Source organism: Primulina eburnea, chromosome 3, assembly GCF_022965805.1.
Source record: "Primulina eburnea isolate SZY01 chromosome 3, ASM2296580v1, whole genome shotgun sequence".
In the NCBI taxonomy this organism is placed as follows: domain Eukaryota; kingdom Viridiplantae; phylum Streptophyta; class Magnoliopsida; order Lamiales; family Gesneriaceae; genus Primulina; species Primulina eburnea.
In genome coordinates, this window is record NC_133103.1 from 34,914,342 (window position 1) to 34,986,430 (window position 72,089).

At 37.2% G+C, this 72,089-nt stretch overlaps 2 protein-coding genes across 2 annotated transcripts; one reads left to right on the forward strand and one right to left on the reverse strand.

Moving 5' to 3' along the window:
* Positions 1 to 28,950: 28,950 nt before the first annotated feature.
* Positions 28,951 to 33,654, reverse strand: LOC140827276 (uncharacterized). The gene is made up of 8 exons (XM_073189923.1): positions 33,462 to 33,654; positions 32,893 to 33,031; positions 32,351 to 32,751; positions 31,946 to 32,252; positions 30,757 to 31,654; positions 30,359 to 30,425; positions 29,161 to 29,318; positions 28,951 to 29,025 (listed from the first exon to the last, which is right to left on the reverse strand). Exons 1-8 carry the CDS (start codon positions 33,652 to 33,654, stop codon positions 28,951 to 28,953), a joined length of 2,238 nt encoding a protein of 745 aa, XP_073046024.1.
* A 2,030-nt stretch (positions 33,655 to 35,684) lies between these two features.
* On the forward strand, positions 35,685 to 44,956 carry LOC140827534 (tubulin gamma-1 chain). Its single transcript, XM_073190224.1, has 12 exons — positions 35,685 to 35,919; positions 36,435 to 36,635; positions 36,775 to 36,886; positions 37,105 to 37,505; positions 39,608 to 39,661; positions 39,727 to 39,831; positions 41,113 to 41,187; positions 41,268 to 41,312; positions 42,305 to 42,433; positions 43,795 to 43,896; positions 43,974 to 44,051; positions 44,649 to 44,956. Exons 1-11 carry the CDS (start codon positions 35,791 to 35,793, stop codon positions 44,040 to 44,042), a joined length of 1,422 nt encoding a protein of 473 aa, XP_073046325.1. The 5' UTR covers positions 35,685 to 35,790; the 3' UTR covers positions 44,043 to 44,051; positions 44,649 to 44,956.
* Positions 44,957 to 72,089: the final 27,133 nt, after the last annotated feature.

Genomic DNA, 72,089 nt, shown 5'->3' on the forward strand with positions numbered 1-72,089 from the left:
TACCTTCGTCCGTCGACAGCCCTTTGATGTCGATTGCCTCGTAACTCAGGCGCCGCTACGCTACTACTCCTGGCAGCTCTTGGCTATCGCTCGACCAACAACTAACCCTAGAAACCTTCCAAATCCTCTCAACTATGAGGCAAAACTCAAGAAATTGGCAAGTCAAAAATGAGAAATCCGAGCACTATTTATAGGCCATGTTCGGATCCTCCGAACAATACTTCGGAACGTCCGAACGCTACGTGTCCATTGGCTCTTGACAGCTCATGATCGGATCCTCCGATCATACACTTCGGACCGTCCGAACATGCACGTGTCCAGCTGCTCTTGACACCTCATGATCGGATCCACCGAACCTACACTTCGGAACGTCCGAACTCCCACGTGTCGATCAACACTTGACACCTAATGATCGGATCCACCGAACTCACTTCGGACCTTCCGAACTCTTCGGTGCTTCCGAACCATCTTCGGTCCGTCCGATCATGACTCGGTCAAAATACACCTTAAACCTTCTTAATCACCAATACTCCGTTAATTACCCAATTTGGAATTCGGGCTACTACATTCTCCCCCCCTTAAAAAGATTTCGTCCTCGAAATCAAGTTTAGAGAATGAACAAAACGAAATAACAACATCATTACCCTCAAAATCTAAGGGACAACCCATCACTAGACGCTTGGCTAAAACCGAATGACCCATCGGAGTAGAAACAGAAAGAATGACGTCTATGATCGTCCTGGTCACCCCATCGACCTACACTCCCCTGACTACTCCCGTCACCAAAGTGGTCAGCCATTGCTACAACATAGAATGGGGAAACTAGTAAATTGGTCAACGGAAATCCCAAAACAGAATCTATATCCCAAAATCGTATGCATGCTCTGATACCATAAATGTAGTGACCCGTTCCAGAATCACCTACTAATCAAAAACTAAGCATGCAATTAACCTAATTAACAACAATCAGAGATAACAGCGGAAAAGTCAACAAAAATAATGGTTATACAACCCAATCGAAGTCTAGAATAACTCAAAATAAAAATACCCAATACAACCATATCGAATCAAAACAATACCGATAAACTAAACCAACCAGCTACTCAACGTCCTCCTCCTGCTCCTCCTGAGCTGTCCAACCTGAGGCCTGCCCCGTGGGAATGGGGTGTCCAAGAATAAACAAAACCGAGGACGTGAGCGATAAGAACGCCCAGTACAAAAGTATGAGTATACAGACCTATATGAAATGCACATGCTATGATCATGATACCGGGGTAGTCAAGAAACAGGAGTCACAAAAGGATCTCAACAATGCTCAGTCTAGAGGCGCCAAGTGGATAGTGCCGCGCGGTACACCTCTGGGTCACTGCATCCACTACAAGACAGACGTGGACCTAAAATGTCCCGGACCACCGAAGCCCTCCCGACCCGTCGGCCACTGTGTACTCTCGGTGTCCATGCGTCCACAAGACAGGGCTGAGCGGCCCCAAGATATAGCTTATCTCGAAAGAGATACAGCTCAACAGTAAAGGCTATCTCGAAGGAGGTACGGCTCAACATGAAATGCAACGTGCAGTAATAAACGTGACATAATAGCATGCATCATATGACATATATCAATGCACCACATAATCATGCAACACATATAAGAATGTATACTCAACCAGGATATCTCGGATAGTACTTTCGTACCTCTATCACAGCAAGCCTAGCCTTACGCAACACCGCTAATCAGGTCTAGCACAAGCCTACGCATCAAAAGCATACTCAATCAATACTACCATGCTCGACTAGCAAAACCAGTACTCCCTAGTACTACCAAAGGTTTAGGGTTTACCTTCGTCCGTCGACAGCCCTTTGATGTCGATTGCCTCGTAACTCAGGCGCCGCTACGCTACTACTCCTGGCAGCTCTTGGCTATCGCTCGACCAACAACTAACCCTAGAAACCTTCCAAATCCTCTCAACTATGAGGCAAAACTCAAGAAATTGGCAAGTCAAAAATGAGAAATCCGAGCACTATTTATAGGCCATGTTCGGATCCTCCGAACAATACTTCGGAACGTCCGAACGCTACGTGTCCATTGGCTCTTGACAGCTCATGATCGGATCCTCCGATCATACACTTCGGACCGTCCGAACATGCACGTGTCCAGCTGCTCTTGACACCTCATGATCGGATCCACCGAACCTACACTTCGGAACGTCCGAACTCCCACGTGTCGATCAACACTTGACACCTAATGATCGGATCCACCGAACTCACTTCGGACCTTCCGAACTCTTCGGTGCTTCCGAACCATCTTCGGTCCGTCCGATCATGACTCGGTCAAAATACACCTTAAACCTTCTTAATCACCAATACTCCGTTAATTACCCAATTTGGAATTCGGGCTACTACAATAATTTATATCTCCTCTCTCGTATTAGTATAATTCAAGTTGTGTGTTAATTTGTCAAACTGTAACTTCCGTTGCATGTTGTCGTGTGTGTTACAACACCCTCGCACAACACCTGCATACTGATTCAAACAACATTCACCCTCATCACATTCACCCTGGGGAAACGGAACTTTCATTTGGTATCAGAGCCTCCACTTGACGCTACTAAGTGAGATCCTGTTTTGTTTTGTTTTCACAGGAAAAAAAATGGAAGCATCAACAAACGCTGTGTTTAGACCTCTCGTGTTAGACGGATCAAATTATGCATTGTGGAAAGTAAAGATGAGGGTCTTTATAAAATCTATTGAAGAAAGAGCTTGGCTACGTGTACTTGATGTTTGGAGCCCACCAAAGATCGAGGATGTCGATGGAGACACTCGGCTCAAACCTGAAAGTACATGGAAAATCGATGAAGTGCAAACTTAAAACTTTAACTCCAAGGCTCTCAATGCTATATTTTTTCATCTGTTGACACAAGGATTTTTAATTTAATCACCAATTGTGTCTGTGCTAAAGAAGCTTGGGATATACTTCAGAAACATTGTGAAGGATCCGAGATCGTGCGTAAAACTAGGCTAAGGATGGTGACATCAAAATTCGAAAGCTTGAGGATGGAGGACAAGGAGTCTATTCTTGATTATGATAGCCGTTTGCGACAACTTTCTAATGAAGCTCACAGTCTCGGAGATCCCATGCCCAATGAAAGATTGGTGAACAAAGTTTTAAGATCTCTCCCTGAGAGATTTAATGTCAAAGTGTGTGCAATTGAAGAATCTAAAGACACTCCTAAAATCAATCTGGATGAATTAATGAGTTCTCTCAGAACTTTTGAAATGAATCTTGATTTACAAAGAAGGATAAAGGGAAAACAATAGCCGTTGAAGTTTCAACCGATTCTTATGATGAAATCCTTCAACTATCTAAGGAAGTGAATGAGTCTGATTTGGGTGAAGATTCTATCTCTCTAACTACTACGAAATTTGATGATTACTTGAAGAGAATGAGAGAAAATAAGAACACTGGACGAAAATCTGTGCAGCCCAACATCACCACTTCTGCAAAAGTTCAAAAGTTTACTCCTATGAAAGGACAATTTCGACCAAAAACTGAATTGCAAATCCAATAAAATGTCAGAAATTTGGACTCAGTACAATGCAGAGAGTGTTCTGGATGTGGACACTATGCCAATGAGTGTGCCAATCGAATTCGGAGAAACAAAGGCATGGCTGTAACTTTGAGTGATGAAGAGTCTGATGATGATCAAGGATCAAATGAATCTGAAAATCACACATCGTTGTCTGCTGTGGTCAAGGAGAAATATTTAATGCAGATCAATCCTCTGGGTGTTGCGACAGGTGCTTCAATACCTGGTCACAACATCTCTTTAAACTCAGTATGTCTTAACTCTACAACCCTTGGTGAAACAAGTCAGTCTTAAATCCAAGAAGAAGATGATGATGAAGACACTTTGGAAAGTGTGCAGACAATGTATGAAGAATTGTATGAAGACTGGATCAAAAGAAATAAAGTGAATGCAATTCTCTTCAAAGAAAACACTGAGCTGAAGTCACAAGTATCACGACTTGAAGTAATCTTAAGTAAGAAAGATCTGGAATTATGCAAAGTCAAGGAGGAGCTTGGAGAAGCAACTCAGATTCTTGCGAAGCTTAATTCAAGTTCATCTAAACTTGACTCACTCTTGATGATTGAAAAGAATGACAAAGCTGGACTTGGTTATACGAATCACCAGTTTGAAATTGCAGAGTCTTCCAACACTGAAAGAAAACCAACTGTCTTTGTCAAAGGAAGTGCTGAAATCTCAAATACTTCACACACTGAAAAAGGTGTTTCATCAAAAAGGCAAATATCTACCAAGAAGTCCAAGTTCAGGAAACGCCACTTTATCTACCACTATTGTTTTAGACCTGGACATATCAAACCCTACTGCTTTAAATTGAGGGATGACTACAAGAGATGTGAATCTGAACAGGTGTTGCCTCAGGTATTGTACAACACCAGGCGCAACACTGCCAATAGAAAACCGTTGGTAAAAAGGGTTTGGGTGCCAAAAGCCATTATTCAATGTTCAGTTATCTATACTTCACTAAAGACTAACATTGCAGGAATATGGTACTTTGACAGTGGCTGTTCACGCCACATGACAGGTTCTAAAGATCATTTGATTGACTATGTTGAACTACAGAATGGTCATGTGACGTATGGTGGAGGTGCGAAAGGAAGAATAGCAGGCAAAGGAACCTTGAATGTTTATGGATTGCCTAGTCTACACAATGTGATTTATGTTGAAGGGCTTAACTCAAACTTAATAAGCATAAGTAAACTTTGTGATGACGGTTTACATGTTAAGTTTGATAAAGACATTTGTGAAGTTTTTGATAATTCTAATACTTGTATTTTGACATGTACAAGGTCTGCTGACAATTGCTATCAACTTGGAGAAGACCTGATGTGCAATCATTCAAAGGTGAGTGAGCTAAACTTGTGGCATCAAAAATTGGGACATGCAAACTTCAAGACATTAAAGAACCTTGGTAAGTACGATGCTGTGAGAGGTATGCCTAATTTATCTTCTGGAATTCCTTATGTTTGTGGAGCATGTCAAAAGGATAAGCAAACACGTGTTCCCCATCAAATGTTGCAACACTTTGGGACAACACGGTGTCTTGAACTCTTGCACATGGATCTTATGGGTCCAATGGAAGTAGAAAGCCTTGGAGGTAAGAAGTATTCATGTGTTTGTGTGGATGATTTCTCTCGCTTTACATGGGTAAGTTTTCTTAGAGAAAAATCCGACACATTTGTTGTTTTTAAGAAATTACATGCTAAGATTACTAATCTACATGATTTGAGGGTCGGTAAGATTAGGACCGACCATAGTAAAGAATTTGAAAACTCACACTTTATATCATTCTGTGAAAAGAGAGGGATAACTCATGAATTTTCGGCCTCTAAGACTCTTCAACAAAATGGAATAGCCGAAAGGAAGAATAGGACACTGCAAGAAATGGCAAGGGTCATGTTGAGTTCAAAGAATATTTCAAAACGATTTTGGGCCGAGGCCTTAAACACAGCCTGTCATATTTCAAATCGCGTGTACTTAAGGAGTGGTTCTACTATGACATCCTATGAAATTATAATGGGAAAGAGGCCAAACCTGAAGTACTTTCATATTTTTGGGTGTGTATGTTATGTTTTGAATGACCGAGACCATATTGCAAAATTTGACTCTAAAAGTGACAAGTGTTTATTCCTTGTTTATTCATCCAATAGTCGTGCATATCGCGTGTATAATCTCAGAACTAGAACGACTATGGAATCTATTAACGTTGTTTTCGATGATCTTGCAGATCTAAGTAGAAAAACAATCGAGGATGATATTGATGGGCTATTGAACGTAAGTGAGACACTGCCTAACACAGATGTTGCACCCGGTGTTGTAACACCTGAGTCAACACCTGCACTGGAAGAATCAAATGATGAACCAGGAGAGTATACTGTAAATGATGATGATGTAACCAATGAAGGGTTTGATATTCCCAGTAAGATTCAGAAAAATCATCCATCATCTCAAATCATTGGAGAAGCATTTGGAGGAATGCAAACTAGAAGAAAGGAGAAGGTAGATTATCGGAAAATGATGGGTCTAGTATGCATGACTTCCGTATACTCTCAAGTAAGCCATTCGTGTTTTGTTTCACTAATTGAACCCAAAAATGTAAATGAAGCCTTAAAAGATGAATTTTGGGTCAATGCTATGCATGATGAACTTTAACAATTTGTTAGGAATGATGTGTGGGATTTGGTTCCCAGACCTAATAATGTGAATGTTATTGGAACCAAATGGATTTTTGAAAACAAAACTGATGAATCTGGAATTGTTGTGAGAAATAAAGCAATGCTAGTTGCTCAAGGGTATACTCAAATTGAAGGAATTGATTTCGACGAGACATTTGCTCCTGTTGCCCGAATTGAGTCAGTCCGACTTTTACTTGCTATTGCTTGTCACATTGACATAAAACTATATCAAATGGATGTGAAAAGTGCCTTTTTGAACGGTATTTTGAATGAAGAAGCTTATGTAAGCCAACCTAAAGGGTTTGAAGATCCAAACCACCCGAACCATGTCTACAAGTTGAAGAAGGCACTTTATGGACTTAAACAAGCTCCAAGAGCATGGTATGGTAGGCTTACTGAATATCTGCTTGGCTTAGGTTTCAAATGAGGTGAGGTTGATAAAACCCTTTTTATTCAAAAATCGAAGCATGATATTCTTGTGTGTCAAATTTATGTGGATGACATCATTTTTGGTGCTTCTTCTCAAAAGCATGTTGATGAATTTGTTAAATGCATGTCTACCACATTTGAAATGAGCATGGTAGGAGAATTAAGTTTCTTTCTTGGATTGCAAATTAAACAAATGCATGATGGTATCTTTCTGTGTCAATCCAAGTATGCCAAAAATTTGGTGAAGAAATTTTCTACCGAGAACACTAAACACATGAAAACACCAATGGGTCGACTGAAAAATTGTCCAAAGACGATGTTGCTACAGGTGTTGACAACACCCAGTATCGCAGCATCATAGGTAGTCTTCTTTACTTAAGTGCAAGTCGTCCCGACATCATGTTTAGTATATGTTTGTGTGCCAGGTACCAGGCTGATCCTAAAGTCACTCATTTAAAAGCTATCAAAAGAATTTTGCGATATATATCTGGAACAGTTGACTTAGGTTTGTGGTACACCAAAGAAACAAACACCAATTTAGTGGGTTTTAGTGATGCTGATTGGGCAAGAAACCTTGATGATAAGAAGAGTACCACTGGTGGATGTTTTTATCTTGGTAACAATCTGGTGTCATGGTATAGTAGAAAGCAAAATTGTGTGGCTCTTTCCATTACTGAATCTGAATATGTTGTAGCTGCTAGTTGATGTTCACAACTTTTGTGGATGAATCAAATGATTAAAGATTATGGATTCAACAGTGACACCTTAATTGTATACTGTGACAACTCAAGTGCAATTGAAATTTCAAAAAACCCAGTACAACACTCTCGAATGAAACACATAGACATTAGACATCATTTTATTCGAGATTTGGTTGAGAAGGGTACAATTCGAATGGAATTTGTTAGAACTGAGAACCAACTGGCTGATATTTTTACAAAATCATTGGAATTTGAGAGATTTTCCAATCTTAGGAAGTCTCTCAGCTTGTGTACACAATGATCACTCACGGATGTTGTCCTGGGTGTTACAACACCTGTGGACAACACTCAGCATGCATGTGCATGTTATTTTTAGGATGCTAGTCATATTGCATTCATTCTTTTTTGTGTGAAGCCTGTACAAGTGTAGGATACTAAATGGTGAACTCTCAGTTGAGAATCAAACTTTCTATCAAAATTTTCTAAAGTATGGAGTGTGCTCAATCTAAGTCATTAAACTGTTGAGGATGTTTGTGTACCACATGATCTTGTCCAATGTAGAAAATTCTTCAGCAATAAGGTGAAAAATAGAAAGAGGAGAAAACTTGAACAAAAAAAATGTTTAGAAGAAAATGGAAAAAGCTACCTTGAGGAGTCCAATGAAGACCGTTCTTCTAGTGTGGGAGCTACCACTTCTAAGTCAAAATACAGATGGAAAAAGCTACCTAGAGGAGTCCTATGAAGACCGGTCTTCTAGAGTGGGAGCTACCATGTCTGAATTAAAAATGTTCAAGAAAGTTTGAGTCCAACTTGTGAGTGTTGCCAAGAGGTGTTGCCAACACCTAAGTACAGACTGATCACAGTTTGATCACATGCGTGTGTATTTCTTTTTTAATCATATTTTAGGCATAAATTTAAGTCATTCATACTGCTGTTATGTGAATTTATCATGTCCAGTGGACTATCAGTTTTTAATTCATGAAATACGAAGAATACCCTATCCGACTTAATTTTGAAATTTCTTGATTTCCAAATGTTTGTGGGGTTAATTCAACGTGGCGTTTTATCCTGCATGATTTCTTGAAATAATGATGGCACTGTTTCAGAAAGTTACCGTTGGGTGAGAGTAAAAATCGATTTGGAAAGGGGCTGTCGTTACGGCTCAACAAAATGTTACCGTTGGTGGGCTGTGCTTAAATAATTGTGAATGGATAAAGAATAACTTTAGTATTTTCCCTCACATTCTAGAGTTTTTCCTGCCCTCACTGTTTTTTTTTCGCGTAAAAATATCTCTGTTCCTCACATTTTTCTGTGTCATTCGAACCGATCTACTTCCTTTGTTCTCAATTTCGCAGATGGCTGGCTTTGATCCTCATAACATAAGGAGTGAAATGGCTGCGAGAATCTCCTGAGACAACACCCACAGCCGAAACCAATGTTGAGGGGATGGAAATTGTGGGTGTGGCCGAAGAGCCAACTCCGTTGGAAATAATCGCCCCTGGAGAACCTGGGAATGAGATAAACGTTGAGAATCCACTGGATTTTGATACCTTGAATAAAGTTTTTACCCCTGCTCCCATGCGCCGGAGGTCAAAGAGACAAGCAGGGTTTGACACCCTGACTTTGTTCCAACCGAGAAACCACGGGCATCTATCTCCTCAAATATGTTAGACCCTGACTTCTCATCTGGAGACGACTCCAATGATGATGATTTCGAGTTGGTGGCTCGCCCCAAACCACCTGTTGCTGCAAAGGAATCTGGTTCTACTTCTGGTAGCCAAAAGCCAAACCCCATCACGGATACTCAAAATGTTACAGAAGAAAAAGTTCCTGATGAGCCTGTAGAAGATGAACAATCTCTGGCCGAGTTTCTTGCTCACCTTAAGGAAGAAAAGGCTGCCAAGAAACAAATTTCTAAGGATGATGAACCGTATTCAGAAATGATGAAGGAGTTTGAGCAAAACCGACCTGGAGCTTCTGATGACTCCTCTTCATCGTCTGCATCTGACTTTGAATCAGAGGAACATGGTGATGATGAATCTGAGGATATTGGCTTTGAAGCTAGTGAGTCTTCTGGAGATGCTGCCGCTACTGCTGCCGGTGTTGAGGTGGATGTTGACAACACCGAGCACAACATTGACTCTGCTGACTATGATTTAAGTAAGTCTTTTCCCCCAAATTTTATTCTGAGGATGCCTTGGCATTATGGCCGCTGTTTGTTCAGAGAGAGCTGATTGAGGAGAAAAATATTGATGTTAATGCATATGGGAAATACAACTTGATTGAGTTTCTCAAGAACCAAAGATTGTTGTCCACTGTCACTACTGTTATGCCCTACTGTCGCCGTGTGGTGTTAGAATTCTACTGCAACCTCCTGAGCAGTGTTGGAAATGAGGAATCAGTGAAGTATGGAGAGTGTTTGTTCGGGATCGTATCTACAAGTTCTCACCTTCTGTGATCAATGCATTCTACAACACTCCAGATATTGAGGAAGTTGACGAGGATCTTGACATACATGCTGTCACCTCTGTGCTCACTGGAGGCGTGATCACCGTATTCCCTGATTATTCCAAGAAATTGAGTGCTGCTAATCTCACCTCCTTTTTCTCTGTGCTGCATAAGACATTAATCTGGAATTGGACACCGTCAACCAATTCTACTACTGTGACCAGATCTCAGGCTCTGGTGTTGTTTGCTATTGGCACTGGAAGGGACTTTAACTTTGGAAAGCTGGTGTTTAGGACAGCCCTACAATATGCTGAAGGAGATTTCAAGAAAACGAAGCTACCCTACCCCTCACTCATTTATGAAATCTTGGAATCTCAAGGTTTCATCAGGGATATTGATGAAGAACTCTGTCCTGTCGGAGGAACTCTGAAGATTTCTCCTGTCTATTTTAAGGGCAACAGAAAGATCGATCTGCCATGGCTGAGTTCGAGTGTTGCTTCGGATGTTGGCCACACTGGTGACAAAACATCTGAGCCCCTGCCTGACACTGCTGATATATCTGAGCCTCTAACTGCGAGTTTACCCCCTACACCTCCGCCTGGTTATGTTACATTATCTCTCTCCTACATTCGAGCTCAGATTGCCTATGGTCGACAACAGATTGCTAATGCCAAGAAGACCATTGATCATTACGAAAATCAAGTGGCAGATTATGAGCTTCTACTTGCTGCTAGTATCCATTCTGGACAAAAAGGGGGAGTGGATACAGATATAGCTGGAACCAGTGGAGCTGATGATGATAATGGCAGTAATGAAGGATAATGCGATTTTGTTTTTTGTCTCTCTTAATGGTTCTACTACTTCTTACTTTAGATGTCCTTTTATTCTCTCTGATATTTGTCCCTCCTGATTAATGAAATATTCCGGTGTTATGATCTGAATGTTGCAACATCTAACATGCAACACCTGTGTTAACTGTATTTGTCATGAGGTGAAGGCTTAACGGTAGAATTCAGGGGAAGTTACTGATTTGCTAACTCAGGGGGAGTTGAGCTGTATAACCATTGTTGGGGTGTTTTGTCCAGAAAGGCAAAAGCGGGAGATTGAAAGGAATTTTATTCCTTATATATTTTCCGTTTTTATCTTTGATATTTTGCCTTTCTAGACATGAGAATAATCTTGAAATCAATATGTAATACAAGACTATATTTGATATGATATTATAATATCTTTATGATATGATATCACAATTTCTTTAAGATATTATCTTGTTTTAAAAAGAGTTTGTTTCCTAATGAAATTGTTTTTTGTCCAGGTTAAATAGGGCAAAAAGGAGAAAAGCGAAGGAGAGAAGAATATAACAATCACGGAGAGACGAAGTGTTTAATGAGAATCCTTTTGATATCGTAGCAAGCTTGTGCCGTTGGAAAAGTGTTGTTGTGAAGTACTGACAATAGCCGAAGACAACACCTAATTATTGTTTTAATTAGTGTGTTGATTTTTGAAGACTTTTCATTTCTCAGTTGAAGCATCCTATGTATTTTAGTTATACGGTTTGTTAGAGGTTTAGGATGCAATTTGTTACTCGCCTTTATAAGGGAGTTGTTTGATTCTTTCACTAGTATTGGTTTTTGTAAACTTACAAGTTTTTCTAGTGAATTATTTTGCCTTGAGTCATCGCACAAGTATTTGATACTTGTGCATAATTTATATCTCCTCTCTCGTATTATTATCATTCAAGTTGTGTGTTAATTTGTCAAATTGTAACTTCCGCTGTATGTTGTCATGGTTGTTACAACACCCTCGCACAACACCTACATACTGATTCACACAACATTCACCCTCATCACATTCACCCTGGGGAAACGGAACTTTCAAATTGTTAGTGGGTTGATTTTAGTGTGGATTACATATATTTAACTTGTTCTTAGTTTATTTTTGTAATTATAAACTTAATATTTTGAGCTATTCAGAAAGTAGTCTAGAGCTTGTTTTAAGCCATTATGGTTAGTTTAGGCTTGTATCATCATCATCATATATATATATATATATATATATATATATATATATATATATATATATATATATATATATATATATATATATATATATATAATATATATATATATATATATATATATATATATATCTTGTCCTTGTTATTTTATGTGGGGACCCGGACGCTAATCATCTTCTTAATCGTCATTGGGACTAATTTAATCAATTAGAATAAACAGGGTCTAAATTTTTTTTTTAAAATGCGGAAGGTAATGGAATCAAACTCCTATACATATCAGTACAAAAGTATAAATCTGATATAATATAAAATCATACACATCTCAGGTTCAACCACTAACTATCAAGTATTTAAACCCTATCTCTAGTCCAAGTCCGTAGTCTCCACTCTACTCGATCTTTCTTCACCTCTGTGACCCTGAACATGTCCCACCTGTTGCCATGCACACATACAGACAAGACAACAGCTGGATAACTCCGGTGAGATATACATATCCCAATATAAACAATGTATCAATGCAATCATTTAAAACATATATAAAAGCATAATAAACATCGAAACATGTATCTCATCTGACCACATGAATCAATACAAATCTGTACCTAAATCTAGGACTCATTTCTAATCTAGGGGTCCCGATTTAATTTAGACTTTGGTATGTTGTATCGAATGTCTACAATAGACGTCGATCTACATCTAAGCTCATCGATACACCGTAAGTCTAGAGTCTTCGCAGTTCTGACAAAGACTCGGCGGTTCTGCCCTAGCTAGGCTGATCTGCCCTAGACTCAAACTCTGGCTCTGCTATAATTCAATAGACTAAACATATCAATCTGATAATCTGCAAATATCAATGCAATAAAATAAAGTATGTGATTTTGGGAAACTCAAGTCAAACTTAACTCGAGTTGTGCAATCCCGAATCAACATTTATTTATACCTTTCGTTCTATCGCTCTGGTACAATCGAAGTATCAACTCAAAGTCTGTCAATGTTCAATCTGGCAATGACAATATCAATATTCTGTATCAATATTCTATTCAAATCAAGACATCTCTGTCTTATTAAATTCTAACGGTACAACCGTATAATTCTGCGATACCGGTGATACCACACCAGTATATATTAATTCCAATAACTTATAATCAACCACAGTGCAAATCTAACATCACATCTCAGTCAATTTAACTATGGAATTCATAACAATTCCATAATTAATCTGTTTCTTAATCTGACTTCGATTCTATGATGTCCACTATGTCAATAACACTATATATGAATTGTATCTGATTCTGGACATAGCATAATTTCAAGACTTATCAAAACTTAACAAAACTTACGTCCAGTTGAAGCCTGAGTCGATAGGAACACAGTACTGCAGTCAGATTCAAAATCGGACGGACGGATCGAAATATAAAGGCGTAAGGATTTTCGGAGGATTTCTCGTTCCTTTTCTTTGTTTTTCCCCATTTCTGAAGGCAAGCGTTATATATATATATATATATATATATATATATATATATATATATATATATATATATATATCAAGTTTGCATGTTAATGAAACGTGGCTCATCTTTACACATTTCAGGCGGCGCTCGGGCGGTCACCACCTACCGCTCGGGCGCCGAACCCTCTTTCCAAGTACTCGGCGCGTTACACATTGGCGCTCGGGCGGTCAAAAACTACCGCCCGCGTGCCACCTCTTCTGCCCGCAACATATATTTGATGAACACTGGCGCTCGGGCAGTCAAAAGCTACCGCTCGGGCGCCAGACTCTCGTCCCAAAGTTGTGTAATTCATATGCTTGGTCCGATTTAGTCTCGTAATGGCCCGGCCGTAATCACATTAGCTCAACTTCAATAATCTCAGGTTAATATAATCAAAATATCATATTAACAGAATCAAGATCTTGGCCCTTACATTTCTCCCCCCCAAAGATACGATTTCGTCCCCGAAATCACAGGCAATCAATCGTATCCTTAAGGAGTATGTATACAAAAACTGTATAAGAAATTTACATTATCGAAATAACTCTGGGAATTCTTGTCGCATATTTGATTCAGTATCCCAGGTTGCTTCTTCATTGCCATGACGAGTCTATTGAACTTTCTCAAGTGGAATGGTCTTTGTTCTGAGCTGTTTTTCTTTACGATCAATAATCTGAATCGGTTTTTCAACATAGCTCAACGTCTCATCCAATTCGGCCTCGTCTGGCTGAATAGCATATGAAGCATCAGGAAGGTATTTCCTTAATAATGATACATGAAAGACATCATGTATTCCAAATAATGAAGGCGGTAAAGCGAGTCGATAAGCACGATCTCCTATCTTCTCGAGAATCTCATAAGGCCCAATGTATCTTAGAGACAGTTTCCCTTTCTTGCCAAATCTGAAAACTCCTCTGAAAGGTGAAATCTTTAAAAATACTAGGTCTCCTGCCTCAAATACCAACGGTCTACGTCGAACATTGGCATATTTGGCTTGGCTGTCTTGTGCTGCCTCCATTTTCTTTCGAATTAGCTTCACTTTTTCTGTCATATCTCTGATCATGTCAGGTCCAATCTCAGGCACTTCAGAGATATCATCCCAATAGAGAGGGGATCGACACTTCTTTCCGTACAACGCTTCAAATGGTGCCATCTCAATACTTGTCTGATAGCTGTTGTACGAAAACTCACAAAGCGGCAATGCATCTTGCCAGTTAGTGCTAAAATCAAGCACTACTGCTCTCAGCATATCCTCCAGTGTCTGGATAGTCCGCTCTGACTGTCCGTCGGTCTGTGGATGATATGTGGTACTCAGATGTAACTTCGTACCGAGAGCCTGCTGCAAACTCTGCCAGAAGTGCGAAGTAAATCGAGGATCACGGTCTGATACAATTGACTTCGGAACTCCGTGCAATCTGACCACTTCTTTGACATAGATCTCTGCCATTTGGTGAAATCTGTACGTCATCTTGTACGGAATAAAACATGCAGATTTGGTCAATCTGTCGATAACGACCCAAATCGCATCACAACCTCGGGAGGAACGCGGTAGCTGTGTCACAAAATCCATGGAAATGTGATCCCATTTCCATTCAGGAATGGACAAACTCTGTAATAATCCTCCTGATTTCTTTCTTTCTGCTTTCACCTGCTGGCAATTCAGACATTTGGAAACAAATTCGGCAATGTCAGTCTTCATTTGTCTCCACCAGAACTGTCTTTTCAAATCATTATACATCTTTCTACCACCAGGATGAATACTGAATCGACTGTTATGCGCTTCTGACAATATCTGTCGTTTCAAATCTGGAACATTTGGCACAACTAGATGATTATTCACATAAAAGACGTTATCACGTACCTGATACTCCGATCGATGTCCTGTTCTAACCATCGATATTGATTTCTGTACATTTTGATCAACTTTCTGAGCTGCCTTAATTTTTAAAATCAGCTCTGGTTCTACTTGCACTGTATAGAGTCTCAACGGTTTATAATCTGCTTCAAATGCTAATCCAGACAAACAACAGTTTTCTACCAAATTTGAAACACCGATCGTCGACAAGGATAAAGAACATACCTTTCGACTTAGTGCATCAGCTGCTGCATTAGACTTTCCTGGATAGTATTTGATTTCACAATCAAAATCTTTAAGCAAATCAAGCCATCTTCGTTGCCTCATATTCAATTCAGATTGTGAAAACAGATATTTCAAACTCTTATGATCAGAATATATCTCAAACTTCTCACCGTAAAGATAGTGTCGCGATATCTTTAATGCAAAGACAATGGCTGCCAATTCAAGGTCATGAATTGGATAACGGGTCTCATGTGGTTTAAGCAGTCTTGAGGCATAAGCAATAACATGCCCTCGCTGCATCAGCACACATCCCAACCCTCTGTGAGAAGCGTCGCAATAAACAACAAAATCACCAGTACCGGATGGGATAGTCAACACCGGGGCACTGGTCAACCTCTTCTTCAACTCCAGAAAACTGGTCTCGCATTCTTCCGACCAAACAAATGGAGCATTCTTCTGAGTCACCTGAGTAATTGGTTTAGCAATACTTGATAAATCTTTAATAAAACGACGGTAATATCCCGCTAAACCCATAAAACTGCAAATTTCGGGCACGGATGTCGGTCTTGGCCAAGAAATCACGGCTTTTACTTTACTGGGATCCACTAATATCCCATCTCCGGATATAATATGACCCAGATATACTACATGTCTTAACCAAAACTCACATTTCGACAGTTTAGCATATAACTTCTCAGCCCTTAAAATTCGCAACACGGTTCTTAGATGCTCAGCATGCTCACTCATATTCTTTGAATAAATCAAAATATCATCGATGAGAATAATCACAAAATCATCGAGATATTTCTGGAAGATACGGTTCATCAATCCCATAAACACAGCTGGAGCATTCATCAAACCAAATGGCATGACAATAAATTCATAACGTCCATACCTGGTTCTGAATGCTGTCTTTGAGATATCAGAATCTCTGACTCTCAGCTGATGATATCCCGATCTTAAATCAATTTTGGAATATACGGAAACCCTGCAACTGATCGAATAAATCATCGATACGAGGCAAAGGATATTTATTCTTTATCATTGCCTTGTTTAATTGCCGATAGTCATGCAGAGTCTCATCGAACCGTCTTTCTTTCTTACAAACAATACCGGAGCACCCCAAGGAGAAACACTTGGTTTGATGTACCCCTTGGCTAGTAAGTCTTCCAGCTGATTCTTCAATTCTTTCAATTCGACGGGTGTCATTCTGTACGGAGCTCTAGAAATCGGCACTGTACCTGGTATCAATTCAATGCTGAAGTCTATCTCTCTAACTGGAGATAATCCCGGGATCTTATCAGGGAATACGTCATCGAACTCACGTACCACTGGCAAGTCTGCCAATGATGGACTCGACTTCAGTACATCTACTGAATAGACAAGGAATCCCTCTGCTCCTTTCTATAACAATCGAGTCATAGATAATATGGATATTAAAGGAATTCTCGATATAGAACTCTTACCGTAAAATTTCCACTCTTCAGCCATATCTGGTCTGAATCTCACAATCTTGTGGAAACAATCAACAGTCGCTCTGTACTTGGTCAGCATATCAATCCCGATAATACAGTCAAAATCGGAGAACCCTAGTACAATGCAATCTAATTCAATCTCATGCCCGTCATACTGTAGCACACAATGTTTAACAGAATTTACTGATATCAAACATGTCCCTAAAGGCGAAGAGACAAACACTACAGTAGCTAAGGACTCTATAGACAATGCATGACTTAATGCAAATCGTTCAGAAATAAACGTATGTGAAGCACCGGTATCAATCAATACATAAGCAGGGTAACCACATAAAGAACATGAAACGTCTACTCGTTTTAAAAAATGCGGAAATATTTTTTTTTTTAAATCTTGGAATTATAAAATAACCTTTGAAATAATCATATTTATTTACGAACAAGAATGACGCAGTTTAAAAATAACTAAAGTCATCCAAAATCAACATAAACGTAAACGTTTAAAAATCGTAATGTCATCAACATGTAAAAATGTGTAACATGTAAAAATGTGTAACTCCTCATAAAAAAAACATGAATCAATATGCGGAAAATAATGGTCCTCGGGTCGTGTCACCACACACCCGCCTGCCTACTCAGTCTTCAGCACCTCCGGTTTACTGATCAAAATGCTCACCTGCATCACACACACCTAGTGAGTCTAAAGACTCAACACACCTATACCAGTAATAACAAGTACATATACGTAGCACACAGCAGTGAAAAATATCATACTCAACATATCTTTCATGAACTTAAATGCATTCGTGAACGTGTTACGTAAAATCATATCGTGTTTCATGAACTTTAAAAGCATGAATATCAACGTCTCGTGTAAAATCATGTCGTGTCAAAGCATATCTTATCATGTTATCATATCATATGCGTAACTGTGACCTGTCAAAACATGGTAATAGCATGTATCATCGTATCAGCATATACATGTTAAAATCTTAATTTGAATTCCGTTCATTAGCTGTGACTTTCGTATCATCATGTCATCATGTCAGTCGATGGATCCATCTACGTGTAACCGCGGTACCCGGCGACGGGGGACATCAGCGACACTCTCACCCGTCAACTGAGCCCGAGCCTATCATGTCATCATATCATGTCAATGGAAATACGATCGTCGGGCTCTCTCTGGGGGATTCTCCCGTAAACGGGCTCCTCTGGGGCCTTTTCCCTCACGATATCTCCAATCATATCATCGTGTCATCGTGTTAGTCACAACTAAATCACTTCCTTCAAAACATGTCATCATATTCATCACTTAATAAAAGCATGCATATACATAATTTTTCCTTTAAACCAAGCATGCAACGTATTTTCATAATTTCATAAAAATCATATTCATGATGCATAAACATTTAAAACATAATAAAATGTGCTCAGGGCGCTGCCAGGACCAAAATATCACCCCGGGTACAAAATGACCATTTTGCCCCTGGAAACCCAAAAATTATCGTTTTAACCCTGGACCCCTAAAATTGACCTGAAGCTTACCAAACTTCTTAAAACGTCCCAAAACATAATTAAAAGTATTCCTAGGCGTAAACTCGATCCCATAACACAACTTTACCGCCTCGTTTTAAAACTTGGACCGGGATCCCGGTTTTAACTCGAATCAGCTCGAAACTCTACCAAAATTTTCCCAACCTTTTATCATATCTTAAAAACACTATAATGGTCCTAAAATCTTAAAAACCAGACTTTTAAGCTCCTCGACCACCCCCTGGAAAGCTGCTGAAAATGCCCATGTGACAAGCTTGGATCCTAGTGCAATTACTACTCCAACCTTCGACCCTAGCTAGCACTCAACAATACCATTCACTCCTCAACCACCCCAAGCCCCACATTGGCATCTTCCTGGGCAGAAAAACTCATGGCTACAAGAAAAAAAAATTCAGAAACTTCCCTCAAGATTCGGCCCTTCCAATTTTGTACACTACCATCTTCATCCCCTCAAACTCACGCCCTACTCTACCCGACAACACCAGCCATGGTTCGGTTCCTCCTAGACCCTCCGAGCCTCTCCTGGACTCGCTCATGTCGAACCCAAAACCCCATGCAAGGTATCCCAGCAGCACCGAACACAACCCACACAAATCTCTACCCGTGTCCCTTCCTCGATCTCTCCTCCCACAACCTCGGTGCATGGTTTAAGTCCTTAGATCACACCTCGACCCTTACAACAGACGCTTACCAGCCCTGGCACCGCAGTCCCTTTCACAAAACCAGAAAACAAACGTGAGCAACACAATACATGATGCGATAAAATAGTGCAAACCCGAAAGATTTAACGTGCTCCTGAATAGATCGAAAGATTTCATGAAGGAATGCGCACCCAACATTAATATGACGTGCATGATGCAAAGAAAGGAGTAACAAGCGTGCCTTGATGCTTGGTGAAACTCTTGGACAATAATCGAGGGACACGGCCGAGGGAAGCTTGTTGCTTGAAGGAGGAAACGGTGCCACCGAAGGTTTTCAGCAGCAAGATTACGAGAAAACTCGTGAATGGTGAGGGTGGGCGGCTGAAAAGTGATTAGGTTTTAGTGGGGGAGCTTAGGGAATAATTTAGGAGTTAATTATATAGATAGTAATTTAGCCAATGGGCCCTTATTATTTTTGTTTAAGAGTTAAAAAAATAAATAAGCCCAATAAATCCAAAAGTGGGCCCATTAAATTCGAACGCATTCCCGAAAAATATTTCGTGTTGGAAAGATTTTGAAAATAATAGCCGAACCCTTAAAAAGTCCACCGATTCGATAAAATTTACGTACCGATAAAAATAAAAATCCTGCGGGTAAAAATACCCAAAAATTCCCATTTTTCAAAAATACACTTAAAAATACTTTAACTTAATTTATAAAAATAATTCATTAAATAAAATAATATTCCTGAAAATTCTCCTGAAAATTCTCCAGTCTCCGGTCCTCTTTCGAACATGAAATGCACCTAGAAACCCTAATGCGTGAACTTTTAAAATTTCATGAATTAAATCCTGTCATGCATGAATTATGCATAAAATACATAAAAATAATTAAACACATAATTAAAACAAAAATCCTAGATTGCACGAACTTTAAATGAACAAGGAATTAAAACACAATTAATGAAATAAACATGCATTTAAAGCTTTAAAACAATTTAACAAAATAGCAAATAAATTTAATAACTTGCATGCATGTGGTTCACGTGGACTTTCAAATTTTCGGGACGTTACAGAACAGTTACCTGCTACAACGTCATCTGATGCTTCCTGGGCCTGCTCTTCTATCAAAGCGAATACTCTGGTTTGCTGTCTAGGAGGCTGGCTAACAGTCTGGCTACCTCCTGGTCTCTGCTGTGACTGAGCTGGCGCTGGCTGGAATGTATGAACAGCAGCTGATCGTCTCTCAGTCTGTGCTGCTGATCCCGATGACTCGGCCCCCTGAGATCTCTGAGAACCTCTATGTGGACACACTTTAGCAAAGTTTACCGGCTGTTTATAGATGTTGCAACTACCAGTCACTCCCTGTCATTGTTCAGTTGCATGTCTTCCTCCGCAAGTCTTGCAATAAACTCCAGTGTAACTCTGGCTCTGTCTGGAACCACCGGAGCTGGAAGAACTGCTGCCAGATTTCTTGAATTGCTTTCCTCTGGCCTTCAAAAATTCTTTCTTCCCTCCACTGCTGCTGCCACCTTCAAATCTGGGAGGTGGTTGTTGTGGTTTCGGTGCTGGAGGCAAAAATGAAGCCCCTTTCTGTCTCATCAGATCGGCTTCTGCTCCCTTGGCCCTGTTCAGGGCGTCAGTAAAATTATTCAGTCGCCCTGTGTTCACCAATGTGAAAATATCAGGGTTCAGGCCATTGATGAACTGGTCGGCAGTAGCTTCCTCGCTGTCAGCCACATGTGGAACAAATTTCAGCAAGGAGGAGAACTTTGACACATATTCTTCTATATTCATCTGTTTGTGCTTTAAATTGGCAAACTCCGCCCCTTTGTCCTTTCGGTACGACACTGGAAAGAATCGTTGGTAGAATTCAGTTCTAAATATGATCTAGGTAATAGTCGTACCTCTATGCTCCCAGGCTCTGTTTCTCGTAATCCACCAGTCCTTTGCAACATCGTATAACTGGTGTCCAATCAATTTCACTCTCCTCTCATCTGTATACTCCAAGGATTCGAACAGCATCTCAATATCATCAAGCCAACTCTCGCACTCCACAGCGTTCTCTGTTCCTTTCAAAGTCGGCGGATGAAATGACTGAAATCGTTTCAGTAACGTTTCCATTGGAGTCGGGGTGACATCCATTGGAGGATTTGATGTACTTCCCTATTCTGGTACTCGTCTCGGAGGCATATCTAATAATCAAATAGATTAGCAACAATACCACAATTCTGTGTCAATCCTCCTCTGATAATCTTACTGCTGATTTAGAATCAGTACTGATCCAATCTCAATAAAACACATTACTTTCTCAAATCAGATAAAGAAGTAACATGTATTAAAGCAATAAGACATGCTAGCATTCAAAATCAGGAAAGAAAACCTCAATCTACCCCGCTCACTAGTCTTTTCTATCTAAATCTAAAGAATCTATCGCTCTGATACCACCTGTTGTGGGGACCCGGACGCTAATCATCTTCTTAATCGTCATTGGGACTAATTTAATCAATTAGAATAAACAGGGTCTAATTTTTTTTTTAAATGCGGAAGGTAATGGAATCAAACTCCTATACATATCAGTACAAAAGTATAAATCTGATACAATATACAATCATACACATCTCAGGTTCAACCACTAACTATCAAGTGTTTAAACCCTATCTCTAGTCCAAGTCCGTAGTCTCCACTCTACTCGATCTTTCTTCACCTCTGTGACCCTGAACCTGTCCCACCTGTTGCCATGCTCACATACAGACAAGACAACAGCCGGATAACTCCAGTGAGATATACATTTCTCAGTATAAACAATGTATCAATGCAATCATATAAAACATATATAAAAACATAATAAACATCGAAACATGTATCTCATCTGACCACATGAATCAATACAAATCTGTACCTAAATCTAGGACTCATTTCTAATCTAGGGATCCCGATTTAATTTAGATTTTGGTATGCTGTATCGAATGTCTACAATAGACGTCGATCTACATCTAAGCTTATCGATACACCGTAAGTCTAGAGTCTTCGCGGTTCTGACAAAGACTCGGTTGTTCTGCCCTAGCTAGGCTGATCTGCCCTAGACTCAAACTCTGGCTCTGCTATAATTCAATAGACTAAACATATCAATCTGATAATCTGCAAATATCAATGCAATAAAATAAAGTATGTGATTTTGGGAAACTCAAGTCAAACTTAACTCGAGTTGTGCAATCCCGAATCAACATTTATTTATACCTTTCGTTCTATCGCTCTGGTACAATCGAAGTCTCAACTCAAAGTCTGTCAATGTTCAATCTGGCAATGACAATATCAATATTCTGTATCAATATTCTATTCAAATCAAGACATCTCTGTCTTATTAAATTCTGACGGTACAACCGTATAATTCTGCGATACCGGTGATACCACACCAGTATATACTAATTCCAATAACTTATAATCAACCACAGTGAAAAAATCTGACATCACATCTCAGTCAATTTAACTCTGGAATTCATAACAATTCCATAATCAATCTGTTTCTTAATCTAACTTCGATTCTATGATGTCTACTATGTCAAGAACTATATATGAATTGTATCTGATTCTGGACATAGAATAATTTCAAGACATATCAAAACTTAACAAAAGTTACGTCCAGTTGAAGCCTGCGTCGATAGGAACACAATACTGCAGTCAGATTCAAAATCGGACAGACGGATCGAAATATAAAGGCGTAAGGATTTTCGGAGGATTTCTCATTCCTTTTCTTTGTTTGTCCCCATTTCTGAAGGCAAGCATTATATATATATAAATAAATATATATATATATATATATATATAAATATATATATATATATATATATATATGGCAAAAACTTGTGTGAGACGGTCTCACGGGTCGTATTTGTGAGACGGATCACTTATTTGGATCATCCATGAAAAAGTATTACTTTTTATGCTAAGAGTATTACTTTTTATTGTGAATATGGGTAGGGTTGACCCGTCTCACGGATTATAACCCGTGAGACGGTCTCACATGAGACTCACTCTATATATATATATATCAAGTTTGCATGTTAATGAAACGTGGCTCATCTTTACACATTTCAGGCGGCGCTCGGGCGGTCACAACCTACCGCTCGGGCACCGAACCTTCTGTCCAAGTACTCGGCGTGTTACACATTGGCGCTCGGGTGGTCAAAAACTACCGCCCGGGCGCCACCTCTTCTGCCCGCAACATATATTTGATGAACACTGGCGCTCGGGTGATCAAAAGCTACCGCTCGGGCGCCAGACTCTCTGTCCCCAAGTTGTGTAATTCATATGCTTGGCCCGATTTGGTCTCTTAATGGCCCGGCCATAATCACATTAGCTCAACGTCAATAATCTCAGGTTAATATAATCAAAATATCATATTAACAGAATCAAGATCTTGGCCTTTACATTTTATGTCAAAATAATATCATTTTGATGGAAATTCATCTTCAACTTGAGGGCTCCAAGAGTCATATGGGATTTTCATCCCAATTTCGGTCCTTCTAACCTATCATGAACTTATCAAGGTAAATCCTTATGGCGTTCGAATCTGGATACCTTTGGTTATTGCTTCATTGTAGTGATGGGTCGAGATGCAATTTCATGTGCCAACGTTCTCGTCCAAATTATAGACAATGGGTTAAGGCATAATCAGATACTGAGGGTCTTGCTTGGATAAGCAATGAGGTCGAAGTTCTTTTTACATGATGTTATTGTCTTTTTTCTAGGCTTTTTCTTAGTTTATTTTTGTAACTCAATTTTGTAGGCTGTTTAGAAGGAAGTCTTGAGCTTATTTTAAGTCCATTATGGTTAATTTAGGCTTGTATTGTCATATATATACCTTGTCCTTGTCATTTTATGGAAAAAAAATTTATTTAGATCGAAATTCATCCTTGAATTTGAGGGCTCCAAGTGTCATATGGGATTTTCATCCCAATTTCGGTCCTTATGACCTATCATGAACTTATCAAGGTAAATTCGTTCGAATCTGGATACCTTTTGTTATTGTCACGATTATAAGCAATAGGTCAAGGTACGTTATGGATACTTTTGGTTCTTGATTCTTTGTAGTAATCGGTCAAGTTGCGATTTCATGCGTCAAAGTTGTTTTTTTCCAAATTATAAACAATGAGTTGAGGCATAATCATATGCCGAAGTTCTTACTTTGATATTCAACGGGTCGAAGTTCTTCTTGCAATATTACGTTCTTGTTATTTTTTATTTGTGTGTCTTGTTTTAAATAAATCGTGCTTTGCATGATTTTTAAGTCTAGGCAAAATAAGAGTTTAAAATACTATTATCGTGTTTCATTGGTTCAAGTTTATCAAACGATGTCATACAAGAGTCATATCGTATCAGAGCCTTAGTTTTTTAAAATCAAGCTTTTTTTAAGTCATCTTGTCATAATTTATTTTTGTGTCTTTATTTATTCGGGCCGTAGTTTGGTTGAGATCATTGTTTTTTTTTATGCTTAGAGTCGAACAAAAAAATTAAAAATTCGTCCAAAATATGCGATTAGATTTTTTAAGTGTGAAAAGATTTGATTTTATAGAGTTTTGAATAATAAAATCTCTATCGTATATCTTATTTACTTCAAATGGGATTCTTGATTGATTTTTTTTCCTTATTTATGACTCTAAACTTTCTCAAAGTTTTGATTATTTCAAACCTATCACATATTATCCTAACATATCTTCAATATTTACCTACCATTTGAATCAATTTTTGTCCTTAGTTGCATCTAAGTCCCTAGAGCTTTCATCTATTCAATTTATATCCTTTTGAGTCATAAAATTGCTATGAGGTCTCTTAGATTTTAAGTGTGCAATCTGGTCTCTAAACTTCAAGTTGTTCCAATCTCATTCTTCAAATTTTGGGGACGACGATGCGAAAGTTGAAGGATGAACAAGATTTGGGGACAAATTTTTAAAAAAAATAGGAATGATGATCATGCACGAGCTTCGAAAAGAAACTAAAGTGAGAAATTGATGCGAGGAGAGCTTTCAAAAGAAATTGAAGTAAGAAATGAGCTGCACAAAGTTGATGAATCATATGGATTGAGCCAAGCCATTAACATGGATCATGAGAGAAATAAAAGTTCAAGATCAAGAATTTTTATTCTCATTGCTAGTTTTGAGCTCTTTATTTTTATAATAAATTGTTAGTGGTTTGATTCTAGAGTGGATTACATATTAGTAGGTTTTTTTTTTTTCTTGTAATTTTCGTAACTTGATTTTGTGGGATATATAGAAAGTTGTCTAGAGCTTATATTAAGTCTATTATGGTTAGGTTAGGTTTGCATTATCATATATACACCTTGTCCTTGTTATTTTATGGAAAAAAAAAAGATCATTTTGATTGAAATTCATCTTTGAATTTGGAGTGAGTCTCATGTGAACGGGTCATCCCTACCCATATTCACAATAAAAAGTAATACTCTTAGCATAAAAAGTAATACTCTTTAATGGGTGACCCAAATAAAAGATCCGTCTCACAAATACGACCCGTGAGACCGTCTCACACAAGTTTTTGCCTTGAATTTGAGGGCTCGAAGAGTCATATGTGATTTTCATTCCAATTTCGGTCTTTATGATCTATCATAAACTTATCAAGATAAATCCATGAGGTGTTCTAATTTGGATACCTTTGGTTATTACCTGGATTATAGACAATAGGTCAAGGTACGTTACGGATTCTTTTGCTTCTTGCTTCATTGTAGTGATGGTTCTAGGTACGATTTCAAGTGCCTTAGTTCTTGTCAAAATTATAGACAATGGGTTAAGGCGGAATCATATATCGAGGTTCTTGTAGGGATGTAAATGAACCGAACTGTTCGCGAGCTTTTCGGATCTCGGCTCGTTAAAAAGCTCGTTCGTTAAGCTTATCGAGCCGAGCCCGAGCCTTATTTTGGGCTCGATAATTTTGTGGAGCCGAGCTTGAGATTAATGATGTTCGGCTCGTTAGCTCGTGAACATGTTCGATAATAGGTTCGTGAGCTCAAAATTGAGCTCGGCTCGTTTAGCTGGCTCGTGAGCTCTAGCTCGAGCTCGGTTCGTTTAAGTGATTCACGAGCTCGGCTCGTTTAGGTAGATCGTGAGCTCGAATTTGAGATAATTAATGAGTTATAATATTAAAATAATTATGTATGATAAATAATAATAAATTAAAAATTAAAAATTATATTAAAAATGTGAATGTTATGGCAATAATCACTAGTAGAAAAATCGGATTTTACTTCGGCAGGCTTTACTTCGGCAATAATAAATTACGAAGTAATACATTACCAATAACTTCAGTAATAACACAAGCGAAGTAAATAATATATTTTACTTCGGATGTTTAAAAACACGGGCTTCACTATATTTTTTTATTATACTAGTATTTAACCCGTGCGATGCACGGGATGATATTATTAAAAATTAGTGAAAAATGAATAGATATTTAAATGTAAAAAATAATACAATTATAAAAAATAAAAATAAAAACTATTTTTTCGCTAATTTTAAAAGGTTTCTTAAATACAACGCATGTTGATTAATTTTTTTGGCTAATAATCACTATCATATATCAAAATTTTAGATCGTGTTAGCCTAAGGCAAGACATGATGCTTATCGTGTTTAGCGTATTGATGTCGGCCATCAACCTTAATACATATTTAATTCTTTACTTTTCAAGAAGTTATATATTATTATTTTTTAACATATGATAATAAAATATTTTTAAATCACATTCAATAAAATTAATGAGAAATATTTTTTAAAAAATTCAGTAATTCCGTCTAAATCCACATTTACAAACAATTTTGTGACATGACACGTGTTTGACACATTTGAATGATCACAATAATATTTTCATCAATATCTTTATCCTAATGAGTTGTGATTTAATTTACAAAATCTCTTCGTAATATACACAACAGTCTATTATTACGAAAGAAAAATGAAACATGTGATCATAAGTAAATTATGTATAAATCAAAAAAGTTATTTTTATTAACATTGTCAACAAATTTTATAATGTGTCTTCAAATAAGATGCTTGCTTTCTTTAGAATTGATTTAATCATTTCCATTACGGGACATTATATTATCATGTATCCATGAACTTTGTAATATAGAAGAAAATTATCACATTAGTAATACGTAATAATTAAAATTTTGTACAAATATAAGAATAATATTTTTTACTTCTTGATAATAAAAGATAGATTTCAAACTTAATTTCTCGTTGTTTTTATATGTAGGTATTTCATAACACAGAACAAATATAAATTTAAACGAACATTACATCTTGGAAGGATTCAACTCATATATGGTGCTGAAAAGAAGAGTCATTTCAGAATTCAATTTTGGAATAGATAAATTTAATAAGATAAATTGAATAAAATTGGTTTCTAATATAATATGCAATATTGCATTATTTATAATTTAAAATTCAAATAAGACATCCCAAGAGAAAAAAGTATACATTGGATTATTTTTACAGAATTATATCATACATTAACTCTTTCAAATTATGAAAATCCCGAATTGCATGCAATCATTGAGTGTCAAACATTTCTTATTATTGAGGGTAATATACATATTTATTTAGAATAATTTAATTATCATTTGAAACTCTTTTGAATCTATCTCTTTTAATTTTCTTGTGCTCTCTTATTTGAATTTTTAAGAAGAAAATTCAAGATATACAATATACATATGTTTTTGGAAGAAAACTACAATGCATTAATTCTTTCAAATTAAAGTAATTTCGAAATAAAATGTATTTGGGATAAAAAATTTATGATTATTAAATAGTAAATTAATGTCAATTGAAAAATTTTGTTGTAATGATAACTTTTAACACTCAACCAATTTTATTTTTAGAAAATTTAAACAAACTAATTAAATATTGTATTTAACTATACTGAATATTTAGCGACGGTTTGTCGCTAAAAAACCGTCGCTGATTTAATCAGCGACGGTTTTTCAAAAAAGCCGTCGCTAATAGCAACGGTATTTCAAAAAGCCGTCGCTAATAGCGACGGTTTTAACGAGCCGAGCTCGAGCCGAGCCCGAGCTTCAAAACTTCCGAACGAGCCGAGCCCGAGCTTCAAACCAAAAGCTCGTAACGAGCTCGAGCCGAGCCCGAGCCGAGAAAATAGTTTAACAAGCCGAGCTCGAGCCTGATACTGTTCGGCTCGGCTCGGCTCATTTACATCCCTAGGTTCTTTCTTGTATAAACAACGAATCAAAGTTCTTCTTACAATATTATATTAATGTGTTGTTTTATTTTTGTCTCTTGTTTTAAATAAATCGTGTCGTGCTTAATTTTTAAGTCCTAGGAAAAATAAGAATTTAAAATACTATTATCATATTCCCTTTATTCAAGTTTATCAAACGATGTCACACGAGGGTCGTATAATTTGATACGAGAGCTTTAACTTTTAAAAATAAGTGTTTTTGTTCAGTCATCTTGTCATAATTTTTTGTCTTTTTTTATTGGGCCATAGTTATATTGAGATAGTTGTTTTGTTTATTTTTTTAATCTCATAATCGGAAAAAAAAAAAATTTAAAATTCATCCAAAAATGTGGTTAGATATTTTAAGTGTGAAAAGATTTGAATTTGAAAAGTTTTAAATAATAAAATCTCTATCATATATCTTTTTTTAAGGTAAAACTCTTAACTTTATTGATTCAAATCATCAATTACAAAATTAACCAACCAAGAAATAAATTCACCATTTAACCAAACAAAAGGTGAAGGCGAAAAAAAAAAAAAGCAAAACAAGCAATATTGTGAGCCACATTATTCGATGATCGATCAACATGAATGCAATCATAAATCGCAGGACTCTTCAAACGCTCCCTGATAGTTGTTGCACAAAGTCCCATGTAGTCGAGATCTTCTTGTTCAGTAGTGACTGCTTGCACTGCCAATAGAGAATCAGATGCTACTTGTACATCAGTAAAACCTTTATCGTAGATAAGAAGAATTCCTTCCCGGATCGCCAGCAATTCACCATGTACGACTGATAAAGGTTTGTTTATCTGTTTTCCAAACGCACCTGATTTTCACGAACTACCCCATCAATACTAAAATGATGCCTCTTCTCGTCCACAGCCGCATCCACATTAAGCTTGAAAGAGCAATGCCTTGACAGTGTCCATCTCTTCTCTGGATTTCTTTGCAGAGGTATATCAGCTATTTCCTCTTTGTTTTTGGCTTTGCGAAAATCAGATACAAGAGTTAAGCTCTAGGAAATATCTGTTGCAAGTGGCATCTTCTTCTCCCTATGGATAGCATTTTGCTTCTCTCGCCAAACCGCCCACGTGTGAGTTGCAAAATTTTAAAAGTCTGCCTTAGATAATTGCTATTTCAACCACAGACAAAGTTCCAAAGTGCAAGATTGAGAGCCACCTCGTAGGACTGGAGCAAACATAGTTTTATTCCACAAATGTTTAATTGCAGCGCAGAAGAATAGAGCATGACAAGTTGAGTCCATCGGGAAATTGCATAAGCTGCAAGATTCGTTGACCGGAACATGTTTTCGATAAAGATTTTGGTTTGTCGGAATGCAATCGTGTGAGATACTCCACCAAAATATGCGTATCTTCGGTGGGATGTATAGATTCCAAATAAAAGACCACCATTCTTCATTAGGATGCACCGACTGATGGGTTGGAATTATGAATAACCCCCGTTGAAGTAGGCATCCATCTTTTACTATATATCAGCCCTTGGCATCATACCAGAAGAAGGAATCACGTACCCCAGCATCATTCAGTGGGATTTTGAGAATTTCACCAGCTATATAAAGATTGAAGCTGGCTGAGATCAAGTCCGTATCCCATCCTCCATTTCTGATCAATATACTAACAAAATGCTCGCGATCCCAAGTAGAGGTCGAATCACCAAGTATGTCTTGCATGCTTGGTATCCATCTATCCTTAAATATATTTTTTACTTTTTCTGTCTCCCACTCTCCAGATTAAGCCCTTCACCAGGATTTCTCTACTCCATAAGATCGATCGCCAAATGTAAGAGGGATTATTACCCAAACTTTCTTGTAGTACCAGACCATGTCTAAAGTACTTTCCTTTCAAAACTCTATCAGCTAGAGAGTTTGGACACCGAATAAGGCATACATAATTTCTTGGCTAGCAAAGCTCTATTAAATTCAGCTAGTTTCCTGAATCCAAGGCCGACCCTAATTTTTGATTGGCATAGGAAATCCCAAGTTTTTTAATGCAGTTTCCTCTTACCATTATCAACTCCCCACCAGAAATTCGCACATTCATGTTCAATATCTTCACAGACCAGGGTGGGTATCTTTAAACAAGACATAGCAAAGGTGGGAACAGCTTGAAGAATTGATTTTATTAGTATCTCCTTCCCCCCAGTGGAGAACCATTTGTTACCCTACCCTAGGATTCGCTGGACCACTCTATCTGTCAGATATTTAAATTGGAGTCTCACTTATCAAAGAAAAAGTCGGGAGTCCCAAGTATAAATCATGTTGATGGACACCAGGAATAGTCAAGATATTCTTTATCGTATCCACAAGCGATGGATGAGTATTGGGGCTGAAAGATAAAGCTGACGTATCATAATTAACAAGCTGTCCCGAAGCCTTTTCATAAGTGGATAAACACTCCTTTACCTGTGCCCTTGTCTCCATTGTCTCTTTAAAGAACACCAGACTGTCATCTGCAAAGAATAGGTGAGAAACTGATGGACTATTATGTGCTATTTTTACTCCCGGGACTAAGTCTCTGCGCTCATATGCATTCAATAGAGAAGAAAGGCCATGAGCACATAAGACAAAGAGATAGGGAGACAGTGGATCTCCCTGGCGCAGTCTGCTGGTTGGTTTAATAGGGCCTGCCACTTCCTGGTTTATTCTGAAATAATATGAGACATATTTAACACAATTCATTATCCTTTCAACCCAATTATGCTCAAAACCCAATCTGATCATCATCTGCTGTAGAAAATCCCATTCCACTCGGTCATATGCCTTACTCATGTCCAGTTTAAGGGCTCCATATCGCTTGTGACCAGTTTTCCTGCATCTCAACCAATGCAGAACTTCAAATCCCACAATAATATTGTCTGTAATAAGGCGGCCTGGGATAAAAGCACTCTGAGAATCCTCAATAATTTTGAAGAGAAATGGCATAAGTCGATTGGTAAGGGACCTTGAGACAATTTTGTAGCAAACATAACATAAATTGATTCGGCAAAACTCTTTCATAAGCATCGGATTTTTTGTTTTGGGGATGAGCGTGACAAGCGTGTCATTCCAAGCCTCAAGTGGGGCACCTTCGTTGAGTACCCTTAGTACCACATCTGTAACATCCATGCCAACTACATCCCAAAACTTCTGGTAATAAAGAGAAGATAATCCATCGGGACCAGGGGCTTTATCAGGATGCATATCAGACAGAGCTCGTCTAACCTCATTTGCAGTGAACGGAGCACCTAGTATCTGATTCAACTGATTATCAATTTTCGGCTCAACTGTATCCAAGACTCTTCCAATCTCATCTTCCGAACGGCTAGACGATGTGAATCAATAATGAAAATAGTCGAGTTCAATAGTCGACATTCCATCTCTATCTGTACACCAGTCCCCATGGCTTGAGATCAATCACGTGATTAAATTCTGAATTCTGCGACAAGAGGCTCTCGATTGAAAATATTTTGTATTATGATCCCCATCTTTGAGCCAAGATATTCTGCTCTTTTGTCGCCAATACATCTCCTCCTGGGTGGCTAAATCCTCTACTTCCCTTTCTAGGATTTTTATTTGGATGACACTTTCTGACCTCTATGCACTTGTTCTCAACTGATTCAGTTGCGCATGTCTATCTTTCAGCCGTTTTGGTATTCGACGTAGCTTCCCAGCATCCCAGTTGGTCAGTGCATTCTTGCAAGAAGCGATACGCGCCAGAATAGACACATTGATATCCCGGTTACCCCACCCTTGCTCGACCACCTCCCTGCACTCGTCTTCCATCCACCAACCTTTTTCAAACCGAAATGGCAACAACAGGTTCCCTTTACTTGCTCGGAATTGAGTCCTTAATTCATGTAAGTTCATGCAAATTGGCCTATGATATGAGTGATAGAACTCCAATGACATTTCTCGAGCTGCTGGGAAAAGCATACGCCACTTCAGATTTGCCACAAATCGATCAAGTCTTTCAAAAATAATATTGTTCGACTCTCTTCTGTTAATGTATAAAACTGACCTGTGCCATGTAGGTCTTGGAGTTCACATAGTTCGAGCGCTTCTCGGAATGCTTGCATCTGTCTCGCCACCCGTTTATTTCCACCCAGCTTTTCACTATCATAACATATTTCATTGAAGTCCCCACCTACAATCCAAGGTAAGTCCCCGAGCTCTGCTATGTCTTTAAGGCACTGTAGAAGTTCCCAAGAGAAATGGCGCATGTGTGTATCAGGGTGACCATAAATTCCAGTGAAGTGCCATACTTGTTCCGACTCATGGACAATGCAATCTATGTGTCCATTTGAATAGGATTTAGTAGTGACCGCTGCTAATTCATGCCAAAATAATGCAAGACCGCCACTCCGACCTCGACAATCCACCATGAAGCTCCATGTAAAACCCAGCTGATGTTTCCACCACCTGCAATTAGTCCATCTCATTTTGGTTTCACATAAAAATAAGAGAGTGGGTATCTTTTCAGCGACGAGGCGCCGTAATTCTCGGAATGCCTGGGGGTTCCCAAGCCCCCCAGGTATTCCAAATTATTACATTCATGCATACAGGCAGGGTTGCAGCGCAACTACCGCCTCATTATCATTCATAGATAGAGTCTCTTCACCTTTCCTTGCTCGTTTCTTGCTGGGACTATTGTACTCCTCAGCTTCCATTGCATGATTTACCTGCTGATTTCTTTTTGCGCCTGTACCAGAAAAATAGTCTGAAGCATGAGGAGTTCTCGAGCTCTTTTCTCTTGTCCTTCTTTTCCACTTCTTCGATTCAGTTGTGGGACTTGTACTAATCTGTAGCCCAACACTTACTAAGTCTGATAGAACGGGTCTCTCAACATGCCCAGACTTTTGAGGCTATTCGAGTGGATGTTTGGCCATCCGAGCTGGGGTATTCGTAATGTCCACTCTTTCATTATCCCCAAGTATAGCCGTACTCCCCACCACTGGCTGGCTTATCAAACAATTGTCCTTAGGCTGATATTCGTTAGTCTTAGTCTTAGTTCCATTGTTATCTGATTCCAGATGGAGCAAGACTTGAGAGTCCGGTTGGTCCAATGCTTCCGAAAAATTTTCATCGGTTCGTGGACCATCATGTTTAACCCCCCTCCCCCCCCCCCCCACCCCCATTCCTACTGCCTTGGGCATTCCTTAGGTGGGAAGAGGCCCTCATCCATGCTCCGAACACAAGCTTCTCATTGTGGGCTGATTCTTCCTCATAGTCTCGAAGTGAGTGGCCTAGTCTTCCACACGCATAACAGAAGTTTGGAAGCCTTTCATACACAAGTAAAATAATGGAGTCCTCTTCCTCCCTCATGACGCTAATACGCAAGCATTTTCTCAGTGGCTTCGTGATATATAGACGGATTTTAATTCCGGCAAAGCGACCTAGGAGTCCCATTCTCTCATCGATCCACCTCAATAACCTGCCCTATCTGGCGACCAAGCTTTGTTAAAAGTTCTTCATGCATAAACGCTAATGGAATGTTATGGAGTTGAACCCATATATTTGTTTCTTACATGGATCTTGGATTGCTCAACCCAGTTCTTTAAACACCAGGAGGTTTCGAGAAAAGTTCCACGGGCCACCATTCAAAACCCTATTCCGATCTCATTGAGAATAAAATTCAAAGAAGAAAGTATTTTCACCTGTCGCCTCGATGATCATATGTCTCTCAGTCTGTAGCGTACGAGGCATTTGTTGCCTAAATGCTTCTCAATTAATGCTTTTGGTGAAAAGATTTTGACTACTAAACAGTGAGATAAACGTTCCTCTCCTATCCGGACGTCCGCTTCTTCAAGATTCAAAATTTCCTTCGGATCTATGCATGAAAGTTTCATATCATTCACTAAACGGGCAATCTCACCCGGATCCATTATACCAGAAATCAGAGAACCACCGTATGAATCCAAAGATCATATGAATCAAACCCTGCACAAACAGGCGGCCAGCTCTCATGCGAGTCGCAACCCTGGAGAGAATCCCATATATGTCCCATTAATATATTATTGACCTTCTCGATCCTTTATCATATATCTTAGTACTTCAAATAGGATTCTTGATTTATTATTTTCCTTATTTATGGCTGTAGACTTTCTCAAAATGTTGATTACTTCAATCCTATCATATATTATCTTCACCTATCTTCAAGATCTAACTATCATTTGAGTCAATTTTCCTCCATATTTGCACCTAAGTCCCTAGAGCTTTCATCTTTTCAATTTTTTTGGGTCATAAAATTGCTACGAGATCTCTCAAATATTAAGTGTGCAATCTGGTCCCTAAACTTCAAATTGTTGCAATCTCGTTCTTCAAATTTTGGAGACTACAATATGAAAGTTGATGGATATACAAAATATGAGGACAAATCTTTCTAAAAAAAGAAAGAATGATGTGAGATCACACACGAACTTCGAAAACTAATTGAAATAAGAATGGAATCCAATGAGAGCTTTCAAGAGCAATTGAAATAAGAAGTGAACTACACAAAGATGATTAATCATATGGATTGAGCCAAGTCATACCATGGATTGTTGGAGAAATAAAAGTCCAAGATCAAGAGTTTTGATTTCCGTTCCAAGTTTTTGGCAATTTATTTTTACAATTTGCTAGTGTCTTGATTTTAATGTCTGCTCCAAAATTTGAAGAATGAAATTGCAAAAACTTGAAGTTTATGGACCAGAACGACACTTAAATTTGAAGGAATTTTGAACAATTTTATGACCCAAAAGGATAGAAATTGAAAAGATGAAATCTCTAGAGAAATAGATGCAATCATGAAGGAAAATTGACTCAAACGGTAGGTAAATTTTGAAGATATGTGAGGATAATATGTGATATGATGAAAAATATCCTCATACTCGATTACTCATTTATTTAATTGAGTAAAAAACTAAATCCATACATCCCTCCATTCAAATTTAAAATCTGCTTTGGTCGACCCAAGTGTGGGTGCGTGAGTCGACCAAGCTTGTGTGTGAGTCGATCAACAAAAGGACTATATTGCAATTTTTAAATTATCTATTTTGTAATTATATCTCACTCCTTTTCAATCCTCCGTATGAATAGTGATACTTTATAAATAGAGGATCACTATTGCATACTCTAAAATGGAAGAAATAAATAGAGCACGGTTGGAGATGATTTCATCCTCCATAATGGAGGACATTATGGAAGACGGTTGGAGATGCCCTAAATATCGGATTCATCGTCGGGTTCGAAAAAATTGTCATCCCTACTTAGAGTTATTAAACTTAATACAATATCTAAATATTTTACATAAATATTATATAACAAGAAAAATTAGATTACATAATTAATCGTAATTTAAATAGCAAAAATGAAAATTCAAAAATAAACAGCCACTTTTCCCACTTCCTCTGCAAAAAACAATCTTCCAATTGACCATTTACCAAAAGCACACTTCAATTGCAAACCAAAACCCTAATTGAAATGCCGAGGGAAATTATCACGTTGCAGGTGGGACAATGTGGGAATCAGATCGGGATGGAGTTTTGGAAGCAGCTCTGCCTCGAACATGGCATCAGCAGAGAAGGAATTCTCGAGGACTTTGCTACCCAGGTTCATTCATCACTCCCCTGGTTTTTACAATCTGGTATATAACCAGTTCTTTTTTTTTTTTTGGTAACTGCTCAGTTTCGAGATCATTTCCCCCGCCGTGTGAAAAAGGTGTAAAATGATTGTTCATGCAGTGAGCAATGCTTATTTCTTGGTGTGCTGATGGCTATTTGCTTTCCGTAGGGCATTTTCTTACTTATGGAAATTAAGATAGAACTGAAGTGTGTGATACAGTCTAATACATAGGACACATGTGAATTTTTCAGGCTATGGGAAGGGGCCAAATGTATGGTGTAATTTTTTTATTTCTCTAATTTTCTCGTCATACATTGTGTTAGATTTGGTAGATACGTGTACTATGATAGTTACGTAACCAGCTCCAGTTCTTTCTTTATTGAGATGTTGTGAGTAGATTCTTATCTATAGACAGATATATGTGGCCTCATATCAAGATTTGATTTTAATCGAGCCACAGTCTTGGTATAATGTTATGACGAACTACTTCTCTGAACATACAGGGAGGTGACCGTAAAGATGTGTTTTTCTATCAAGCAGATGATCAACATTATGTACCACGTGCAGTACTTATGGATTTGGAGCCTAGGGTCATTAATGGAATACAAAACAGTGAATACAGGAATCTCTATAATCATGAAAATGTCTTCATTGCAGATCACGGAGGGGGTGCTGGGAACAATTGGGCCAGTGGATACCATCAGGTTGGATACATTTTTATACTTTAGTTTATTTATTTTCTTTATTGCTACCTTACTTCCACATATACTGAAAAATTTGGATGCCTACTGAATTTTCTATTTTGTTTCTTATCATTAATGAAACTTGCATCATTCTGACTAGGGTGAGCAATATGAGGAGGATCTAATGGACATGATCGACAGAGAGGCTGATGGCAGCGATAGTCTCGAGGGTTTTGTGTTGTGCCATTCTATTGCCGGGGGAACAGGCTCAGGTAGTTGACCTTTTTTTTCTACGAGCTTGTTTAAGTTCTTGTCCTTCAGTCAGAGCATTTATAATACTATTACACAGTGCAAAAAGTGTCGGATCAGCAGTTAATGGTCTCTCTCTTGTCCACACCCCCAAATTTCAATGGCCACATGTCTTCTATTACAACTCTAACATCTTTTAACTCTGCTGATTAGTGCAATGATTATTAATTGCTCCATGCAGGAATGGGTTCTTATCTTTTGGAGACTCTTAATGATCGCTATAGTAAAAAACTTGTTCAGACGTACAGCGTGTTTCCTAACCAAAATGAAACTAGTGATGTGGTCGTTCAGCCATACAACTCTCTTTTGACGCTCAAGAGGCTCACACTAAATGCTGATTGTGTAGTTGTTCTTGATAATACTTCCCTTAACAGGATTGCTGTAGAGCGACTTCATATTTCAACTCCCACCTTTGCCCAAACAAATTCTCTAGTTTCTACAGTCATGTCAGCAAGCACAACAACCTTGCGCTATCCAGGATACATGAACAATGACTTAGTTGGCCTCCTTGCTTCGTTGATCCCTACCCCCCGATGTCACTTTCTAATGACAGGATATACGCCACTTACGGTAGAACGCCAGGTCAGATATCATCGGCGAATGTTGTTTATGTTAAGATAGATTGTTTGGTTTTTGTATTTTATGACAATCAATTAAGCTGTTTCTGTTATCTCCAGGCAAGTTGTGTGGTAATTTGGGGCAGGTTTTGCTTAGTTTATAAGTTGTTCAAAACACCTTCTAAGATGCTTAGGAATTTATAAGGTGTTTGAAAGTTTTTCTAATTATTTTAAAAATGATCTCACACTAAGATCTTTTAAAAAAAGTAATGCCACCCCAACTTTTGTTCTAAAATCACATGGCCTTAATTTAAACTAATCGAAATAATCCCAATATTTATCCTTCTATCCAATATTATCCTTCAAGCTCATTCCCCTCATCATTATTAATCTCTATTAATGTTAACATTGAAAATTTTAATGTCGACCTTGTAAGATTGAAGGTTTTAATTTCCTCTGATCAGTTACCATCTTGTAGATCTTTTCTAGAAAGTGGTTACACATTGGACCCAAAAAGTGATTATTGGAAGCTTGAATTTTCCAGTGTCCAACACTATTTAAGAGCACCTCACACCACAAGAAATATTTCTTAATTACTCATTTGCATCAACCAACATTTTTTTATTTAACATTATATGTATTTATATATTTTTTTTTTTTTTTTTGATAAGAAACATTTATTATTAGATAATTTTTTGATTACAAAAAAAGCGGATGAGAAATCCGCGAGAATAAAAACTTCCGAACACTAAAGAAATTCACTTCATTACAAAATTCCAATCCCTGACGACGTCTGAAATCGCTAAATGTTGAAAATCATTAATCCTTGTGATTGTAGTCGCCACTTTGAATTTGATACTCTCCCAAACGACACTGACGTCTTCCTTCGTGTCGTTAAAGATCCTTTTGTTCCTCTCTAGCCAAATGCTCCAGAATAAGAAATGAATCATGACCAACCATAAAATTCTAGCCCTGCGACCCTTAGAGAAACCTGGATCGCTAATGAATAAATCTGCCGCCCTCTGTGGATGCACCCATTGAAAACTCATTTCTTGCATAACCAACGACCATAATTTCCTTGAGTACTGACAATGTAGTAATATATGATCCTGGGTTTCTTCGTCGCATTGGCATAAGGTGCACCAGTTAGGACTCAAGGCACATGTCTTCCATCTTCTTTGCAACAAATCCGCCGAAGGTAATTTACCCAACGCCACTAACCACGAGAACATTTGCACCTTTTGTGGGACAGGAACCTTCCAAATACGATCGTAACAAGGAAAAATAGGAAATGCTTGAATAGGAAAGAAAGACTCATAAAAGGATTTGACAGTAAACAAACCCGAGGATTCCCCCAACCAAACCCTGTAATCCTCCACATCTAACCTAACCATAACCGTATCTAACACACCCGCAAGAATAACAAACTCCTCCAGCTCTGCGTCATTTAAATTCCTCCTAAACCGCACATCCCACCTATAATCACGACCACCCTGATGAGTGGTGATCTCTAAGAAATTCTTAATAGGTTTGTTTGAGACAGAACAAATTCTATACAAAGAGGGGAAACGAACTTTGAAAGGACCACCCCCACCCCCCCACTCGTCCTCCCAAAATCGAATGTAATTACCCCCCTCAAAACCGTGCCCCACATTAGCTGAATTGCCGGGAAAGTACGAGAAATGAATTTCCATGGGCTTCTAAAAGTACCACTTTTGGCCAATCCCAAATCCCACCCATTATCTTGGTGACCGTAAATGCTTGTTATTACTTTGATCCACAAATTGCCCTTCTCCTTTGAACTTCTCCACCACCACTTACCAAGCAATGCTCTATTCCTCAAAACGATACTTCCCAATCCCAATCCTCCTCTTTCCTTGGGTTTGCAAATCTTCTCCCAACTCACAAGATGACAATGTTTATCCCCGTCCAAACCGTCCCAAAGGAAGTCACGCATTATTTTTTCCAGAATTACAGTAACCTTTTTTGGAAGTATATAATGCATCTCTTTGGTAGATGATAACAGACGATGTATTATGTCTGATTTCCATAATGAAATGCACTACTCCTATAAACGCAGTGCACCATTTTTCTCCAAATTCCAATCAAATATGAACATTTTGGCAGGCTAATGTCATTCGGAAAACAACTGTGCTTGATGTGATGAGAAGACTTCTTCAGGCAAGAGAACTAAACATCAAATCTGTTATTCATTTATGCAGAATTTCTAACAATATCTTTTGCAGGCAAAAAATATCATGGTTTCTTCTTGTGCTCGAACAAAAGAGGCAAGCCAGGCGAAATACATATCCATCTTAAATATTATTCAGGGAGAAGTGGATCCCACTCAGGTATTTATCTATATTCTATAATCACCACACACTTCAGTATGACTCCTTAAGTGAGATTTTATATACTTTTGCTTTTGGATTAAAGATTTTGGTAGAAGTCTTTTTTGTTTTTAAAGTGATTGGTAAAATGATTAATATAACATTTTGCATGTAATGCCGTGGATATCCATTTCCATTCATATTGAATCTATCCTAAGACTTCTAAGTAGCCAAAAGAAGCACACACCAAAATTTCTTATGGTTTCTAGTTGAAGGGCCATATTTTCATGTTTTCCTGTAAGTGGAAACTAGAATTTAGTGCACTTTCAGAAACAGTTTCTTGTTATTAATATTTATTTCTCTATCAAGTTCACAATTTTTATGATGATGTTGACTTTTTCCATAACGATCTTATGGGAAATTTTATAAGCAGTACTTGCTTTAAAGTAATCCTGTACTTCAATAAAACCCTTAGTTTGTGAACTTCTGCTTTCAATTTTTTCCCCTGTGAAAGAGAGGCCTAGTTTGTACTTCATTTGACCTTCTCAACGTGACTGAGCTCATACTTCTCAACTTTGGTGTGACAAAGTATCGATTATCGTAATGACCATCAAACTGTTGTTGACAATTCATAAGGTATAGAATTTCTATCGTGCTGTAATTCATGGGGGAAACATTCAAGGTTTTATTTCTGACAAAGATTCATTGCTGTGGAGATGCACTTCAAGAAACTTAAACAAGCCTGCCCATATGATTTATCTAAGGCATGTGTTGATAATTGTTTCAAAATTGTGGCTTCTGGAGCCATGATTCAAATCGACTATTACTTGTGATCTCTATGTGCGTGTGAAATAGAGATATGACCGTTGATTTGCTGAACTTTGCTTAGATATGTAAAGTAATGTGTGGCGCAGTTGCACCATCATATTTTTTTTTTTTTGCAACTGAAGTTAAATTTTAAAATCAACAGGAACTACAATTACAAAAATACATATGACATTGCCAGTACCTTTCCTGTGAGGGAGAGGATTGGTTTGCCAAATCTGAGTAACTTACTGTACTTGAATAATCAGTACTTGAAAACTTATGGGATTAGAAACACCCACATCCTTGTTGAAATGGATGTAGTTATCCTAGTGTCTTTATTGATCTTGGTGTTTCTATGCTTGATTGTTGCACTGTGGCTCTACTTAAATTGGATGATGATCTTTAGAGGATCTAGTATCACTTTTCTGTTTTATATTTTGTTTTTCTATAATTTCAAATGTTAATGTACTAATATCATGGACAAATTTAAACCAGGTTCATGAAAGTTTACAGAGGATTCGTGAAAGAAAGCTTGTTAATTTTATAGATTGGGGCCCTGCTAGCATTCAGGCACGTTTCACACTTATCAGTTGGTGTTTGATTTATTTGTCCATAAGTTATATTTTTTGAAATGATGTAATCGTTGACAGGTTGCTTTGTCGAGAAAATCTCCTTATGTTCAGACTGCTCATAGGGTAAGCCTTTTTTGTTTAGTTTCTTTTCTCCTCTCTTTTTAGGGGTTGAAACATTTTGAGCTGGCATGAACCTTGCTTCTAAATTCTGTTTGATGGTTCTTATCTAGGAGCCAATTACACGCATCTCACCTTATGACACATGATGAATTTGATGGAATCATCAGCTCAATGTAGTTGTTGATGTGCATTTTTTTCTTCCCATTTGCTCTATGTTTGATTACTGTGACTCGTGGCTTCTTAATTGATGGTCTTCATGTCAAACATGATAAAATGTTGTTGGAGAAGAAATATCAGAAGATACACTTTGAATTTCCTATTATAGTTGTTTCCGTTCATCAATGCAAAACATTTTGAAATCACATACCCTGTTTGTTTGCTACTTGTGATTGCTTCTGTTCAGACCTCCTTTCAGTAAAGCAACTTTAGCTTACTTTGGTAGCCTGATTGGTTTTTGTCTTTCATCTTTCGATTTTGTATAGATTTTTTATCTCATGTTATTTATGTTTTATAAATCAAATTGTTTTGTACCTTAGCCAAGATTTTCCATGGGTGTTGATCAATTACTCGTTGCACATCGTATTGTCTCTGATCTTATGGGATGATATATTGAGTTGAAAGTGGTTAAGCTTCACTCTCGTGTTTCTTTTTTTCCCCATTTCTTTGAAAGTCACTGGTGTTTCTGTTACACCATGTGAAGTTCTATATCAATTTATTGAGTATTGACGTATTTTTTAATGATTGCTTTTTGTTTTTAACCCAGAGAAACTTGCATTGAGTTTCAGCTTATTGTTTGTCTGAGCCTGATAAATTCAATGCTCTACCCAAACTAATGTTCTACCTTTAAGTCCCGTTTTTGCTGTTCGGCCCTTTCCTTCAAAGCTCAGACTTGTGCAGTTGCATATTTCTTTTACCCTTTTCATATGTTGATTACTTGAAACAGCTAATGTTTTGAAAGACTGAGCGACATCACAATATGCTCTTTCTGTATATAGGTTAGTGGTCTCATGCTAGCGAGCCACACTGGCATCCGCCACTTATTCTCCAAGTGCTTGAGCCAGTATGAGAAGCTGAGAAAGAGACAAGCTTTTCTCGACAATTACAGAAGTCACCCAATGTTTGCCGTAAGTTATCCCTCATCTGCCTTGGGCTATATTTGTCCAATTTTTTTTAAAGCTTTATTCCTTCTGGGTCTGATTGCTCTTATTTCTAGCACTGTTATTGACTGAAACACGAACTGCCTTCTTTGTACATCGTTGCATGAACATATTAAAATCTGTGCTGCAAAAAAATAATTGAAGAGAGATAGATGCGGTTTTGTGGATTTGCTTCTTATTTTTCAAGGCTCTTGTAAGCATAATTGGATTGTTTGAGAAGATATAAAGACTGTGAATACGAGAAAAACATGATTTAGTCCTTGTATTTTAGGGCTTGGACATTTTTAGTCCTTAAACATTTTCTCTTGACAATTTTAGTCCTTAATCTTTTAAAAAAGTAACAAAAATAGTCCTTACCTTTAAATAAGGATGGTCCTTACCTTTAAATAAGGTTTCAGTCGTTCAAGTTAACTTCAAGACAATAAACAGAAACAAACATGATAATATATTATCAAAATGTGGCAAAACATACAATAAATATTCATCTTTCAATTCCCTTGTTTAAGTACTAAAATACCAATCAGACGTAACAAATCAATAGCATAACCAAAATGCCATCTCCAACATGTCAACCCCCCTCCAGTTATTATCTAATCTGTTACAATTGTGAACCAAAAGAAAGAAAGAAGGAAATTAAGTACAATAGGAGACGAGGGCTAAATCTTCGTCTGCAAACTCCATAAATGGTGAACCACAAACTTGAAATCTTGGAAAAATCTGAATGAATCTAAAAAAGCCCCACTTATTAAATCCTTAGAGAACAGCTAATTAGCTCTTCAAGATCCAAAGATTCGTCCAATACCAAACAACATCGAAATATACAGAATAATATCTAGGATGATACTAAGCATGAGAAATCGAATCAGACTACTCAAAAATAAGTGAGAAGGTTTCACACCAGTATCCCTTAAAGACAAAATGCTTCTAAATATGGCAGAAGCCTGGAAGCAATTGTCTGCTCCTAAGTTCCACAGGGCAAAATAAAAACATGTAAATAGAAAATGGCAAGAGTTGAAGATAATTAACAACCTTCGAAGGGCGAAATATCAAGAAGGATGACAAAATATAACAGATTGAGATTGTGATGACAAAATATAACAGATTGGGATTGTTCCTATATTATTTCTGCAACAAATATACAGGGGTACTGTGAAGCAGAAATGAGAAATTTGAAGGAGAAAGAGCTCTAATTATTTTACCTTTAATTTTAACTCTAATTTAACGGAAAGGACTACTCTCATCATTTTTTGAAAACATTAAGAACTAACGAGTAGTACAATAAAATGTTTAAGGACTAAGCCCTTATGATCTGTTGTTAAAATGTTCAGGAAGATCTTTCAGAATTTGATGAATCTAGAGACGTGATTGAGAGTCTTGTTGACGAGTACAAGGCGTGTGAGTCCCCAGATTACATCAAGTGGGGAATGGAGGTAGCGTGTCTATACTTAATTGTTTATTACATTACTTCTCTCAGCCACCGACTTCTATATTTTATTAACACTCACAGGATCCAAACCATGTTCTGTCTGGGGAAGGAAATACTAGCGGGACAGTGGAGCCGAAATTAGAACTGTGACCTTACCAGGTTTGATTAACATTGACCCTTTTGGATTGCATCTCCTCTTTGATCCTATACACCTCTGATAGCTTCTCAGATGGCATAATTTCGTATGAGTAGTAGTTTATTTGCCATCTATAAATTGATAAAACAATATTTCAGGGTTTGCTTAGCTTCGGATCCACTAGGTTTTGTGTTGCCAGATAATTTTTCTGCTTTATTTACAACCAAATCTCTTGTATTGTTTATTTTTTCATATGTAATCTTGACCTCCCATACGACAAAGTCGCCATATTAAAACTCCAGGTTCTATGCAAACAAAAATTACATCAAGTTGCATATCATAATTAGATGACATTGATAGAAGTTAATACGAGTGTGCACGTGGTGGACAGTTCTGCTCGGGCTAAGAGTGTCCATTTTTATTGATAATTCAACATCTAGCCTTATCAGTGTAAAAGACAGTACTCGAGATATTAATATGGGCAAATTTTTACCTCATATCTTGATTTTTTCAGCGTGATAAATGATGTCTTGTGCATTAGCTCCTACGGATTGGGGTTCACAGTTTCAAAATTATTCATATTTCATTCTGATGGAGGAAATTTTTTTATTTCTTAACAGATTTTTGTCGCAAGGGAATGTGTTTCTGCTCTTAGAAACTGGCGAGGATATAATGCAAGTTAGAAATTGGTTTTGCGCCAATATCGATTGTAAATTCTCTTTGTATTGGTTATGCAAGATATTATATTAGCTTTGTTTGTTATGATGAATCCTAAATTATGGTGTGCATGCGTTTAGTTGTGTTGAATGAATTTGGACAAAGTTTTGTGGAAGAAAATGTTGGCAAAATAGTACAATTACAACATGAAATTATAAGACAATTGTAATCAAGTGTTGAACAAAATTGAAGTAAATCATAAATTAATTTATGCGTTGGAGGGTTGAGATTAAGCACGTAATTTACATGTTTGTGTCAATGATGATTATTAGACCTGCAGTTGGGTATTATTCCACGGTAAGATCTCATTAACTGTGATAGAGTGAGTTCTGTGGTAGAGCTCAGATCACGGTAGAGGAACCAACACAGTAAAGATAGTGAGATTATAATGGAAAAATTTGGGTGAAAAATTACAATTTTATTCATGTCGTTTGTTCAAGTTTGTTTACATATATTGACTTGGATTTTTTTTTTTCGTTGGAAGTCGCTAAATCTATCGAATATTGATTATTTGACGGTATTATACTTTGTTTTGCATGTCTTATGTGACAATAATAAAACTTATATCACACATATTAATATCGACAAACTTTTTGAACCAAATAATTAAATTATATATTAATTAACTAAGAAAATAAGAAATTTAACTATCTATACTGAAAACATCACTACACATATTAAGTAATAATTTATTGTAGGATGATGTTGTTTACACTTCACCTTATGTATAAAATCTATACATCAATTGTGATGTAACCAAAAAATGTATCTTGATGTGGGTTCAACGGAGGTCAGACAAAGATTCAGCTCGAATATGTACAGATGAACAAAGGTTTGAGGACGCCGGAGATGTTTCCAACGTAGCCTCTTTGATGTTTAAGTCAATACTGCGATAAAAATCAGGTATGCAAAAAATTAGCGCTAGTGCTAACAATGAGTGAATATCTGTGACTATGAGAGATACCTGATATTTATGAAGTTGAGAAGAGCTAGATTACCTTGCAGAAGATGAACTCTTAGTTAGACAAGTATGTGAAACACTAGCTTCACAACAAGATTTGCATTGATGTGATCTTATCTATGACAGATTATGAGTTTTAAAAATATCCTGATGCGTGCACTCCCCGCTTTGGGATTACACTCGAGAAAATCTCATTTAGCTCGGCTTCTCGGGCCTGATCATATTATGAGGCCTTATTCCTGAGTAATGGACCATTCAGACTCCAGGTAAGATTTTGGGCCTGTGCTCTAGCCCTAACTTTATCCTCACGGGCCCATTATTTCTATCATTTCTGTAAATGGGCTCGTGTAGTAAATGCTTCGGGTCGGATCCGGGCTAGGTCGGATCGATGGGTATCAATGGTACCTCAATTTTTTGGTCTAAAAGAAGTATGAAAGTTAGACTAAGTATTTGTGTTCGGACATTACTGACCCGAGCAAAAGATGCTAATTCCAAACTTGTGTTTCTTCAGAATTTGTGTTAGTTTAAGTTATATCTGAATTGTAGAAATTGATGGTCAAGATCCCGATCTGAACGCTTTGTACTTCTCCCTTATCTTTATTTGTTTGGACTAAAACCGAACCATCTACATTAATAGTTTAGATTTCGATTAGTGTGTTCATGTTTTCTACCATTGATAAAAACATGGACGTTTAAGATTTCGCAAACGTTTAACTTCCCGAGGCGCCCATTCGGATTTCCGCCCAAATCCGCATCGTCCGATTATTTTCAATCATGCGACTTGGATCATTCGAGTCCCCTATAAATACATGTTCCCTTTAGGTCATTTTTACTTTTATAATTTTCGTGTCATTAGTCTGTGTCTAGCAAATCCCGACCAGAAATTTCTTGCTCGGTTCGTACTCTCTATTTTCGTACTATTCCATTTTAGTAAGTCACTTGAGGCCTAACTGAAAGTAGCTGAGCTTTCTTGGATGAGGCTAATGGCTCATACTAGATCCAGATAGGGGTGAGATTAGAGAAAGGTCAAATATGCTTGCTGGTTTTGATTTGCACATGCCTGGCATAAGTGACCGAGCCCACAACTCACCCAATAGTTTCCACACATTTTATACCGACCATGCAGACATGGGCATCAGGTTCCCTATTCTCCGCTTAATCTAAAAAATGTGTAAACACTATTGTGTCCGAGCCAATTAGTTCCCGACTCCAATTCCACTCTTATTTCCTTAACAGTCATATTTAAGTATTTTAAAACTCCCATTCACGTAGCCCTCCTTCTAAAATTTGTACATATCAAGAGAGTCGTCATGGGTCGGTTTCTATAAACCTAAATACCTGACATCAATTCCTAGGAGTAAACCACACGTCCCACAAGGATTGCATGAACATATTTTTCAATGTGCGGAACTTCGAGCCCTGGGTCTACAAAATGGACTGGGCTGAATAATTAAATACGCGGCCATCCCCTAAGCTTGAACACATTCCTACCTTGAAAAATTTTCTAGCCACCATTTTAGCTCGGTGCTTCCGAACCACAAGCTTGATGAAAGATGATTTGTTGTGTCGATTCAAATATTGTAAGAAAGTGGTCACGATAGAAGGATCCTAGGGTAGGGTCGAGTCTTTATTAGCCTCCATATTTATTTACTATTTTCTTCTTATGAGACCTAACCATCATGTTTTCCATGTAGACGACCGAATAATGAGAGTAGAGATGATTAAGAACTTCAAGAGCGAAAAAGGTCGAGGCCAAGGGTTCCGAGCAATTGTCCCTCGAGTCTGTGGAGAAACTCATCCGGAAGAAGAAAAGACGGCCCAAATGTAACACAGAAGAAGACTTCCTTTGGGTCGAGGCTTCCTCAATCAAAAGGAGCAAAGAGGATCTTCCAAAAAAGAGGCCTAGGCTACCACTAAGACCCCGATGCTCGAGGTTTGGGACTCAGCTTCTCCTCCGAGCTCTCTTGTTCGGGTCAAGTAGATCATTTATGGCCTTGAGGTATCCCTCCTCCAAAACCCTCGGGCCCCATGGTGTTGAGCTTCGTTCAGAACTTGATATCTGATGCCGAACTGTAGCTGGTGCAGAGGCTTTCGGATAAGGAGGTGGCCGATCAGATGCCCGTCGTGTTTATCTTGTTAAGCATAATTTGATGTTTATCTTCTTAATAATGTCATTTCTATGCATAAGTTTGCTAACTTGTTTCATTATCTTTCCCCGGGCATGTTCTTTGCTTGGGAGCACTCTCTTCATGAAGGGGGCAACCCTGTCCCATCAGAAAGACATGGATGACATGTGGGCTCGGTACGTGGAGCTGATGCGGTAGCTCCGGGCCATGAAAACCCGAGCAATAGAGGACAAGGTTTCTATTATGGCCGAACTGGAGGATGCTTAGGAGCCATACCTCACTGATTGAGCAGGAGAGATCCCAACTGACCGAGGCTCTTGACTTGGAGATTCAACTGTTGAGCTAACGAGCGTAGGCCGATGCTCTTTGGACCAAGAAGAAGGAAGAATTCATTATGTCCAAAGAGTTCGAGGTTATCTGCTTAGATAAAGAGTTGGAATATTTCGAGCAGAGTTTCCAAGTCAGGCGGGAGTGTACTTCCTCTGTGAAGTACTTGCAATAGAAGAACTCCTTAAAACCAGTCCAAGTCAGGGTCTGCAAATTTACTGACACAGACGCGCTCTCCCACCACAATCTAGCATCCCCTGTCAGCAGAAAAGTGGTACATCTGACTCTGTCTGTATCCTGCAGCTCCATAAAAGTGAATATCACATCGATGAACTTAATCCATCCATCAGCTATCATCATGTCAGTAGTCCCCGAGAACTCCTTTGGATCTATTCTCCTGAATATCTCATACACCGCCTCTGGCCTGAGACTCGATCCTGTATCTACTCCAGCATTGTTCCCCACAAACTGCGCGAAGAACTGTGTCATCCCTACAAGCATCTGTGCCTGCATATCCGGTGGTGGACGAGGAGAAGTGGCCCTCTCCCCATCCCGGGTCTCTCTATCCTCTTCACCTGCTCCACGTGCGACATACGTCTAAGAGGCATACTGTTCCAAAATTTACCAAACATGTAAACCAACATGAAAGAACAAAATATCCATAGCATAAGATGTACGTAAATCGAGCTTAAACATGTACATGTTGAAATCGTGATTTTGATGCTTACTACGAAAGAATTTTAAAACTTTTAAACTTACAGACTTGAGGCGTGACTTCGTGGGCTTCTCGCAACCGGCAGTAGGCATAATCCTTTACAAGAACACCGCTTTGATACCAACTGTGACGTATCGTACTTTAAAACTACTTAAAATTTGCGGAATATAAAAAAAATTCTTAAATAAGTAATAATCTTTCAAAATACAATATAAATAAAATGCTGGACTAATTGTTTGAAATTTAAATGAGTACAAACTATTTATGTGTCGTCAAAGTCACCATCAAACGAGCTTGCAAAAAGTACTTGTTTAAACAACATGAAATAATTTCATTAAAATGAGAGTAAATGAATTCGACATACATAAAATTCTTGAAAACTTAGGCGGTCCTTAGGTTAAACCTCCGCACAGTCTGAGCCAACTCACTGGTCCCCACCTCTCGTCTCCTCGTACTTGTCCTCATCTACATCAATCATGTCTAGTGAGTCAAAGACTCAACATTTATAAACTGAGAATAGAAAATAATACATAATAAAACCACATGAATTTTAATGTAGCACATACATACTTAAACTCTAAACATACTTACATAAACATAGACGTGCCATCATTTCATAAACTTTTTCATAAATGTGCTGCATCATACATACTTAAACATGCATACTCATCATCATTTTTCATAGAGATATATTTCAAAACAAGTGACCCATAACATAAATGAGCTCGATCAGACTAAACCACAGTACTGGGCTGGCAGGGATCATAATAGCCTTTCGACCGAACGTCCACTCCCACATACATAAGATCCCCAGTCATGCTTTACCGGGTGGATTGGTCCCTGGTCATGCTTTACCGCTTCTCAATCCTGATCAAATCCTGGTCGTGCTTTACCGGGGTGGAGAGGTCCCCGGACACGTTCTCCGGATTCCAAACCCGTAACATAATTGGTCACAAGACAATTTGCATACCTCAAAATGTAAAACATTTTCTTTTTGCACGTCGAACATGCTTACATAGCGTTGAGGGCTTCGTTGGATCTCGCTTGGGCTACTGCTGCACATACTAACACATTATTCATACAACTTAAATACAATAACTTAATCGTACCAATCGTACTCACTACCGAAGTAATTTAAATAACTTATGACTTTTTAGACCACTCGGGACTTGACCATGCTTAATCATCATATTAAACCATGACATCGAATCCCGAAAAAATCTTGATATGAAGTATGAACATTTCCCAAGCAATGGAAGACATAGACCCACTTAAACCATAATTCAACGATTTATATTCGAGCTTCGTATAAGCTAATCTAACCCTCCCCAAGCTTGGTCATAACGACATATTAATACCCAAACGAGGCAATAGAACTTAAACCTAAAGCTCCTCAAAACCTGGACTAGCACCTAGGCGCCTGAAGTGTAGTGCTGTAGTGATGGTTAAGCGCCACGACGCTACCAGGTGCGAAGCACAGGCGCTGCAGTGCTCCAAATACAGAGCTGCGGCGCTAAGCGCTTAACTAGCACTGCGGCACTACCAGGTGCGAAGCACAGGTGCGACAACGTTCCAATACAGCGCTGTGGCGCTAACCCTGCGTGACATAAACCCAAAATTCTGCATAATCCGCTTCCCTACGGCTTCTATTGTAACCAAACCCTTACCGACCAGAAACGAAACACCGCTTAGCGCCTGATCAAAACACACGACATACCTAATCGCAGCAGTGACCACCCAATGGTTCCCAACGAAACCTGCAACCAATAAACCTCAAGAAAACATGAAGAACACATTTTGATAGCATTACAGTTTGAGCAGTCACACGAGAACGATCATAACTCATTCGTCTCTTGTACGAAATTATGTATTTAATGTCAAATCGAAGATATCGAAAAATATTACGTTTTATATGTTGAAAATTGTTCTTGAAAACCGATCGAAAATTCGCAGGTTTTGAAATGACAGCAGATTCGATTTTTGAGATCTAAGAGTTGTTCCAAAATCATTCCAATCATCATTGCTCAAACTTTGCATAAAATACACAGATTTTTACACATAATATGAATCAAAATATTTACTATGACAAGATCGATGCAGAAAAATGAAAGATTTTTACATGCCTTGATGATTTATACTCACGATATGACGAATATCGAAGCGAGGAGATGCCAGAACCAATCTGGGATGACTTGTGGCACATTTTTTGCCATAAAAAGAACGTGAATCTATCGAAATTTGCAAGGAGAAAGGCTGGGGTGGTGGCTGCTGAAAGAAAAGCTTAGAACCATAGTTTTCCTCTAAAAAAAAAAAATAAAACTCAAAGAGAGTGTGTGTGTGTGTGTGTTGATTAGGGGGTTAATTAGGGCTAAAAAATGCATAGTCAAATAATTAGTGATAAATTAATACTAATCTAATACTATTAATCCACCACTAATTATACTAGAACCCCTAATTTTAATAAAATACACATGTGTCAAATTCTTAAAATTTAAAATCCTCAACTATTCAAATTAGTATTTTTTTTTTGAAAATTTTAAATCGTAAAATCACCTAGTAAATTAACCTAGGCTTTAAAATGCTTAAAATTTCATAAATAATTTAAAATACCAATTTGACTGAAATAAAATACAACATTATTCATAAATCGCCTAAATCGTCACCGGTCTCTTTTTTCGATCCCGCATCGAATATTCGTTTGAAACATAAAACTCAAGAAAACGTTTTAACGTGCATCCAATAAACATGTAATAATTTAAAATGGTGAAAAATAATAAATCATGCATCGATAAAATCATTTTAAAAAGTAAATAAATAATTTAACAATTTAATAAATGCAAATGTTTACGTGTACTATTTTGGGCTCTACAAACATAGTGTGTTACACTCAAAACAGATCGATGATTAATAAGAATCATTCGAAAACACCCTATGAGATCTGGCATGGTAAGAAAAATGTTGTTTCATACTTCAAAATATTTGGGTGTAAATGATTCATACATAATAATGACAAAAATCAATTATCTGCCTTCAATATTAAATTAGACAAGGGATTATTTATTGGTTATTAATCAGTTAGCAAGGCTTATAGAATATTTAATAAGCGTACACTTAATGTTAAAGAATCATTGAATGTTGTCTTTGATGAAACTGTATAACTGATAAGCCAATTGATCTAATTGATCTGACTAATCTCTTAACAGATATCAATTTGGAGGATGATAGTGAAGATGAAGACCGTGTTGTCAAAAATTTCCTTTAAACACCAGAACCCGAGGTGGTAGAACAACCAGTTGGACATGACGTAGCTCCTGATGATCAGTTTGTTGGGCAACATGATAACATTCAAATACAAACTGAAGTAATTTCAACTGAAGCAGAAAAAACTGGTCAGCTACAAACTGAACCAGTTACGTAAAGAAGTTTAACAAATTCAAAATACAAATGGAGCAAAAATCATCCTCATGATTTGGTATTAGGTAATCCATCTTATCCAATAAAGACTAGAAATCAAATGCTAAATTTATTCATACATTCTTCTTTCATATCGGAACTAGAGCCAAAAAAAACTAATGAAGCTCTAGCTGATCCCAGTTGAGTAATTTCTATGCAAGAAGAGATAAATCAATTTACCCCATAACAATGTCTTGACTTTAGTTCCAAGACCGTTTTTAAAATCTATTATAGCTACAAAATGGGTGTATAGAACAAATTGAACGAAAATGGTTCAGTTATGCGCAACAAAGCAAGGCTAGTCGCAAAAACTATAGGCAAGAATAATGAATAGATTACGATGAAACGTATGCTCCAGTTGCTCGACTAGAAGCAATCAGAATATTCATTGCCTACGCATCCTTCAAGAACTTCAGAATATATCAAATGAATGTGAAAAGCGTGTTCCTAAACGGTCAATTACAAGAAGAGTTTTATGTAGAAAAACAACTGGTTTTTGTAAATCATTTACTCCTTGATCATATTTATCATCTAAACAAAACATTAATGGTCTCAAACAAGCTATCAGAGATTGGTATGAGACCTTAACAAAAATTTTAATTGATCATGGACCTTAACAAAAATTTTAATTGATCATGACTTTACAGTAGGAATAGTTGATAAAACTCTGTTCAAATTTACAAAGAAAGATAACACATTACTTGTTCAAATTTACGTTGATGATATTATATTTGGGTAAACTAATCCCAAACTATGCGACAAGTTTGCTAAACTGTTGCATGATAAGTTTGAGATGAGTGTGATGGGTGAACTGACATTCTTTTACAGTCTATAAGTGAGGCAACTGGAAACTGGTATTTATATCAGTCAAACTAAATATATGAAGGAACTGCTCCAGAAATTTGGAATTGAAACATGTTCAACTACTTCCACTCCCATAAGCTCATCAATTAAATTAGATAAAAATGAAAGGGGAATATCAGTTGAGATGACACTCTATAGATATTAAATGATACCTAACTACTAGTCGTCCATATATTACATTTGTTGTATGTTTATGTGTTAACCCTTAACAATCGCATTTCTTAGCTGCTAAATGCGTATTGAAATATTTGAAAGGCATACAAATGTGGACGTATGATATGATAAATATTTTTCTTTCAATTTAGTTGGATATTCAGATACAGATTATGCAGTATGTAAGTTAGATCGAAAAAGTACAAGTAGATCAATAATATTGAATTTTCTCCTTTGTCAGTCATTCCTCGTTGCTATTTAAATCTCGTTTAGAATTATTATTTCTTCTTGCCAGCTAATTTTAGTTTTAGTATTTTAATTAGATCTTATACAAAAAAATCTCTTTTTTTTTTTGTTTTCCTTGGAAAAAAATAAATCTCTTGTTTCATGTGGATTCAATCATGCTTACCATTATATTCGTTTTGTTTAGAAAATAAGAATTTAAGTATGGTGGTTCAACAACAACACATCAAATATCTCATGGAAACAAAAGAAGGAAAGGCGTAGAAAAATTTTAATCTTCAAACTTACAAAAACAACTCTTGTGTATTTTTATTCTATGCTTCACATATTTTCATTTGTTCATAAAATTTCGGTGGACTGATTCTGCATTGATTATATCAGTTTCTGCTAAACTTTGTAGGTGATGAAATGACTTCTATTATTAAAACCAGTAGACGTCGTTACGAGTAATTTTAGAAGAAAAATTTGCGAGGTGTATATTCACTCCATCTAAACAGCTCCATTTATTCTTACACATACATAATCCCAAAATTGATTTTTAATATTTTCTCAAAATTTTAAAGTAAATTGCACTGAATGGGGGCAATCATAACTCGACATTGGACTTCCATTCCCCAAATAAAAATTGACTTTAGCAGGTTAAATTAAATCTTGACCTCAGATTGTGGCGATAAATAAGTATTAAAACACTTCAATTCAAGTCATTATTATTTATTTGTTTCCCACTTTTTATTTTGACAGATCCAATTGATTAATGAACTTATATTAATTGTCAATTAAGATATAAATAATCAAACACAACGGGAACTTTAATGTAACCATTGAAGGAAAATTATTACATCGTGGCAAAATGTCAAACATTAAATACATTGCAATAGCCACTAATATATATAGAAATCCACCAATTAATGAATTAAATATATGGAAATTGTAATCTTTTCTGCTCCAAGTCTTATGTGTAAATTGATTATTTTATTATGTTCCCCATTCATAACAAGTAGTAATTAGTGTTAGCTAGGCATCATGATTAATTTATGTAAAATTAATTAATTATTACTAGTAGGTAATTGGAGTAACTAAAACTGCATTTAGGAGATGAATCTGAAATGCATAGATTTCGATTAAAGTTTTATTATTAAGGATGAAGCAGTACAGATAAAATCGTAAATTCATATATTACTTATATATACATTACTTACATATAGTGGGAATGTGAGATGCATTTCAAATGACATTATTATTGATTAAATTTTAAATATATCATAATTAACATAAAACAATATATAAACATGCGATATGAATTTAAAGTTCATGGTTTATATATAAAACGAAAATCCTGATATATATTGTTCTATCTCAAAACTATCCATATATATTTATTTCCTTACAGTTTGGCTTTTTTCATTGATTTTGAGTTTACTTTAGTTATTACACACTCACACTCACACTCACACACACTTTGTAAGGGCATTTTAGAATAAAAATCATATCCAAATATAAAAGTACTAATATTCGAAAAAAATTGTGAGGAAAATAAAAAGAATGTCAAAGGAACAATATGCTGGTCAAATCAATAATTTAATTCACTAGTTTATATTATCAACCCAATCAAATATATTGAAATTAGGGAAAAATTAATAAAATTTAGTAAATTCAAGTAGTATATATTTTAAAATTACATTTGATCATGCACCCTTTTATTACTTTGCTTTCAATCTTGGGATTATTTTTAAAGTTTCAAATTTTATTTTAATGCGCTTTTTTCTCTTAATAAATAAAAAAATAGAGTTACTTTCCACATACCCTTCGCCAGGTTGAATATATATATATATATATATATATATATATATATATATATAAACACACACTTTACCAAAAGATTATATATATATATATATATATATATATATATATATATATATATATATATAAACACACACTTTACCAAAAGATTAGGGTAGCAATTATGACGCTATAATGGGGTGTGATGCGGCCTAGCGTAGCATGAACGATCGTAAATGAAGGATTCTCGTTCTTTGAACCATTATTCGATTAATGTCATTATTTTTTAAAAAGTGGAATTAGTCAACAAACCTGCAGTTATAAAACTTCGACAGTTATCCTTTCAAAATACTTAGGGCATCCGCATCCGTTCGAATTAATCCATGTTAATAACTCTTCATCTCATCAAAAATTATGGGGTCCACGAGCCACATATTCATTACATTAACACTTTCCCATTATTAACACACACCCACATTCATTTAATATCAACTTTCATTATTTATGAATCCCACTGTCCACTTACGCATTTTTTTTATTTTACAACAAATATTACTAAAAATAAATAGTATTATTATTTTAAAATTAACTTAATTTCAATATTCATTAAAATATTATTAAGAAATGGAAAAAATGTTGGACTCTTTTATTTAAAATAATATACAACACAATTTTTTTTAAAAAAACACAAAATACATTGAAAAGGAATTACGAAAAACCGTCGCAATACGAAAAACCGCCGCAAATTTCGAAATAATGCCGTTCTTTCTAATGAATTTCTTGGCTGCTATGTCAGCCAAGATTATTAACACATGCACCCACATTGGTGCATGAACATTAATGGGTGTTATTAACACCCATTAACCCACCAATGTGGGTGTCCTTAGGAGGTGTATTCATTCTATACTTTCAAAGATTTTTAATGATTTTTTTTAAATGATGGACTTTTGTGGAATTGATGGATTTTTATTGACTTTTATGGAATCTCATAGAATTGTAAAAACAAATTTCATAGACTCTTATAGATTTTTTTTCAAGATTTTTGTAGACTTTTGTAAACTTTTTCATAGAATTATATGAATTTTGTAGTTTATAATTGTGATTTATTTTTTATTATTTTTTTAAAATAATTATTGGACATAGATAACCTCTTCAATTTTAAATTATTATTTATATTTATGAACGTAAATGAATTTTACTTACTTAAAAGTTAAATCAATTTAATTTGTGAAAAACGACAAATGAACTATCCAATTTATTGAAATCAAAATTTCAATTCTTTATGTCAATTCAACATATTAATGAATAATATTTTTGGATATTAAATCATTGTTTAAATTAACTCAATAATATTGTGAAATTCTTCTTTTTCGGATGAAAAATCATCTTCCTGAATTTCTCTTACCCTAGATCACAAATAAAAATGAAATTTGGTGTGTTAAGACAAACCAACAAATCTCATTTCTTGTTGAATTTTTGTTTAAGTCCTATAAATTAAAAACCATCTTTCATTTTTTAACTGAACTTTTAATTTAAAATACAATTTTTTTAAAAAAAATGATCAATATGTTTTGTGTCTATTTCATGGTAATATTATTATCTTGCAAAATATAGCACCTTTTGAGAAAGACAAAAAATTGTATGAGATGGTCTCAAGGGTTTTATTTGTGAGACAAATCTCTTATTTGGGTCATCCACGAAAAAATATTACTTTTTATGCCAAAAATATTACTTTTTATTGTGAATATGGGTAGGGTTGATCCGTCTCATAGATTAAGAACCGTGAGACGGTCTCACATGAGACTCATTCTTTGAGAAATTTTAAAAAATCACATTTAAAATCGATGATTTTTTAAATGCCACATTTTTAAAAATTATTATCTTTTACAAATGAAACAAATGTATCTGATTTTTGAAAACACGGATTTTTTTAATTAAAAAAAACCTTTAATTTTATGCTTCTTTGATATTTAATAGACCTATTATATTAATTTGTATAGTGAAGCATATGTTGTATGTGTTTATAATATTTATTTATATAGAATAAATGTATATAAAATAAATTTAAACATTTCATTGTTTTTGTTTAATTTTTTTGAGTAGCTTTCTTATTTTTACTTGTTCGATAAATTTATTTAGCTTTGAACAAATATTTTAAATGCTTTAGGAGTCATGATGTTGGGTGAAATAATGAACACTTGGTAGAGCGATCAAACCTTGGTGTTTGAGCTACTGTGCGGTTTAAAAGATTTGAGTTGCACCATTACCACCAGCTATAACTTTTGATAAAGCGGCAATCGCTCGGTCCTTCAATTGGTATCAGAGCCAATGTCACATGTTCGATTCTCATTGGTTGTAAGGAGTACAATTATTGGGAGGGAGAATGTTGAGTGCAATAATTGTCTCTGTTTAGTAGCGCGATCGAACCGTGATGCTTGAGCTGCTGTGCGGTTTAAAAGATTTGAATTGCACTATAACTTTTAGTAAAACAATAAGTGCTCAATCCTACACATGATATCATGTGGTTGGACGATGGAGGTGCTTCTATATATACATTTCAGTTACACAATAACTGCGATGATGGAAAATATAATTTTAAGTTGTATTTAATTTTTTTTCAGTCGACAAATTCATATATATCAAAGTAATAAATAAATTTTATATTATTAATTCCATTCTTTTAATTGAGGCACTTTAGAATGATTGATAGTGGGGGATGACTTGTCATTTGTCGATTGAAAATAATAAAAATGAAGCACCAAAAATGTTTCAACTTTAGGGGAGTAGGCATCTTTGCTTTGCACTTCCATTTCGGATGGGTGCACTAACGACGTACAGATACTCCATTGCCAACTCCTTAGTTTGACTAATTAGAACGTCAAAAAAATTTATCCGTCTGCAAGATAATATATTCCACAAAATGGAATGGAATGGTACATTTTTAACCTTGATACTTCAAACTCCATTTGATATCTTACTCCGATCGGCGATGGTGTGTGTTTATAACCGTTGCGTACTCTGCCTAATACGGCTGGAAATCTTTTAAGTTTGAAAGAACTTAAGTTTTACTAATGACAAAAACAATATCAAGTTGTTTCAAGTCAAACTGTTATTTTCATGTAATTACAGGGCTCTAGCCGTTGGTCAAGTCACACGGCTCATATATTGTTCTATAGAAGTTGAAGGTCTATGCATCATCAGAAGTTCATCACTCTTCAAACTGAACCGCTCTATTTGATATGCTCAGGGTCTGACCATTCAACTTAAACCTGTCAGATATTAAGAGATCGAGATGGATACAACAACTCGAGTTGTTAGCTATCAGTTCAAGTGTCACGCATAATATCCAACCAACTCTTGATTTACAGAAATGTTTCCTAAATTGCCAATAGTCAATCAACTTTCAAAAACTAACAGCTGAATCCGTAAAAAGCAAAAATGCATATAATTAACATTTAATCCAATGTGCGATGAAGAGCGGTTGACAATACCAATCTGTCGAGAATTAGTACAGACGATCGTTGAAAATTTTCCGAATGTTGGAGCTTTTCAAGCATATATATGCAGACTCAGACTGAAGAAAACAACAAGATTTACAAAATTCAAAGTTTTTAAAAGTCTGCAAATGTTCAAGATCTTGAGCACTCATAATCATTAAGATATCTAGCTACCAACTTAGCACACACTTATCTGTCCACATCATTTATCTATCCACATCAGATCTTCAAGGATCAATATATGCAACCCTAACCAACTCTAGTTGTTCAAAGCTATTCATTAGAAGTTATTGTTTCTGATGAACCAAGGATATTTAAACAGCGAAAAGTTGTTAAGTGATCATTGAGAGTTTCGATTTGGACATTGATAAGTCTTAATCTAAATGGGTTTGTACAAGAGCGTACTAATAAAAACTTTTAGTGAATTCCTTCCAAAGTATAAAAAGTGGTGATATAAGACTGTTTATCTCCTAACATCCATAAAATTATGTATCATTTATTTACGCACTTTATCTTATTCACTTGCTTATTTCTATCCTCTTTGTAATTGTTTCTTTCATTGAATATTTATAATATCACTAGTGTAACCGAACCATTTATGCCTATTTATGTTTAATGTTCCATATCAATCTAGTCGTTCAACAAAAAGTTTTTAACAGTTAAAACTGTTAAATCTAGATCAGTTTTGCAAGAAATTTTAAAATAGTTTATTCACCCCCTCTAAACTTTGTTCTGATCGCAAAAATTGGTATCAGAAAGGGTTTTTCTTGAACTCTTATATTAATACATTCATAGTGAAATCTTTTAATAAGATCCTTATGTTCTCAAAAGAAGACTATGAAGCTCGAAAAATACGCATGCAGACACATCTAGCCGCACTATATGATTGCATGTGTTTTGTCATTATAGATTTCCCAATGAAGATATTCAAAGCCAACACAAAAATATCCATATCAGAATGTGTGCCTCAAATGGTTGAAAAACATCGATCAAAGTGGACCGCTGAGGACAAAAAGAAAGAAAACTTGGACAGCGTGGCCTTTTACATTCTTTACAAGACTCTTGATAAGTTCATGTTCAACAAAATAAAGAAATGTTCACCGGCTAAAAAAATATGAGATAATCTGACCCAACTTTGTGAGAGAATTGATCAGATGAAAGAGAACAAGTTAATCGTGGAAATTCATAAATTTGACGACGCAAAGATGAAACCCATCGAGACTTTGAATGAGTTTTATGAATGGTTTTGCACTATTGTTATAGAACTTTCATCACTTGGTAAATAATACTCTAATCGTGAACTTGCCTTGAAGGTGATGACAACATTGCCCAAATAATGAATTGTAAAGATGGCGGCTATGAACGATTCCAAGGTCCTCAACAAAATTGAGTTTCATACCTATTTGTAGATCTGAAAGCATATGAGTTCGAGTTGGGATTCGAACAGAAGAGGAGCCTTCCACTTCGAAACCCGCCAAAGCTCTAATCGCCATAACTCCAACTTGACTATTGGTGAAGAATCTTCCAGGAAGAAATATGCTTATCAAATAAACTATGAATCAAAGTCCTTATTTTTTAAAACATTAAGCAAATTTATGAGGAAGAACCAATCTAAATTCAATTCTTATCGTAAAAAAAGTCAAGCTGATGATAATCATACATGTTTTGTTGTAGAATGATGGGCTATTAATTGCAGATTGTAAAAGATCCAAGAAAGATGATAAAAATTCATATGAGAAGAGGAGATCTAGAGATGAGAAGAAATCATGTAAGAAGAAGAAAAGATAAAATGCGCTTGTAGATGAGGATAGAAAAATAAAGTTGGGGCTCAAATTTAGACTCTTCATGCTCAGAGACTTCATCCACGGCAAGTGATGAAGAGAAGGTCCAGTGTCTAATGGTGGATTTTGAAACGGTGTCTACAAATGTTGAGATGGAGACTGTCGATGATGATCTGATATTTGAATCTGACTTTGATGAATTTACATGAGTGGATCTTGTCAAATAACAACATAAAATGATAGACGAGTATAAAAGACTTTCACAATCATTCGAGGAAGCCAAAGCAAAAAAAAACTTCGATAGATAAGTCAAGCAACTCTAGCTGCTCGCAGCGAAAGGAAATTGACTGTCTGAGACTGAAACTTGATGCTAGCGACTGGTAATGATGACATGTGAATAGTGTTTCAAGTAACTATCAATGAGAATAAAATGTTGGCGCAATTACTCATTCCTTGGAAAATGTCTTCTGCTTCCATTGGGAAGATGCATGAGTTGCAAAAATCAAACAGATACAAAACTGGCTTAGGTTCTTACAACAGAGAATTTAATTCTTATCAAATGTATACAAAGTCAAGATGTTCACGCCGGCTCAAATTGGTCACACAAGAAGCCAAATCCAACCAGACATATTATATGAAAGGAAACCTTGTCGTTAATACAATTGCAGGCCGATTCAAAAGAGATATAGACTGAATGAGAAGAATGAAAAATTTAAACAACATATAGAAAACATCATATAGCATCACAAAGTTTTTCACATGCTCGCACTCTTTTAGATACATGCACTAGTAAGCATGTTAGACTAATTCAATTGCAAAAAAGGTTAATCCGTTCATAACCCAACTAGATTTGGGTATCAAAATGTCTATTTGATTGATTTTTAAAGACGAAACTTATCAAATAATAAATTTGGTATCTAGACAGTGGATGTTCCAGACATATGACATGTGATGTCAACCTGCTATATAAAGTTATTGACTACAAATGACCGAGAATCACATTCGGGGACAACTCTAAGGGAAAGGATATAGGTAAGAGTAATATTATTCATGGCAAGGTGTTATTAAAGATGTTTTATTAGTTAAAAACTTGTGCTACAAATTGATAATAAAATCCAATTATGTGACAATAGATATTTTACTGAGTTTGACATCCGAATTGAGTGTACCAATAAACTCCTTACAACCTATGTGGATGATAAAGGAGTCAATCATTAGTTTTCAGCCAAAAGATTACCTAAGAAAAATGGTGTTGTCGAGAGAAGAAAGAAAAAATAGAACACTCAAATAAGGCTTGGACCATGCTAGTTGAATCTGGTATCTCTCAACATTTTGGGCAGAGGCTATAAATACAACATGATATACATAGAATATATTGATGATCAATAACTTGTAAATGCCCCTAAAAGATTTGGAATGACTAACAACCTGAAATCTCATACTTTCAAATATTTGGTTGTGAGTGTTTTATTTATAAAAATTGTAAAACACATCTAACCACTTTTGATGCTAAATATGATGTTGGTGTGTTCTTAGTTTATTCATTTGTTAGTAAAGCAAATGAAGTTTATAATTATACAACTCTAACCATTGAAGAATCTGTGCATGTTGTATTTGATGAATGTTTTTTTTTTCATGATAATGAAAATAATGATATACATAATTTGAGCTACAAATTAGATGCTACTAACTGTGATTCAAATAGTGATGATGAGTAGATCTAAGAAGAACGAATGGAGTTGCTCCTGATATAAATTCAGCCAAAATGATGAAATTGAAAATCAAGTTGCTGAAGAAGTTAAGTCGATGAATAATTTACCATCCATAGATACCTCAAGATGAGACTATTGCAGATGAAGATCGAACAGTTCAAAATCAAGATCCAAATCCCTATGGACCACGTTTCTGGTAGAATAAAAATCATACACTTGAGCTGGTCATCGGTAGCTCAACTTCACCTCTTAGGGCTGAAAACAAATTATAGATTAATTCATGCATGATGCTTTTGTTTCTTAACTTGAACCTCAGAAAGTACATGAGGTCTTAGGTGATTTAAACTGGATAGATGCAATGCAAGAAGAACTTAATAAATCTGAGATAAACAATGTATGACACCTAGTTTCCAGAACTTCTAATCAACATATTATTGGAATTATATAGATTTTTAGAAATAAATTATGTGGGAGTGGATTATGTTTAAGGAATAAAGCTAGACTTGTTTCTCAAGGATATATACAGGAAGATGGTATATAATTTGATGAATCTTTTCTTCTTGTATCTAGACTTGATGCCATTAGAATATTCATTTCATTTGGTGCCTATAAAATATATAAATGGATATTAAATATGCATTTAAGAATGGGTTGCTTAATGAAGAAGTTTATATTGAACAACCATCAGGTTTCATTAATCATATTTATCCCGATTATGTTTATTAACTTCATAAAGCATTTTATAGATTGAAACAAGCTCCTCGATCTTAGTGTGATACTTTTCTAAATTTCTTCTTGAGCATGACTTTGTGATTGGAAATGTTTATAAAACCTTATTCAATTTTACTGAGGTGATCATGATTTATTAGTACAAATATATGCCGATGACATTATCTTTGGTTCCACTAACCCCAAGCTTTGTGAAAATTCTCCAAGTTGATGCAGGAATATTTTGGAATGTGGATAATAGGAGAACACGCTTTATTTTTTGGTTTGCATGTCAAGCAGCTGGACACTGGCATCTTAATTAACCAGACCAAATACAACAAATAATTTTTAAAAAATTTGACACGATGAATTGAGCAATTGATGCCACTCCTATGAGCTAATCGATCAAATTAAATAAAGATGAATGAGGAATTTCAGTTGAAATGAAATGTATAGAGGATTAATTGTTACACTGTTATATTTGACCGCTAGCCGACCAGACATCATGTTTGGGTTTGTTTGTGCACTTTTTCAGGCCAATCCTAAACAGTTTCATTATAATGCACCTAAACGCATTCTTAAATATCTTAAAGGTACATTTTGTGTAGGTCTCTGAAATCCCAAAAGCTCGACTTTTAATTTATTTTTTATTCATATGCATATTATGCAAGTTGCAAGATCGATAAGAAGAGTACCAATAGATCATGCAGTCTCTTGGAGACAGAATGATATCTCGGTTCAGCAAGAAGCAGACTTTGATTATTATATCAACGGCTGAAATTGAGTATTTAACTACAGGAAGTTGTGCACAATTATTATGAATTCAACGACTAAGAGACTATGTTGTTCAGCCATTGTATCCCCAATATTTTGTGATAATACAAATGTTATAACAATCACCTCTAATCATGTCTTACATTATCGTGCCAATAATCTTGATATTAGACATCACCTCATTTGAGACCATGTAATAAAGAAGGACATACGGCTAGAGTACATATTCACAAAACAAGAAGCCGCTGACATATCCACTCAGTCACTACCCAACGTTAAGTTTTCCTAATTTTTTTATATTCTTGGCTAAGTAGATTTAAATTAATGCACAAATTTATGAGAAATTAAAGTCAAGCTGGTGAAACAATATGTCAAACTGGTACGCAACTTTGAACGTTCCGGCTGGAGTTTGTGGAAACTTGACTTCATCATATACCTTGACCACTTCTCTCCCTAAAAAATATTAAACCTTTTGAAATGGTCCAATATATTTAAAAAATTCATTTTTTTTATTATTTTAAATCCATATTTATTCCATTATCAGTTACTATTCGCCTGATTTTGTCAAAAGTCATTTCTGACTTTTCAAATTTTCAAAATAAATTTTTATATACAGACACGTGTATTGTCATATCTATCGCATCAGATTGATTATATACTCAATGTTAGACAACATTTTATCTTTCCGAATACGTAGAAAATTTTCTGCATTCTATGTTTCTTGCTCTTTTTCACTCTAATTGTTCTGCATATCAACCTGAGATGCTAAAAAATTTAAAGCTCTATCACAATGACAATATATTTGAACAACAGTCTTGCCATTCAATTCGCATCTGTCTTGGCCATGACTGATGAATCCATGGTCAACATGTTGGATGATTCAGCCTACAGAAATTTCTGGGTAGCAGCACCAAAGTTTCTGAGCCGGTTCTCAACGAGTTCTACGCTGCCAAGATGGAGCATGTGAATATTATTTGAACCGTTCAAGGGATGAACCTCATCCAGCTGTGTCTAATATTATTTGTTTATGATACATTTGATCTTCCAACTGTCGATTTGGATAACTGTGAAAATATTCTTGATAGGAACACTGCACACTAGAGAATTGAGTTATCTCTTTCAGGTGTTACAATCTTGTATGCTAATTTTTTTAAGAAATACCTCAAGGTGGAATATCTTCTGCTTGTTGATCTGGAAATCAAGTCTTTGCCAGCGAAGGCTGGGGCCATTGACAAAATAACAACATAGTCATTATGACCATTGCATCAAAGATCAATGTCAACTAGTTAGATATCCTATTAAATATCTTCTCTAATATGGTCAAGGGAGGATCACAATCGCATGAGTATGCTATTTCCATATGTTATATTTTGGAAAAACACAACATCAATCTCTTGGATGCTCCTAAGCTTCACCGGTCAAATTGAATAACTTTTCCGCAGTGTAATATTAAAAGAAGAAGAAATTGCCAACCCGAGTTGAGTTGTTGGTCGTTAAGATTGAGAAGTGTAAGGCTCGAGAATTGTCAATTGGCATTGATGTTAGACTTGTATAGATAAGAATGCATGAATTATGAGATTTTGGAGCAGCAGGGCCGAAGCCACACCGCACCTGCGGTGTTAGAGATACAGCACCCGCGGTGCATTGAGAGGAAATTGGTGAAATTGTGCGAACAGACACCGCACCCGCGGTGTTAGCAAGACCGCACCCGCGGTGTGAGACCGCACCCGCGGTCATGTAATGACCGCACCCGCGGTCTAGGTGCTGCAATGTTAGATTAATTTGCCGTGAGCACAGCGCTCCCGCGCTCTTGAGTTGCCGCACCCGCGGTTTGCATGCGAAAATGCCATCTTCGATTTTTATGTTGACACTTGGCATGTTATATATATACCTTTGCATGACATCTCATTCTTCAGATTTCCAGCATGCAAGAACCGAGAGTCCTCTTCAAGAATCCTCAAGTTTTCATACCCTAGAAACTATATTAGGCAAGATTTGTTCATCTGATTTTAAGTTCGAGTCCGGATTTGTGATCCTTGTAACAAGAGCTATTCAAGGATGTAAGTTTCTTCTATTTTCAACATGTTTCGAAATAATGATGTTGGGGAAATTCAGATTTGAGTTAGAATATGTGTTCTTGATATCTTGAGCTTGTTATATTTACTATCGGATTGATTTTCGGATATCGTATGCTTTTGTTCGAAATTCCAGCATGTATTATGTGAAGATTTTACAGATTCTAGCTGGTGGATTGATGTTTAGATGAGATTATGAGTTGTTGGGATTGATTATGATATCGTTATGTTGAGATTGAGTTACCGGTATCAAAGACATACGCCGTTATGCCGTCAATTGTTACCGAGATGGAGTATTGACTTGTACAAGATTTTGATATGGGTTATATCTTGATAGAATGCATTGTTATATTGTCATTTCAGATTAGTTTTGACAGAGTGACATTCCGACTTCGAGACTTCGACCGACGATTCGACAAGAAAGGTATAATTCATGTGGTCACGGGATTGCACAACTCGATTCAGATTTGATACGAGTTTCCCTAAATCACATACTAGATTGTTATTACATTTGATTATGTAATGCCTTGTTTATTGATTTATATTCGAGTCCTGAGATAGGAGAGATTGGCAGACTTGCCAAAAACTAGACGTTTCGGTGTATCGACGCATAGGAGCAGATTTGCTATATGTGTAGACCCTCGATACAGAGTTGACCGAAGTCTAGGAATAAGACGTACCGTTGCCCCGAGTGGTTGGGTAGGTAACAGACCGTCTTATTCACACCGGGATCCCTAGATTAGAAATGAGTCGAGTCAAGATTTAAATGTTGAATACTTATTTTTATTCTTCTACATGTTTAGATTTTATTCATGTTAATTGATATATGCTATGCTTTTGTACATGATTATGACATTGCATGCATCCATGTTTTATACTGGGATATGTTCTCACCGGAGTTATCCGGCTGTTGTCGTGTCTGTATGTGTGCATGGCAACAGGTGGGGCAGGATCAGGGTCACGACAAGGAAGAGAGAGTTGATAGCGTGGAGATCTCGGGCGTGGAGGATTCCTAGTGTTTCCTACTGGACTTGTAGCACTTATGGTTGTAGTTGTTATTGAACACGAGTGTATGTTTGTACGCACAGACTTGTATGTACATTACGTTGTTTAATTTCTATTGAGACATGTGATGATTTCGTTAATACATTTGAATTAAAGTTAAAAGCAAATTTTTGACCCACATTTTCGAACAAAGATCCAATTAAATCCCAAAAGAATAGAGTTAGAGCCCGGGTCCCCACAACAGGTGGTATCAGAGCAGTAGGTTCTGTAGACTGAGATAGAATCGAATGAGCGGGGTAGATTGAGTCATCTTCCTTGCTTTTGAGATGCTAGCATGATTATTGCTTTCCCTATTATATGTTGTGTTGTATTATCTGAATTGATTTACAGCATTTCAAGCCTGAATCAGAACCGATTCTCGATCAGAGGTTATGATCAGAGGAGGGCTGAGACAGATGATATTGATTGTGTACTAATTAGTTTGATAATCAGATCTATGCCGCCTAGACATATACCACAGCCAGAGCAGGGTAGCACATCAGGTGCACAGATGGATGTCACCGCTACGCCGATGGAGACCTTATTGAAGAGATTTCAGTCTTTCCATCCGCCTACCCTGAAGGGTACAGAGAGTGCAGTAGAGTGCGAGAGCTGGCTTGATGATATCGAGATGTTGTTTGAGTCTTTGGCATATACTGATGAGCGACGTGTGAAACTGATAGGGCATCAGATGCAGGAGGTTGCCAAGAGCTGGTGGTTGACTACGAAGAGAGCCTTGGAGCACCGAGGCATTGACATTACGTGGAAAGTCTTTAAGGATGAGTTCTATCAGCGCTTCTTCCCCGTCTCCTACCGAAAAGACAAAGGAGCTGAATTTGCGAATTTGAAGCAGGGACAGTGGAACATTGAGGAGTATGTTGCTAAATTTTCTGAATTGCTACGATTTGCACCGCATGTGGCAGGGAACGATGAGGCAGTGGCCGATCAGTTCATCAACGGGCTGAATCCCGATGTCTTTACTTCGGTGAACACGGGCCGGCCTAGTACTTTTTCAGAGGCACTGAACAGAGCTAAGGGAGCCGAGGCTGGCTTGATCAGGCAGCGAGGGGCTTCCTACGGTGTTCAGGGGCAGAGACCGCCACAACCTACGACCGTACAGTTTCCACCACCTCCTCCTCGTTTTGACAGCGGAGCTAGTGGTAGTGGTAAGAAGGAATTTCTGAAGGCTAAGGGCAAACAGTTTAAGAAGTCCGGAAGTAGTTCATCGAGTTCGAGTGGATCTCGACAGAGAGGTCAGAGGTCAGAGTATAGTGGCGCATACTGTGGTTCGTGTGGAGGACGACATGCGACGGAGCAATGTCAAGGAGTTCTGGGACGCTGCAACATCTGTAGGCAACAGGGACACTTCGCCAGAGTTTGTCCCCAGAGAGGTGTACAACGATTCCAGAGCACCGGATCATCAGCACCAGCGCTATAGATGGAGAGACAGGCATCTTCTGTACACTCCTTCCAGCCACCCTCTACACAGACCCAGCAGAGACCAGGAGGTAGTCAGACGGTGAGTCAGCCTCCCAGACAGCAGGCACGCGTTTTTGCCCTGACAGAGGAGCAGGCGCAGGAGGCGCCAGATGACGTCATTGCAGGTAACTGTTTTCTTTGCGGTTATCCTGCATATGTGTTGATAGACACAGGGGCATCTCATACATTCATATCTGAACATTTTGCATTGAGACATTCATTGCCTGTTGAGTCGATGTCTACGGTAGTGTCTATAGCTTCTCCGTTGGGAAGTGGTTTGATATCTGTGACTACAGTTAGACACTGTATGCTTCAGTTTGAGGGGCATGAGATTGATCTTGATTGTGTAGTACTTGGTTTAGCTGATTTTGACTGTATAATTGGTATAGACATGTTAACCAAGTACAGGGCCACGGTAGATTGTTTCCACAAGATTGTCAGATTCAGACCCGAGATGACAGATGAGTGGAAATTCTACGGCAAGGGTTCCAGATCTCGGATTCCCTTAGTATCTGCTCTGACTATGAGTAGACTGCTTCAGAGAGGAGCAGAGGGCTTTCTCGTATATTCAGTAGATTTACTGAAGTCGAGCCCAGCATTGGCAGATTTGCCAGTGGTTTGCGAGTTTGCAGATGTTTTTCCTGATGAGATTCCGGGGTTGCCTCCAGTTAGAGAGGTTGATTTCAGCATTGATCTTGTGCCAGGCAGTGTTCCTATCTCGAGAGCTCCATATAGGATGGCACCGATAGAGCTGAAAGAGTTGAAAGCACAGTTGGAGGATCTTTTGTCCAAGGGATATATCAGACCTAGTGTATCTCCTTGGGGTGCTCCGGTGCTTTTCGTTCGAAAGAAAGATGGTTCGATGCGACTGTGCATTGATTATAGACAGTTGAACAAGGCGACAGTGAAGAACAAGTATCCGTTGCCTCGCATCGATGATTTGTTTGATCAGTTACAGGGATCTTCTGTTTATTCGAAGATTGATTTGAGATCGGGGTATCATCAACTCCGAGTTAGAGATATTGATATACCGAAGACTGCATTCCGAACCAGGTATGGACATTTAGAGTTTGTTGTTATGCCTTTCGGTTTGACGAATGCACCAGCGGTTTTTATGAGTTTGATGAACCGCATTTTTCAGAGATATTTAGATGATTTTGTGATTGTGTTCATTGATGATATTTTGGTATATTCGAAGAGTTTGACTGAGCATGCAGATCATCTGAGAATGGTATTGAAGACTTTAAGAAAAGAGCAGTTGTATGCCAAACTGTCCAAGTGTGAATTCTGGTTGCGACAGGTTGTCTTCTTGGGGCATATTATATCTGGAGATGGTATTGCGGTAGATCCGAGTAAAGTTGAGGCTGTTATCAGTTGGCCGGGACCGACTTCTGTGCCTGAGATACGCAGTTTCATGGGTCTAGCCGGGTATTATCGTCATTTTATCCGAGATTTCTCCAGTATAGCGAAGCCTATCACCCAGTTGACACAGAAGAATATGCCATTTGTGTGGTCCGAAGATTGTGAAGCCAGTTTTGTAGAGCTGAAGAAGAGGCTGACTGGTGCGCCTGTCTTGACGATTCCTGCAGGTACAGGTGAGTTCGTTGTATACTGTGACGCATCTCACAGAGGGTTAGGAGGTGTTCTTATGCAGCGAGGGCACGTGATAGCATACGCCTCTAGACAGCTGAAGCCGCACGAGACTCGTTACCCGATTCATGATCTTGAATTGGCGGCGATTGTTTTTGCACTTAAAATTTGGCGTCATTATCTGTATGGCGAAAAATTTGAGATCTATTCCGATCATAAGAGCCTGAAGTATCTCTTTTCTCAGTCAGAGTTGAATATGAGGCAGCGACGATGGCTTGATCTGCTGAAAGATTTTGATTGCGAGATCAAGTACCATCCAGGAAAGTCGAATGCAGCGGCAGACGCCTTGAGTCGAAAGGTATGTGCTCTTTCCTTGTCGACTGTAGGTGTATCGAATTTAGTGGAAGATTGTTGCTTGTCTGGATTGATATTTGATACAGATAGTAGACCGTTGCGACTTGCTGCGATTCAGATTGAGCCAGATTTGATTTTGAGGATCAAAGAAGCGCAGAGGACTGATCCGAGTGTGCAGAAATCGATTGATATGGTCAGAGCTGGACATATCTCAGAATATCAGGTCAGAGATTCTGTTCTATATGTGAATAACCGCTTAGTAGTGCCAGAGATTTCAGATTTGAGACGACAGATCATGTCGGAGGCACACTGTAGTCGGTTCAGCATTCATCCTGGTGGCAGGAAGATGTATAACGACTTGAAGACACAATTCTGGTGGAAGCAGATGAAGACAGACATTGCAGAATTTGTGTCTAAGTGCCTGAATTGCCAACAGGTGAAGGCAGAAAGAAAGAAGCCCGGAGGTTTACTTCAAAGTTTGTCTGTTCCTGAATGGAAATGGGACCACATTTCCATGGACTTCGTGACGAAGTTACCTCGATCTTCGCGGGGCTGTGACGCGATTTGGGTTGTGATAGACAGACTGACCAAATCAGCGAGCTTTATTCCGTACAGAATGACCTATCGACACGATCAGATGGCAGAGTTGTATGTCAGAGCGGTCGTCAGATTGCACGGTGTGCCGAAGTCGATCGTATCAGATCGTGATCCACGATTCACTTCTCACTTTTGGCACAGTTTGCAGCAGGCTTTGGGTACGACTTTACACCTGAGCACTGCTTATCATCCCCAGACAGACGGACAGTCAGAGCGGACTATCCAGACTTTAGAGGACATGCTGAGAGCTGTAGTACTAGACTTTGGTACTAGTTGGCAAGACTCATTGCCATTGTGTGAGTTTTCATACAACAACAGCTATCAGACGAGCATAGAGATGGCACCGTTCGAAGCTTTATACGGAAAGAAGTTCAGATCTCCTCTGTATTGGGATGATATCTCTGAGGTACCAGAGTTGGGGCCTGATATGATTCGTGAGATGACCGAGAAAGTGAAGATCATTCAGAAGCGGATGAAGACGGCACAGGATAGGCAAGCGAAATACGCCAATGTCAGACGTAGACCGTTGGTATTTGAGCAGGGAGACAGAGTATTTTTGAAAATTTCACCTTTCAGAGGCGTTGTCAGATTTGGCAAGCGAGGAAAGTTGTCTCCTAGATACGTCGGTCCGTATGAGATTCTTGAGAAGATTGGCGACCGAGCTTACAGACTTGCTCTTCCTCCTTCATTATCTGGGATACATGACGTATTTCATGTATCGATGCTGCGTAGATATATACCAGATAGTTCTCATATCATTCAGCCTGACGAAGCCGAGTTAGATCAGACTTTGAGCTATGTTGAGCGACCGATACAGATTCATGATCGGAAAGAAAAACGACTCAGAACGAAGACCATTCCGCTTGTGAAGGTTCAGTGGAGTCGTCATGGCATCGAGGAAGCAACTTGGGAGACAGAGTCTGAGATGAGACAGAGGCATCCCGAGCTATTCTTATGATGTGAGTCTTTCTTCCCGTTTTGACTTTACAATTTTATATATACTTGCATGAGTAATTGCTTGCGAGTTCGAGGACGAACTCCTGTCTAAGAGGGGGAGAAATGTAAGGCTCGAGAATTGTCAATTGGCATTGATGTTAGACTTGTATAGA

What these genes read in the sequence shown, in the direction of transcription:
- LOC140827276 (XM_073189923.1), bottom strand. Translation starts at nt 33,654, where the DNA reads ATGAGGGAGGAAGAGGACTCCATTATTTTACTTGTGTATGAAAGGCTT. An exon ending in CCAAGGCAGTAGGAATGGGG is followed by an intron (nt 33,032 to 33,461) that starts GTGGGGGGGGGG and finishes TTTCTGGTACAG; the next exon opens with GCGCAAAAAGAAATCAGCAG. An exon ending in AGACATGCGCAACTGAATCA is followed by an intron (nt 31,655 to 31,945) that starts GTTGAGAACAAG and finishes CACATCGTCTAG; the next exon opens with CCGTTCGGAAGATGAGATTG.
- LOC140827534 (XM_073190224.1), top strand. Translation starts at nt 35,791, where the DNA reads ATGCCGAGGGAAATTATCACGTTGCAGGTGGGACAATGTGGGAATCAG. An exon ending in TGCCGGGGGAACAGGCTCAG is followed by an intron (nt 36,887 to 37,104) that starts GTAGTTGACCTT and finishes TGCTCCATGCAG; the next exon opens with GAATGGGTTCTTATCTTTTG. An exon ending in CACTTACGGTAGAACGCCAG is followed by an intron (nt 37,506 to 39,607) that starts GTCAGATATCAT and finishes ACATTTTGGCAG; the next exon opens with GCTAATGTCATTCGGAAAAC.